Source organism: Silene latifolia, chromosome 2 (assembly GCF_048544455.1).
Source record: "Silene latifolia isolate original U9 population chromosome 2, ASM4854445v1, whole genome shotgun sequence".
Classification (NCBI taxonomy): Eukaryota; Viridiplantae; Streptophyta; class Magnoliopsida; order Caryophyllales; family Caryophyllaceae; genus Silene; species Silene latifolia.
The window spans coordinates 92,862,071-92,934,159 of record NC_133527.1 but is presented as its reverse complement, the minus strand read 5'-3'; the positions used below and the strand labels follow the sequence as shown (position 1 = coordinate 92,934,159).

The window sequence follows — 72,089 nt, the reverse complement described above, 5'->3', positions numbered from 1 at the left end:
ATAACTGCACAGGAACATTCTGACCACTGTCCACTAAATTATTTATTTCTCCCAAACCATAAAACTTTTTAACACGAGACCAACGACATTAGAAAGATAACTCACTGGGTTATCACTAATAAATATTTCAACCTTGTATGATGAACGGAGGTCAAATGGCAACTAAATCAATTAGGGGTAAAATATGACGGAATAAAGTTCAGCTCTAGGTTCCTTTCTACTAGGTCACAAGCCCTTATTAACACCCTCCTACTCCTATATCAACACAATTTGGTCGATAAACTTTCACACACGACTAGTATCTACTCTAAATAATTTATATCACAAGTTTAATCATTTCATAATATATTTTAAATAACATGGCTTTGGGATTCACACAACCGCATATCACTAGACATGATTCTAATATCACACAACATCCAACCACAAATTCAATATCAATTTATAATTGTTATCATGCTCATGATCAAAACAATTCAACATCAACTCCTCATTTCATCCGTTTCACTCTCCTTAAAATAAAGGTTACGTCCTGTAACCTCAGTCATCAATGAAAACAATATCCAAACAAGGCAACCAAAACTCCGACGACAAAATAAACAATATTCATTTTAAATTATCCCACTCTGATTTCTCTCAAGGGAACCGGTTTGAAACTGAAAGGGCCATAAGTTTGGTGTGAGGGGGCCCCTAACTCATCCCAAGCCTTAAGTGGGCTCCTAACAGTATCTATCCGGGTTCATTTTATTAGACACATCCTATGTTCATTATTATGTTCATTGGTTAGGCCTGAGGATCGTTTTTGCTCTGATACCACTTTGTAACACCCCCATTTATTCAGGAGCCTTTAGCTAGACATTCCCAAATAAATAGAACTGTTACCATCTCGGTTTCCCGAGGTAGTGAATAACAAAGTACAACAATACCAAAGTACTTTAAATTAAAACTTTAATGATTACATGTTTATTACAAATTATCCAACTAAACTTAATATAAGATAAATACAACTCGGAGCGGAAAATAAATAAAGTGATAAAATCTTCTATGTGGTCTAGACTTCTAGGTAGATTGGCCATGTCCTCACGCATCCCATAGCTCCCAAGTCAGCTAATCTTTAGTACCTGTCAAATCTGCTCCCCATTATGGTTCATCACAGGTGTTCACGAATACACGGTCAACCACGAGGTTGAGTAGGGACTAACTAAACAACGCACAATAATAATATATCCAACTCAGCCAAAATAATCGCATGTTATGGTAACACCCATAACCTTCAACCATCTGTGTTATACTCCAATCACCTCTACTCCTCCCAAACTCTGTCTTAACGCTTCCTCAGCTCCGAATGAGCACATCTCCCCAGTAGTGAGCCTACTAGAGAAGAGACTCTGAGGGGCGGCCAGTGATCAACTGACGCCACAAGGACTAGCGGTTGCTCAGACCGGTCCCTTCAAATAATAACCAAGGACTAGCGGTATATCGGTCCCTTCAAATAATAACCAAGGACTAGCGGTATATCGGTCCCTTCAACAAATAACTCACAAGGACTAGCAGTTCGGTCCCTTCAATCAAAATACAATAATCACCAATATTCATAGACAACCCAACCCCATCTTCTCAATTCCATATTCGTAATCACAATCTCAATAAATAAATCAACCACATATATATAAACAATTTACAATCACATAAATATAAGTTGAGTAGGATAATCCCTACCTTTTCACAAATCCGCGCCCACAAGTTTAATAGTGATCTTCTACAAAAACGTTGTTTGCCTACAACACACGATACATACAATCACTATGTAACTTATACAATTAAATCTACTATTAATTTTTCTATTAATCTACTATCAAATCACTAGTTAGAATAATTAAATCTGACTACAAACCAAAACCCACTTCCTAATCATTCGTTAAATTTTACGGAATATGTGTAATTGATTAGCAACTACTAAATTCATGCTCAAGTCAGACCACTACACCACCCATACATCAGTTAAGCAACCCAACTGCACCACACACAAACCCCACGGACAACAGTACGGGCAGCGCTTTGTCCAAAACAGAGTAGCCTACGGCATCGCCGCGACAACCATGAATTAGCCATAAATTACTACCATTATAAGACCCGACCTCATACTAACGTGCTACATTAATTTTGTGCAATAATTCGACTTATACATGATGCACGATCTCGACGAACGTCCATCGAACCGCAATAAACAGAGCTCACGGCACCCCCTTTAAACCCACAACAAGCACGCATCCGCTAGACAACTCTAAACCCGCTAACAGACTCCTCATACAAGACCACCATGTAACTCCTAATTTCCGAATACCCGACAGCCCGACATCTACTTATCCTATCCGATATGCTTACAGGAACAAAGCTAAGAAATTTCGATTTAAAACGGTCTCATATCAATTGTTGTAATAAATAAAATCATATGCTTACCTTAACTCGTCTAGAGGATGATGACGATGGACAAAAAGAACGATGAAGAATAGACGTTGGTGTCGTGTGACATGTCCCGCTATCACGCTAATACACGTTGCCGCCGCTCTCTCTTTCTCTCTCTCTCTTCTTTCTTTTCAAACAAGGACACGGAGGTACGAAGGGTAGGTTATTATTTACTATGAGTACTATTTATAGAATATAGATGTGTGGGCACCACAAAATTATTATTATTATTATTATTATTATTATTATTATTATTATTATTATTATTATTATTATTATTATTATTATTATTATTATTATTATTATTATTATTATTATTATTATTATTATTATTATTATTATTATTATTATTATTATTATTATTATTATTATTATTATTATTATTATTATTATTATTATTATTATTATTATTATTATTATTATTATTATTATTATTATTATTATTATTATTATTATTATTATCCTATGAGGTGTACCTTTACGTTATTTTATCACTACAACAATAAGGAACTTCCTAATTATATATAAAATAAATAAATAAATAAAGGCTACCCCACTATATGTTATGAAATACATATTGAATAGGTGTCATCAAGTAATAATATTAACATATGTTGCGGAAGTAATTTCCTAATAATATAAAAATATAGGGTATTACATGCTAGGACTTATGAGAAGTGCTAGGCTAATCATCTTGACAATTGTTGCAAGACCCTATAAAACCTATACCTAGTGCATTGTGAGTTGGTAGAACACTTGACCAGTGCAAGTTATATTATCCACCACAATTCGTTGGTTATGTGATAAGCAACAAGAAAGCTCTTTCAAGATAAAGAACCTAAACCTAGGTTGGGAACCTAGATGTGTACTTGGTAAGGTTCATGCTATGAGTGATAACATGAATATAAAGGAAAGTGCAATACAAGAAGTATGAACACATGGACACATGGTATGTTAAACTTCTATTGCAATCGACTAGTGTTTACACACTTACGATATACATCACAAGGTTGTAATATGGTATTGACTACCCGAATGTGATGTCGACTTTCGTCGTTTGAGTTATTATTAACTCACCTTATACTTTGTTACATCCAAACGGGTTGTAGAGACAAACTAACCCCGTTAAAGTGAACACGGATTAGCATTGTATTCGCCCATAGTCACTTACATGAGGTGACATCTCGAAGTGACTAGAGTGTGATGCGATTGATGGCAAGTTCAAGTGCCATGGAGTCATGTGAGATGACTAGTCGATCACATAGGCAGACTGTTAGGAACACTTTGTCGGGCCTTATGACCGCTTATAGAGTTCTGGCAAATTTATATAGCCTGGTCGTAGCGAGAGCTACTATAGTATTCTAATGAGTCGATTCTTTTTTCTAAAACTGTTCGCCTAAGGTGGCACAGTTTCAGATTAACTTTGAATTATGTTACTACGACCTTCGTAAATGGGGTCAAATGGGCATATTTTGGGTTATGATGGATGTGGCTAGTCAAAATGAATAAGTGTGATAGGAATTGTCCACCCCTTGTCAGGGTTATAACAATATCTCCGGGCCACTCGAGGAGTAATGAACTGGAAATACGTGGCCACGCTCGGAAGGTATCTATGGTAGATAATTCCGGTCAATCAGTTATTCTCCAGATCGAGGAAACCACTCTCGATATGATCACTTGTAAGTACGACCTGAAAGACACCTTGCATTGAGTGGGAGATAGTAATGGGACAAGAGAATTGGTGACGCACACTTGTCGAGGACAAGTGGGAGATTGTTGGAATATGTGTCCTCCGACAATAATGCAATCACAACTGTCGATCATGATGATCACACGTTTAAATCTCATTTTAAGAATACATGTGGGATGTAATATTTTACAGTCAACTGGTCCACACATATCGGTAATGATTGGCTGACTAGAGTTTGACATTACTGTCATGCGACGGTGGTGATCAGTTGATCCCCTTAGGTCATACCTAAAGGGTAACACTCTTAATTGATTATTTAATTGATCGTATGTCGATACAGGTTAATTAAATTGCTTGAAATTGACGGACAATTTTGTGAGTATTATTGACGCATCTTATTGTAATTCGATTAAATAAGATACGGTCTAAGTGATCAAATTGTTTTATTACTTAGATAAAATTATTGTTTACGAAACAATTGGAACTGAATGAATAATTTATTATAAATAAAAGACGTTGTGATTTATAATTGATAAACCGTTTTAGTACAAGTAATTATGAATTACTAAGTCGATTTTGTACATGACGTATATTTATTAATACGTTGATTTTTAATATGTTAAAAATACATGACAATTTCACATGACTAGTAACATGTGACAATTGACAAATGACAAAATATAAAATGGACCTCCTATTTTATATAAGTGCCGAAATAGAGGGAGTATTAGGTTAAAAATTGTGTTGATTATTTTTTAAGTGGAAAGCATGATCATTAAACCTAATATATAGCCATGCACACCTAGTTGCTTTTCTGAAGAGTATCTTGGTCATGCATTGGCCCTTACCACCCCCCATACCCGGTTTTTCCTAGTGAAAAGGACAAGGGTTTTTATAATTTATATTATTACATACACTAAGTAATTGACTAGTGTATTATTCATTCTTTTACACAACCAAAACTTAGAAAAGTTTCGAGAGAAAAATACTCACATATTTCCTTCCTCTTGGCCGAATTGACAAGAGACCAAAATAATATTTTGGGTCAATTTTTAGTAAGATTATTATTATTCTAGATCAAGTAATATTAATCTATTAAGAGGTTATCTTGGGTATTCATCTTTGAGAGGGATTCTATCTTCGAATCCTTGTTCTTTTATTTGTAAGGAAAGCTCAAGAACAAGTAAGAAGGACATCTTACTTGTGCCCTTTAATCCGAAACTCTCATAGTAAAAAAGACGTTTTCTTCTCTATTTCTATTTATGTTTTCATGCATAAAATCTTGATTTAATTTTATGACTAAATTAAATGTCACATATATGAATATGTAAATAAATGAGAATATGAATTTCTATCAGTAGAGAAAGGACGACCCTTCTTCTTATCTAGGCAAGAGGGGGAATTCCGTGATCCTCCAGTGTTTCTAACACCACAGGGAGTCTACTCTTGACGAAAGCATTTAACGATTGAGGACAAAGGTACCCTAGCTTGACACAACTTGAAGGTGATTTATTTAGGTTCATATACCTATTATTAGACTCCTTTAATAGTGAACAAATTAACTTGTTAATTATATGTTCTTTAGATCTAGTGCATGCATAACAAAATGAAAGATTTATAAGAAAAACAATGTTCCTCACATTGATATATGGTTCGAAAATGTGGGCACAATTAAGGTCACCTTCCTTCACTTGTTCTTGAGCTAAATATGATGGATGATCCTTCTAAGACTCCATGTATTGAAGACACTCCAATAAGTTGCACCCAAGATTAATCCCAAAAATTCCTACTAATATTAACTAGATATGTAGTAGAAATGTAACCTTAATAATACTAATATTTCTTCTATTACTACCTCTAGTAATAGATTGATGTGTATTAGTATTTGTGAGAGTTTTTAGGAATTGCATGTGAGGGAAAAATTAGAGAGAAAAACAAGCAAAAGTTCAACAAGAAAAATGAGCAACAAAATGCTCATTTTAATGAGCCAAAACCGGTGGCCTCATGCAAAGGTAGGAATCTTTTGCTTTTGTTTTTTACTCCTTTGTAAAGTCTAGGTAGAGAAGTGTAAGATGTAGGTGTGATTAAAGCTTGCATGTAGTGTCACTATCACCCTTTAATCAAAACCAACAAAAACCAAAAGAGCATCTTTTGCTCTTCCATATGACCGAAATAATGGAGCCATTTTGGTCCATTTTTGCCTTTTGTCATTTGTCCCACAAATGCTTATAAGTAATATGTTTAACTATCTTACTTAATTAATTATTAATGTAATCATTTAACACTTAAATATTACAATTAATAATATAATATACACTCCACTTTTTGAGTAGTATACTACCATTATATCAACATATAATGGGTCCCGTAATTACTAGTTAGTTAAAATTACAACTTCTTGTAATTTTAAATAACTAATTACCTCTACCTCTAAACTTATATAATACCTCAACTAATTTAGTAGTTTAACACTTAATTACTAAATTAAATCTTATTTAATCACATTACAATAAGACGTAAAATTGCACTCCCATAATTAAGGAATTAATTCATCTGTATCGCATACAATTAATTAAATATCTATTTGGGCCTCATCCTATAGGTGTGACCTAAAGGGATCAACTGACCACCAGCGTCACACGACAGTAATGTCAAACTCTAGTTAGCCAATCATTACCGATTAATGACGGGCAGTCGACTATATAAAGAATCATCCCTCACGTATTCTTAGTATAAGATTTAATTATGATATTAAATTATGTGATCGCACTATTGTTGAGGACACATTTCCCAACAATCTCCCACTTGTCTGAGACAAGTGTGCGTCACCAATTCTCTAGTCTTATTACAATCTCCCACTCAATGCAAGGTGTCTTGCAGGTCGTACTTGCACTTGATCATATCTTGAGTGGTTTTCTCGATCTGGAGATTAACAGTTTGACCGGAATTATCTATCATAGATACCTTCCGAGCGTGGCCACGCATTTCCAGTTAACTACTCCTCGAGTGGCCTTGAGATTTCAAACAACCCTGACAAGGGGTGGACAATTCCTATCGCCCTATTCCCTTCGTTCAGCCACAATCCATCATAACCCAAAATATACCCAGGTTGACCTCATTTACGAAATCGTAGAGTATAAATCAAAGCTAATCAAAAGTTGTGCCAACTTAGGCGAACAGTCTCTAGTCAAAAGAATTGACTCATAAGAATACTATACTAGCTCTTGCCACGACCAGGCTTTATGAATTACCAGAACTATATAAGCGATCACTGCCCGTCAGAGTGTCCCATACAGTCTGCCTATGTGATCGACTAGTCATCCCATATGACTCTATGGCACTTGAACTTGCCATCAATCGCATCACATTCTAGTCACTTCGAGACGTCACCTCATATAAGTAACTAGGGGCGAATACCATGTCAATCTAGTTCACTTTAATGGAGTTCAACTTGTCTCTATAACCCATTAGGATACGACAAGGTAGCGGGTGAGTTTAATGAAACTCAAACGATAAATGCGATTATCACATATGAATAATTAATACACTATTACTACTTCATATCCCATAATCTCTAGTGTATTATTACCACTAGTTTAGATGCAATTAAAAGCTTGGCAAGTGGATATACCCGATATCCATGTATTCCAACTTTTTCAATCGCTATTTCCTTCTATTCAATGTCATCTCCAATGACATGAATTTATCTAAGTATATGTCTAGACTTCTTACTAGACTTGGGCTTTTTAACTTGAAAGATGCTCCCACTGTTATCGTATAACATGTGACAAAATCATTTGTAGAGGGATTCACCCTTAATCCCTACATTGACGATTTTATCACAATTTTCTTAGATTCCTTTTGTAGAATTTGCAATGCGCGATACTAAAACACCTTTCTTAGTCTCTTACTCCTTTGTCAATACGTCATCCTAGGATTTCAACAAATCCCTTTTAAGTTTGGAAACTAAAGTTTGTGCAACACTTCAACACCTAACTTAGTTTGTCATCCAAACATGTGAACAAATCCTTAATTCTTCTCAAGAATCTCAAGGATGTTCTTTAAGGCTTTCACAAGCCATAATGTGGGAATTATTCATTTAATTAACTTATTGTGCTCTCAGCATATATCATATCATGGCACGTGCGTCTGTTGGTATACATGATCATTCTAATGGCGGAAACATTAGAATTCAATTTCATGTGATCAACAACTTAATAGGTTCAGTGAATGATTATGACTCCATCATAGTAATTCTACTTCCATCAACATGAATAGCCTATTTGACCTTGTTGTTGTTGTACAACAGATGTGAAATATCTTATCCTTATAAGACTCTCAACTCTATGCCAATATTCTCTCACATAGATTTAAAATCTAGAATACTTTGCATCCCTTTCAATGTCTCCCAATTACTCTTTCCAGAAGAGAGCATTGGTACATTATTCTCAATAAGTAATATGTAATCAACCTATAAGACATGTAGAAACAATTCTAGCTCCCACTTAACTTCATGTATATCATGATTCATCAATCATGTGAATGAAACAATACACTATTATCACATGAACGAAAAGTATAATCCTTTAATGCTTGCTTAAGATCATTCTAAGATCACTTAAGAAGGCTACGCATAATATGTTAGGTTTCTTAGATCTTCATCTAAGATTTTGTGTTTCAAACACTTCCTTCTCTAAATTCCCATTTTAGAAAAGCGAATTTGCCATTTTTCATTAAGATGAAATGTGGCAATTCCGAACATAATTTATCTTGATCAACATCTTCATGTAAATCTTATGCATTTATGTACTCTAAAGCTCTATTTACTTTTGAGGAGACCCTCGCCTTAAACTAAATCTACTCTTGAGTAACAATTTTCGGATTGTAATGCTTCGGCTCGTATGTAAGAAGGTCATGATACTATCACTTTCACAAAGTAATATTTTTAAAGAATAAGACATGTGCGATAAACTCCCACTGAACTATACTTCCATTCTATCTTCATAGACTATAGTTCATCTACACTCTCACTCTATAATTCTATTACTTTCACAGAGTAACATTTCAACTATAAGACTTGTTTGTGACGATTCAATCTACTCCCACTCTATCTCTCAGAAATACATCTATATTCTTGAGAGATAGCTTTGTGAGTCACAAACATATATATATTTAACGGAGTATTAGGAGTTCTCCAAGACTATGTATTAGCTTTCAAAAAGCTATCCTAACATGGCAGCTTAATAATATGCGAGTCTTATTCATGTCATCCGTTTAATAGATTCTTTATTCTAGGTATCTCATGGTTGACCATCCGTTTAGAATAATGTGTCCATATGGTATCGTAAATTCTCTACTTTATGAGTTCAAAAACTCATTACAACTTTAATTTATCTTACATAAGTAAGTTGTTACTTTTAGTAATGATGAAATAAGGAGAATCAAATTCATAGCTTATGGACATATAATGATCCCATCATCATAATCGTCTATTTGATCAATTTAAGTTGTCTATCTAAGGTTTCTCTACGCAAGTAATTAATGATGATGTTTTTAGAACAAGTGATCATAATAAAACAAGTGACTTGGGTTGCAAACCAAGTCACAAATATCCAAAATACAACCCCTGTTTAAAGGATACAAGCCAATTTCCAAGTCACGCAAGGAAATCAAAATAGTTCTAAAAACTTGAAATACATCATAAAATTAAAGAGAAATCAAATTAAAGCCAAGCTTCCAATAATCCATCACCACGGTCGGCTACTCTAGCTTCCTTCATGATCCTCTAGGCTTGCTTCTCCTTGCCCTTGTCCTTCGTAGGAGTCCCTATTTACAATAAAAAGGGTAATCATCACAACTTGTATCAAAATACCAAAGTTGATATTGAAACATAAAAGATAGGGATAGTTATATACCTACTGGAATAACCTTTCCAGCTTTGATGTCGCCAAGGTATTTGGAACAGTTTCTCTTCCAATGCCCAACACCACAACAATAGTGGCACTTGTCCCCGGTGGGGGCACTGTACTTGGGCTTGGAGGTACTAGCTTCACAAGCTTTAGCTATATTCCTGTTGGGAGTTCGCTTCTTCCCCTTCTTCCCGCATTTCTTGATGGTTCCCTTGCTCTTATGATTGACATTGAGCACATGTTTTGTGTTGCTAACACTTAGCCCCATGCCCCTTTCGGCTTGCACAAGCATTTTTTGCAACTCATCAAGGGAAACTTTCTTATCTTGCATATTAAAATTAACCCGGAATTGAACATATACTTTGATTTTGTTGAGGGAATGAAGAATTTGATCAATTACGAGTTCATTGGGAATTTCAACCTTATGCATTTTCAAGGTCTCAACATGCTCCATCAACTTGAGCACATGAGGGCTCACCTTTTGGCCCTCCTTGATGTTAAGATCAAAGAATGCGGTAGCCGCCTCATATTGAATGACCCTAGGAGCTCGTGAAAACATGTTCACAAGCTTCATGTAGATCTCATGAGCGGTGCTAATCTTTATAGCACTTCGTTGGAGTTCGGCCTCCACGGCAAAGATCAACACATTTTTGATCGCGGCCGACTCCTTTTGGTAAACCTCATAGGTTTGCCTAGCGGCGGGGGTGGACCTAGTATTAGGTTCGGAGGGAGATGCCTCGGTAAGGTAACGAAGCTTGTCGTCACCTTGCGCGGCCAAGCGAAGTTGCGCGTCCCAATCGGCGAAATTAGACCCATTCTTTTCTAACTTACATCGATCCATGAAGGATCGGAGCCATGACACATTGGTAAGCGTGGTGGAACTAGTGGATGCGGACGTGATTGGAGTTGCCATTGCGGTTGATAAAACAAATTTGACTACAAAATAGGAAATGAAGGAATTAATTATCATCTATCGTTTTAATAATACTCGTAAATTTAACTACAAGTATTGCATTTATATAGTGACCTCCACCCAACTATATAAATGATTCCGAGATCCAAATTCATATTAATACGGGCATGGTGAGCCGATTCATCCCTTATTAAAATAACTCGGTGGATTAACTCTTTAATCGATTCTACTTTTAGAACTCTCGGTCGATAAAAATTACTCTAATTCTCATCTTTAGCTCGGAACACATGCGACTACGGTCACGAATACTTTCGTTGAGCTCAATCCAAATTTCGATGTAACAACATTTTACCACCCCACTTCGCCAATGTAACAAGGTTTGTATTACAGTAAAGTCGGCTCAACTCCCTTATGAAATTGGTACTTCATGGGTTTCTACTATTTGGTAAGGCTATTTCTCAATGTTTTATATTTGAGAGGTCCTGTCAATTTATCATCTATCATGTTTTAAGTGAACTAAAGCGGTGAACTACGATAATTATAATTGACACGGTCGATAACTCGATATGATATGCATGTGTTGTTATGGCGATTTGGCATTGCATGCAACATATTAAAAGAAATGCAAAGCAGTAAATAAAATTCCTATTATGGCCTTCCTAAAAATAGAAAATCAAATAATCTATTACATATTCATAAACCAACTCCTTTGGTCCCTTGAATCTTTAATAGGCACGCCTCCCAAGACACCGTCTTCGTCGGATCACCTTTCCGAATGGCACCGTCTTTGAAGATGCTCCATAATTACAAATAATAATAAAAATACAAAGCTATTCCTATTATACATTTGTAAAATGGAAAAACTAATAAAATAAAAATAAAAGTGATACGAGATCACATTAAATTACAACCGAATCAATATTCCCTTTCATTACGGGTAATATCGATTAAAACTAAGGCCATACTAAGATAAAATTACATAATTCAAAATTATATAAATAAAAGACATTAAACAATTGAAATATGCAGCATTATAATATGTACCAATCATGCCAAATCATGTGCCAAATCGCCCTATTTAACTTATGTCGTAAATATAACCCGGTTTTATGGAAATGTGTGATAATAACCTTTTAAAATCACTAATTAACACTTAAATCGCATCTAAGCTCAAGTTAATTATCCTAACACATTTTAGGACTCAAAAATTAGTCATCACTAAATATTTGACAATAATTCAACTTGATTTAATTTTATGCTCATTTTTTACCTTAAAAACATCATATTTATGAAATAAATCCAAATTAATTTATAAAAATTTCAAATTTCAAATTTTAAATTTTTGAACCTTCTGGAATAATTCCATGACACTCATAATGTCAAAAATCATGGTTAAAATTTTCAAATTAATTTTGAGAAAATATAGTTGCATTTTATCGGTTTTATCTCATAAAATATTTAAAGTATCCAAAAATTATTACCATTAATTTTACAACCTTAGATATGGTTAGTGGGATATTAATTCAACTTAAAATAATTTTCTCAAGCCATGAAATACGTTTTAGCTAATTTTGCTAAAATAGTAACTATTTATGCCATGTTTACTCTAAAAATCCATAAATCATGCTAAAAGAGATCTTTTAATCTCGAAATTTACAAACACTCTGTAAATTATGCATGTGACATCATATTAAAAAATCATGACTTAATTCAAAATTTAACTATTTTTAATCATTTTACCTCTTTTAATCCATTTTTAACTCATAAAAATCATAAATCATGCAATATTAATCAAATTAATACGAGTTTTTACACACACCTTGTAAAATATGCATGTGAGGTCATATAAAATTTCCAAGGTGAGAAACTTAGTTTAACTATTTTTAACATTTTAATTCCCATTTTAGTCATAAAAATTTAATAAAATCACTAAAACTCATTAAAATGAGCAATAAATTTCCATAAATCATAACAATGACCTAAATACATTTTAGGACCAGAATATATAATATGCATGGTGATTTCGTGGCTTATACTTATAAATCACAAATTTTTAGTTTTATATGTTAAACATTTAACTCGGAAAAACAATAACCGATTAAGCATGCAACATCCTTATGCTCTGATACCACTTGTTAGGTTCATATACCTATTATTAGACTCCTCTAATAGTGAACAAATTAACTTGTTAATTATATGTTCTTTAGATCTAGTGCATGCATAACAAAATGAAAGATTTATAAGAAAAACAATGTTCCTCACATTGATATATGGTTCGAAAATGTGGGCACAAGTAAGGTCACCTTCCTTCACTTGTTCTTGAGCTAAATATGATGGATGATCCTCCTAAGACTCCAAGTATAGAAGACACTCCAATAAGTTGCACCCCAAGATTAATCCCAAAAATTCATACTAATATTAACTAGATATGTAGTAGAAATGTAACCTTAATAATACTAATATTTCTTGTATTACTACCCCTAGTAATAGATTGATGTGTATTAGTATTTGTGAGAGTTTTTAGCAATTGCATGTGAGGGAAAAACTAGAGAGAAAAACAAGCAAAACTTCGACTAGAAAAATGAGCAACAAAATGCTCATTTTAATGAGCCAAAACCGGTGGCCTCATGCAAAGGTAGGAATCTTTTGCTTTTGTTTTTTACTCCTTTGTAAAGTCTAGGTAGAGAAGTGTAAGATGTAGGTATGATTAAAGCTTGCATGTAGTGTCACTATCACCCATTAATCAAAACCAACAAAAAACAAAAGAGCAACTTTTGCTCTTGCATATGACCGAAATAATAGAGCCATTTTGGTCCATTTTTGCCTTTTGTCATTTGTCCCACAAATACTTATAAGTCATATGTTTAACTATCTTACATAATTAATTATTAATGTAATCATTTAACACTTAAATATTACAATTAATAATATAATATACACTCCATTTTTTGAGTAGTATACTACCATTATATCAACATATAATGGGTCCCATAATTACTAGTTAGTTAAAATTACAACTTCTTGTAACTTTAAATAACTAATTACCTCAACCTCTAAACTTATATAATACCTCAACTAATTTAGTAATTTAACACTTAATTACTAAATTAAATCTTATTTAATCACATTACAATAAGACGTAAAATTGCACTCCCATAATTATGGAATTAATTAATCTGTATCGCATACAATTAATTAAATATCTATTTGGGCCTCATCCTATAGGTGTGACCTAAAGGGATCAAATGACCACCACCGTCACACGACAATAATGTCAAACTCTAGTTAGCCAATCATTACCGATTAATGACGGTCAGTCGACTATATAAAGAATCATCCCTCACGTATTCTTAGTATGAGATTTAATTATGATATTAAATCATTTATTGTTGAGGACACATTTCCCAACAATTTATTGGTATCGTTCTAGGCATAGTAGCTTGAAGAAACCGTATCTATTATGAAGTGTATACCCTTAGATCGTTTCCCTTGTAGATAATTTCTACCACTTAGATGAGAAAAATGGCTATTCTTTTGTAGATGCATCCGTTACTTGCTTTTGTGTGCTTAATGCTTGGATGTATCGCCATTTTGGCAAGCTCCACCTTGCCTTACAAGAAGGCATCTTACCTCATGGTTGTCTTGTTGTGAGTTGAAGGGGCGGAGTGAGACCCGCTAATTGTCTCATATCGGCTATATTAGTAGGTTAGTTTAAATAAAGATCCTAGTTTTAGTCACTTCTTTCCTCGGGACGAGCAAAGGTTCAGTTTGGGGATGTTTGATGTGACTCATATTTGAGCACATTTAGTCCCCGAATTAACCTCGTTCCTATGCTTTATAGCACCTATTTGGGTCATTTACTATCTTTAGTTTCCCATTTTGCATATTCTTTGAGGTTTTGTCTCCTTGGTAGAAAAGGATTGCTAACCTTGCATTTATGAGGCGAAATGGAGCTAAATGGATCGCATTTAATGACCAAGCATCAAAGAGAAGACCGACACTAGAGGCCTAAGTAGATAAATAAAGTGAAATGGGCAATGATGAAAGGATCCTTACATCCCCAACATGATCCTTGCGGATTACTGAGGAGCCAAACATGGGAAGCACTCTGCCCAGGGATCCGAGCTGCCCGAGCACGATCCAAGCGTCCCAGAACACCAGGATCCGAGTGGCTTGACCCCAGGACGAGCGGACCATGCAGTAGGGATCCGAGCGTCTCCTCCAAGATCCGATCGGGTCACAAGACAGAACAACCCGTGCCACAACACGGGACGAGCGAATCGAGGCAGGACTAGCAAGGAGGATCCGCGCATTTCCCTCGGGAGTAGCATTTCCTCAAGTTTTCTTAGGGTCTTCATAGTCATTTAAGCCCTTAGTAACCCTAATCCTTGTACCTAATCTTTAGTATAAATACCCCTTTGTACTACCTAGATTAGGAGGAACTCTTATGCTCTCTTAATTAATTCTTAATCCAATCTTAATACTCTCTTAATTTAGTAGTAATACATTTCTCAATATTAATCACATCTTAATCTTTCCTTAATTTCTCCATTGTTCTTCCTTTTATTTGGGTAATTAGAAGATTATTTGGGTTTATTTGGAGGATTGGCAACCTTCCATCAATCATCAAGTACTTCTATTATTCTTTGTTTTATTATTTGGAATCATCTTCATAGGTATAATTTCTCTTTACCCTTGCTTAATTATTGTTAATCACTTTCATTTATTCATCATGTTTTGCTTTGTTAATATGATTGACAACCTTATTAGCATGCTAAACTTGATCATAGGTGACTAGTTCCTTAGCTAGGGTTAATGGGGAATTAGGGGAAACAAACATGGGGATTGATCTATGCTCAATCTAATATGTTTTCATAATTAATTTGCTTGCTTGTTATGATTTCAACTTATGCACATGTTATGTTTGATAAAATGCGAGCCTATGAATCCTTGCATTTTTTACCCATCTCTTATCTCTTCAATGAGGCTTGTAAGACATAAACCAACTCGAGCCTCATTAGACCATGCATAAAGTTGAATAAGAAGGATTAAGTCAACTTGTAGGTGTTGTACAGTCTAGACGACTCGGCTCCGGGACCCAAACCTTCTTAGGGATTGTAAGATATACACTAACTCGATCCCATCACAACAATAAGTGCTTGCATCTAATTTAGAACATGTTTGTGTGATCAACTCCCATGAATCCCCCATGAACCCATGACACCCTAGAGCCTTTAATCATTTGTTTACAAACCCCTTTAATTGCTTTGCTTTGCTTTCATTACTTTACTTTCATTTTGTTGATTAGTTTAGATTACACATCATCTCAACCCAAATTGTGACACCCAAAGACATAGCTATTTACAATTGAGAATCCTACATCAATACCCGTCCCTTGGGATCCGACCTTTACTTACCTCTTTACTAAGAGTAGTTTGTGAAGTTATAAATATTGTTTTGGTTGGTAGCTTTTGACGACGAGTTTTAAACCACACCAATGTGTATGCTAAGCTATTGATGGAGCCGTATAACTAGATCATTATTGTTCATTGTTGTTGGTTACATATGGTGTGGTGCGATGGTTATTCAGTTGAGCATAACACGAAGTGTTTTACTGCCAGTTGTGCATAACAAGTGATTGTTACTGCCAGTTGTGCATAGCAAGTAATTACTACTGCCATATAGTTGAGCATAGTACGGAGGGTACTACTACCAGGTGAGCATGGTACACAAGTCTTACTGCCAGTTGATCATAGCACGGTGTTAAGGGGGTTGTGCTACTGCCAGTGACGTAAGTGAGTTGTACGGATGAAGTGGTGAGAATTCGGAGGATGTCTATTTTGGTTGGATTATTATTGTTGTTTGATTTATTCCTACTCAACCTCGTGGTTGACCGTGTATTCGTGAACACCTGTGATGAACCATAATTGGGGAGCATATTTAATTTCATATTAAGTTTTAGTTTGGTTAAGTTGTAAAGAACATGTATTCGCTAAATTTTATCTAAAGTATTTTGCATTCACTACCTCGGGAAACCGAGATGGTAAAGGTCATATTTATTTGGGAATGTCATGCTAATGGGTCCTGAATAAGTGGGGGTGTTACAAAGTGGTATCAGAGCAAAACGATCCTCAGGCCTAACCATTGAATAATAATGAACTTAGGATGTGTCTAAATAAAATGAACCCCAGGTAGAAACTGTTAGGAGCCCCTCTTAGTGCGTTTAAGAAGTTAGCCTTAATTCGTACTCTTTGGCCCTCTAAGTTTTAAATCGGGTACCCTGGAGAAATTTGAGAGCATGGGGTAGTTAGAAGGAGGAATTTTGGGATTTAAGAGAGGTTGATGAATACTTGAATATAGAATTACTGATCTTGTTGCAGGGTGGATTACGGTTAGTATTTTGTATGATAGATGGCTTGTGTTGGGTTCATTTACCCCTATTAGACTCATCTAATCATTTTATAAATTACCCATAATTTATATACTACTGGATCTAGTGTTAGGATACATTAATCACAAATGTTTACATATTCATAGTATGATAGTTTAATTTAGTCATAAAATTAAATCGAATCTTATGCATGCAAAACAATTACAAGTATAAGGAGAAAATCAATTCTTACATTGATGATTTCGGAATATGGGCACTAGTAAGTTCATCTTCTTACTAGTTCTTGAGCTTTCCAAAGGTGGAAGAACAAGATTTAAGTGGAGAATCTTTCCTAAGGAATTATACCCAAAGTAACACCCTTAAAAATAATAATTAATATGATCTAGTATTAATTAAAATCTTACCTAAACTTGACACAAAAATTGGATTTTTGTTCTCTTCTTTTTCGGTTGAGAGGAGAGGATTTTATGAGTGTTTCTTTCTCTAAAATATTTCACAAATTGTAGAGAGTTCTTAATTTTTCTTACACTAGAAAATTATGTAGTGAATGGCTGAATAATAAGAAAACTCTTGGCTTTTCTTATGCAAAAACCGGGTGGAGGGAAGGGTAGAGGTCCAATGCATGAGCTTCACATTCTACGCAAGACAAACTAAGGTATGCATGGCTATGAGTAGAGTATAATCATTGTGTTTACATTTAAAAAAAACAACACAATATAAACCCTTGTCCTCCCTCCATATTTCGGTACATACATAAAGTGGAAGGTCCATTTTATTTTGTCATTTGTCAATTTTGTCATATGTCACATGTTACATGAGATATCACAATATAATGTATTTTTAACATATTAAAAATCAACATATTAATAAAATATGTCACATACAAAATTAACTAGTAGTTCTCAATTAGTTGTACCAAAATGTTTTATCGAATTATAAATTACAACAACTTGTATTTATAATAAATTATTCAATCTGTTTTAATTGTTTCGTAAACAATAATTCAATCTAAGTAATAAAACAATTCGATTACTTAGACCGTATCTTATTTAATCGAATTACAATGAGACACGTTAATATTACTCACAAAATCATCCGTCAATTTTAAGCAATTTAATTAACTATTATCGGCATATGATTAATTAAATAATCAATTAAGAGTATTACCCTCTAGGTATGACCTCAGGGTATCAACTAATCATCACCGTTGCACGACAGTAACGTCAAACTCTAGTTAGCCAATCATTACCGATATGTGTGGACCAGTTGACTGTAAAATATTCCTTTCCCTCATGCATTCTTAAATATGAGATTTAAACATGTGATCATCATGATCGACAATTGTGATCGCATTATTGTCGGAGACACTCCAACAATCTCCCACTTGTCCTCGACAAGTGTGCGACACCAATTCTCTTGTCCTATTACTATCTCCCACTCAATGCAAGGTGTCTTTCGGGTCGTACTTGTAAGTGATCATATCGAGAGTGGTTTCCTCGATCTGGAGAATAACTGATTGACCAGAATTATCTACCATAGATACCTTCCGAGCGTGGCCACACATTTCCAGTTCATTACTCCTCGAGTGGCCCTGAGATATTGTTTTAACCCTAACAAAGCGATGGACAATTCCTATCGCACTATTCCCTTCGACTAGCCACAACTCATCATAACCCAAAATAAGCCCTTTAACCCTATTTACGAAGGTCGTAGGATCATAAATCAAAGTTACTCTGAAACTCTGCCACCTTGGGTGAACAGTCTTTAGTGAAAAGAATTGACTCATTAAACACTATAGTAGCTCTTGCCACGACCAGACAATATAAATTTGTCCGAACTCTATAAGCGGTCATTAGGCCCGACAAAGTGTTCCTAACAGTCTGCCTATGTGATCGACTAGTCATCTCACATGACTCTATGGCACTTGAACTTGCCATCAATCGCATCACACTCTAGTCACACTCTAGTCACTTCGAGACATCACCTCATACAAGTGACTATGGGCAAATACCATATTAATCTGGGTTCACTTTAACGGGGTTCAATATTGTCTCTACAACCCGTTTTGATGTAACAAAGTACAAGATGAGTTAATGATAACTCAAACGATAAATGTAGACATTTTATTTGAGTAGTCAATACCATATTACTACCATATGTCTTACAAGTGTGTTAACCCTTGTTGATGCAATAAAAGTTCAACACACCATGTGTCCACGTGCTCAAACTTTCGAATTGCGATTTCCCTTATTTTCATGTCATCTCTCATAGCATGAACTCTACCAAGCACATGTCTAGTCTTCAAAATAGACTTTGGTTCTTTAATCTTGTAAGAAGCCCCTTTGTTGTTATCACATAACCAACAATTTGGATTATGGTGGATGGTACAACTTGCACTAGCCAAGTGTTCTACCAACTCATAATGCACTAGGTATATATTTTGTGGGATCCTGCAATAATTGTCAAGATGATTGGTCTAGAACTTCTCACAAATCCTTTCATTTTAGAAAGTACTATTTTTGTGTAACTTCTTACCACAACAAAGTATCCTTCCAAATTCTTATTTCTCTCTTAGCGTAATTGGCTTAGGATCTTCATAAATCCTTATGTGTTTGGAAACTCCGGCATGTGTAACTTCCTATCATACAACTGAGTGTTCTTCCAAACTCTATAATAGCTCATTAGTTCTCCTCGAGAATTCATGACGATTCTTATATGGCTTACCAATGACTCATCATGCTCTAAGCATATGATTTATTTAGGACATGTGCATGATTATTCTAATGGCGGAAATATTAGTGATCTCAATCATGTAGTCAACAGTTCTTAGGTTTAATGAATGACCATGACCATCTCATGGTAATTTCATCTTCATCAATATGAATAACCTACGTATCTTGTTGATTTGATGTGCGCATCTTAATGCTAATCCAACATTCCATGTTTCAATTGGATTCATCATAGTCCACATTCATCCAGAATTGAAAACTTAAGTGCTTTCTTTATCAAAGATAGTATATGCTCGTCATTCTCAATGAGTAATAAGTTGTAAAATTCATGGAGGATGATTACTCCCACTAAATCTCATGTCTACACATGACAATTTCAAACTCCCACTCAATTCCACATGTTTCGTATTTGACCACTCACTCGAAATATTTCATGAATTGAAATCATTTTTGCTTTGCTAGGTTGTTATGATAAAACCACATATGTTATCAACATATCCTTTAAAATACTTATTTGGAAATCGGTTTCGATCTCTAACAATGGAAAGAGATTTTAATCTCTAACTTATTCAAGCGAAGCAATGTCATTACTAAAAGTAAAATACAACATGGAGTTCATACGTCCCTGTCAAAATACTCATTTCGGAAAGAGGTATAACTTGTCCATTTTTATGAAGTTTAGCAATGACTCTAGCATGGTTAACCATTAAATTAGCTATTATCGACATCGATATGTCTTTCTATGCAACTCTTAATCATAAATCTCATTTATATTCAAGGATGCATTTTGTTTCATTAGGCTCTTCAGTAAACGTTAACGTTGAATCTTATTGTTTAGTTTGATCATAGTCAAACAAGAATATTTATGTTAAGTCTTTTCATTAGTCATGTTCCATTAAGTACTTTCTTTTGGTCTCCTAACGTAGTTTCCTTAAGAACATATTCTTTTGGTCTCCTCACGTAGTTACCCTAAGAACATCTTCTCTTGGTTTCTTCACATGGATCCATCTATACATAATTAGTAATGTATACAAATTATTTTCTCTTATATAGATCTCATCTACTAAAGGTATACAAATCATTCTTTGTGTCTTAATATTACTCCCACTCTATCATTAGAATATATACACTAAATATTCCAAAAAGATAGCTTTTGTGACACAAATGATGTTTCGGTGAAGAAGGAGAGATATCACATAGATTAATAGACTCATTTGATTTTAAACATTTAATGGGTGTATTGACGGACAAGAGTTGGTCGTCACACATCCAGTCAAACACATTTATATTCTCAACAAACAACTAGTTAGTGGTAAGTCAAGGTCAATCCATGGGACGGTGTGCTTTGGGTTCTAAGTCTATCTATCTCAATTTATGCTACTGTCACAATTGTTGGGGTTTGTAGTTGTGTTCTAAACTAATGCAAGCAATAAAGTAAAACAAGCAATAAAAGGAAGGATGTAAACAAATGATTAAAAGTACTAGGATATCATCGGTTCATAGGGGATTCATGGAAGTTAACCATACAAACATGTTCACAAAGTTGCAAGCAATTAATGTTGTAAAGAAACCGAGTTGGTGTATGGCTTACGGTTCTTAGGAAGAGTTGGGTCCCGGAGCCGAATCGATTAGATTGTACAACACCTACAAGTCGACTTACTTTCCCCCTAATCACTTCTATGCAAGGTCTAACTAGTCTCGAGTTGATTTATGTCTTACAAGTCAAGTTGAGTAGATAAGAGATGGTTGTAAATGCAAAGATTCATGGGCTTGACATTTCATCAAACATAACATGTGCATAGGTTGACATCACAACAAGCAAGCAAATTAATTATGGAAACATATTAGATTAAGCATGAATCAATCCCCATGTTTACTTCCCTTAGCTACCCACTAATCCTAGTTAAGGAAACTACTCACTCATTATCATGGAAAACATGTCATTAATGGTATCAATCATTACAACAAATATAAACATGATAAGAGCTTAAGGAAACAACAATAAAGAGTAAAGAGTAAATGAATTATACCAAACTTGAGATGATCCAAATAATAAAGCAAAGAATAAAAGCAGAACTTGATTGATTGATGAAGGGTTGTCAATCCTCAAATAATAACCCAATAATCTTCAATTACCCAAAAGTAAGAAACTTGAACAATAATTAAGGAAAGATTAATGTGTGATTTTTGGAAAGATTAAGGAGTAATATATTCTAATCTACTTCTAATCTAATCTAAGAGAATTTCCTCCTAAGAGAGCCCCCTTTTGATTATCATCAAATGGGGTATATATAGTAGTGCATCATTAGGTTAAATAAGGCTAAATTAGTAATTAATAATTCTAAGTTCTAAGTAAGGAAATGCAAGTATTTCGAAGAGATGAGCATATTTGCTAAACACGTCACGGTCCGCTCGTACAAAGGGGGAAGACGCTCGGATCGTGGGAAGGGGAGACGAGCGGCTTGGCAGTCGGGACGCTCGGATTGTTCCTCAGGGTGCTTTGCTTCTTCCTTTCGCATACTTCTTATACTTGCATTGTTGATCTTAGTTCTTACCTTTCCTTCCATACTCGTTAAACCAATATCGTCAATAATCTTCCAAATATGCACGGGAGACTTGAATTTCCACCGAATTGTCTTCTTTTCTACAAAACAAACATAATGCAATAAGAAAACAAAATAGGAAGGAATTGACGGATAGAACGGTCATGAAATGTTATAAAGTATGCAAAATAGGCTCAATTAGGGGACTAAATGTGCGCAAATATTATTCACATCAAATATTCCTAAACCGAACCTTTACTCATCCCGAGTAAAGAGGTGACTAGAACTAGACCTTTATTTAAACTATCCGAATAATATAACCGATGTGAGACAATTAGCGGGTTTCACTCCGCCCCTTCAACTCACAACAAGACAACCATGAGGTAGGTTGCCTCCTTGCAAGGCAAGGTGGGACTTGCCAAAATGGCGACACATCCAAGCATTAAAGCACACAAGATCAAGAAATGGATGCATCAACAAAAGAATAGCCACTTTCCTCATCTAAGTGGCGGAAATTATCTAAAGGGGAAGGAATCTAAGGGTACACATTCCATTATAGATATGGTTTCTTCAAACTACTAAGCCTAGAAGGATACCAATAAATCACCTCCAAGTTGTGTCAAGCTAGGGTACCTTTGTCCTCAATCGTTAAATGCTTTTGTCAAGAATAGACTCCCTATGGTGTTAGAAACACTGGAGGATTGCGGAATTCCCCTTCTTGCCTAGACAAGAAGAAGGGTCGTCCCCTCTCTACCATGCACAAAAGTGGATTCGATGGATAAAGGGGTCATTTGAATTTTAGTTTCATTTGGGAGTTTGCTTTTGTTGTTGTTTTTCCCCCCAATTTCTTGTGGCATATAACATTTGAGAACACTTTCTTTTTGCCATTTCTTTTGATGTTTGGCATTTCAATACTTGACAACTTTCAACTTTTGCATTTTCTTTTGAACATTTTCAAAGCTACCCCATTTTTAGTGAGGGTGCTTATATTTGAAGCATAGGAGTTTTCGTTTTTGTTACTCCTCTTTTCTTTTGATGCAATTTGTACAAACGTTTTTCACTTTTCATTTCATTTCTTGAACTCAAATTTTTGAACAATTTTTTTGTGCCCATTCCCTTTGATGACAAAATGTGGTAGAATTAGATGATGGTTGGTTGCATGGTTTCAAGGGTCACCTTGGAATAAACGGTAGCCAAGGAGTTATCACACCACAAGGTACTCTTGACTAGGCCTTAATCCATGGGTCAAAGGATACTAGCATGACACATCCTAGGGTGTTTTATAAGCATTATTACAAGCAAAGTCTTAAGAAGAAAAAGCATCTACGAGGGCCTATACACGTGTCAAGTTTCCCAAATAGACGGTTTCACAAAAATTTTCTAACATGCAAATTACATGCCATGATGCAACTAAAATTTATACATCCTAATGCATATGCTTCTACCAACAAATATGCCAAATAATCTAAATGCAATCCTAATTTCACATTGTTTATACCGCATCAATCAAAATAAAGCCACATAGTCATTAACATAAAGGGGAAAAAAGAGATTGGAAATATCATACCATACGGTCTTCAATGTCCTCATGTCTCGGATGTGGCATAGTCGATCAATGTGAAAAAGGATGGACAAACACAATATATACAAAACAATATATACAAGACTATACTACAAAGGAAATGAACATGTTTTTGGATTTTTGAATTTTTTAAATTTTTATGATTTATGAAATAAAATGACATGTTTTTGTATTTTTCAAAAAATTTCAATTTTTTTGTATTTTTGGAATATAAATTCCCATCTCCCACTTTAGTTTGGACATGTCCTCAATGTACATGTAGGAGTAGGAATGAAAAAGCAATACATGTTTTTCAATTTTTGATTTTATGGAAATTGAAGTACAAATGCAATGATATGATATGAATTAATGCATGCTCTAACTAAATGTAATTCTATATGAGATATATAACAAATGAATGCAATCTAAACTATACAATATGATGCATGATTTCTAGTAAACTATGGTCACCTATGATCAAACCTCCCCAAACCGATTTAAACACTATTTCTAGTGTAGAAATGAACAGGTTTGGTCATTAGTGATTATGCATGAACTCTAGTCTATATGTAACTAACTACATGAATCGTGTGAGATATAATACAATGCAAGTTATACTATATGAACTAACTAATGTAAATGCAATATGATATAGGTGCAAATGAAGATTAAACTAAATGTGATGCACTATACATAAGAAAGAGGGAGAGAAGAGTATCATATGATTTGAGATGATGAGGTAGGTATCTCTCACTCGTCATCGTCATCATCATTGCGGTAGCCATACCCGCCAGAACTTCCTCCTTAGTCGTACCCTCATCCTTGACCAAAGTGTCCGCCACCTCGACCGTCAAAGTTCCCGGCTTGGTTCCCTTCATTAGGGAACAAAAGGCGCGGTTGAGCCCAAGATGGTCGAGGGCCATTAGAGTCGATATACCCTTGTTGTGCCATTTGGTAGGATTGAGGATAAAGGGCCAAATAGTTATCGACCCTCCCATCGTATACTCCAAGATCTACCCTTTTCATAAGATCCATCAAATCATTCATATCCGGAGCATCGGGGACTTGTGGTGCGAATGGCCTATGAGGAGTGGGGTATGGTGGGATAGGCACATAGGAAGGCGGGGCATTGGGCCTTGCCGGTATCCCGTGAGGCGGTGGAGGATGGCGGGGTACTTCTTCTCTTTGAGGGGGATTAGGGTAGATTTCAATGTTGAGGAGGTAGCTCGGCATAGCTGAATACTGGCTCAATCTCGGGTCGGTACCGGGTATATTCCATCCCAAAAGAACAATAGAGGAGCACCCTTTTGTGAACCATTCTACACTCCCGTCTTGAGTGTAGGCACACCACCGGTGGTGGTTGAAGACGGCGTCCTCATTAATCAAAGTACTACCCTCAAGTGGCGCATAAGTCCCATTGTTGTTGAATCCGGGACAAAGGTTGTTAGCCAAAATAGTAATTAGACCTCCCATCACGAAGGTCTTGAGTTGGGAGTTTCCTTGAGAAAAGTCGAAGAATCTTGTAAGCATCTCAAGGGGGGTATTGAAATTGTATTTCCTTGTCCCCCGAACATTTAGATAGGACTCTAGAAAGTTTAAATCGAGGAGAGTGCACCTATCTTGCTCAAATCTCCCATTAATGGTGCCGGCAATGAAGCGTTCGGTGATCTGAATCACCGGATGTTGGATTGCGAACGTATAGCATTGGTTTTGGTGAATGAAAACCCTCCCGCAAATAGCCCTACAAATTTGGTCCACATCAAAGTCGGAGGGTTTGTCGGTGTTACTCGTTGGCACAACAAGGCCAAAAATATTTGCAAATTGGATGAGGGTCAGTCTATGGTCGTGGTTGCACAACCGGAACTCCATATCAACGGATCTTTGCGTGTTCGAAACAATGCGAAGGCTACTCAAAATTCTAAGGTAAGGCTAAGGTATGTTTCTTCATGGGCATGGAATAACATTCCAATCCCCAAACCATCAAAGAACATTTCGGTATGATACCTTATACCTAGGATTTCTAACACTTTAGTGTCAATGAATTGAGTCGGTGCGTAATGCTTACCTAGCAAATTGACGATTTTTTTACGGTGCTCGTCTGATGTGAAGAGTACTTCCGGAAAGTACTGAAGCTGTTCCACCCCTCTTATCATCATGGGGCGGAAGTTTCTTGGCGGAATTCTTTCTTGACCGGAAGAAGAAGATGAGCCCTTGCGTTTCTTGGTGGCGGATTCAACAAGCTTCTTGGCTTTTCCCTTGAGATTCATCATTCTTGATTTGGGAAAGTTAGGGTTTGGTTGATTTTTGTTGTGATGAGAGTGTTTGGAGATGAATATTTGTGGATTAGGTTTAGATAAGGTGAGGAAATGAGGGATGGTGGGGGTTGTTTTTATAGAAAAGTAGTGTTGGACGAGCGGCTGAGGGTCGGGCTCGGGCGGATTACTTGAGGCAAGTGCAGGAATCCGAGCGTCTTTAGTGTCGGGACGAGCATCTTGCTGAAGAAGTCCGAGCGTCTTGTGGAGAATCCGCTCGGATTCTCTTCTAGTGATTCTGGTTCATCTGGTGGGGACTGAGGACGAGCATATTGAGCTTGAGACGAGCGGCTGAGGTAGGACGAGTGTCTTCCTGAGAATCCGCTCAGATTCTTATCCAGTGCAAAATTTTCTTTGAGGTGCCTCCCAGGATGAGCGTCTTTCTGCTAATACGAGCGTCTTGTCCTATAATCCGCTCGGATTTCAAGTCAGTGCCAAATAGTACCCACAAGGAGACTGAGGACGAGTGTCCTGCCCTCGGGACGAGCGTCTCGTGCTGCTTTTCATACTTTTCATTCTTTTCTTTCCAAGATCATACCCTTGCACCCTATTATTATTCCTCCTTATCTTTTTCTGAAATTTTGCTCAATAAGAATGTAAGAAAACTCTCTCTCTCTCTCATGCAAGAAATTGTAAATAAAAGTGCGAAAATGTACAAGATTATACAAGACAAAGGTTCGAGAGATATCTTACAAATGGTGGTTTGAGATAGGACTCCACCAAACTAGTTTAAATTGTATAAATTCTTTGTCTATAGAGCTCAAGGCTCTTTGGTCAGACTCCCTTGGGAGGTTTAGCTTTCGGTACTTGTCATTAGGAGCACCTAGACCAAAACACTATTTATAACTCCACAAATAACTCTACAATTATTAAAGAGGCAAGTAAAGGTCGGATCCCAAGGGACGGGTATTGAAGTTAGATTTTTAATTGCAACTAGTGGTGTCAAGGGGTGTCACAATTTGGGGTTTGAATAGAAGATCACTAAACTAAATAGCAATGAAAGTAAACAAGCAAGATGATTAAAAAGGGATGTAAACAATTGATAAAAGGCACTAGGGTGTCATGGGGTCAGAGGGGATTCATGGGAATTGATCATACAAACATATTCTCAAATTATAAGCAAGCAATTATTGTTGTGATGGATCGAGTTGGTTTATATCATACAATCCTAGGAACGTTTGGGTCCCGGAGCCAAATCGATAGAATTGTACAACACCAACAAGTCGACTTAATCTTCCCTACTCAACTATATGCATGGTCTAATGAGACTCGAGTTGGTTTATGTGTTACAAGTCTCATTGAAAAGATAGGTGATGGGTAAAAAATGCAAGGATTCATAGGCTCGCATTTCATCAAACTTAACATGTGCATAAGTTGAGATCACAACAAGCAAGCAAATAAACTATGAAAACATATTAATTTAAGCATGAATCATCCCCAATGTTGGTTTCCCCTAATTACCCATTAACCCTAGCTAAGGAAACTACTCACTCATTATCATGTTGAACATGCTAGCAAGGTTGTCAATCATACCAACAAAGTAAAACATGATGAATAAATGAAAATGATTAACAATAATTAAAAAGGGATTAAGAGAATTATACCTATTAATGATTCCAATAATAAAGTAATGAATAATAGAAGTACTTGATGATTGATTGGAAGGTTGTCAATCTCCCAATAATAACCCAAATAATCTTCAATTACCCAAAATGAAAGATGAACAAAAGAGAGATTAAGGAAATGAGATTTGTATTAAGACTTGATTAAAAGTTGATTACAAGATTAAAGAGAGATTAGATTGATATAAACTACACTAGAGATTTCTAAGAAGAACATGCTTATCTAATTAGACTAATGGGGTATTTATAGTGGGGATTAGGTACACAAATTAGGGTTTACTAAGGGCTTAAATGACGATTAAGTCCTTGACTAATCGCTCCTCTCAGAAAAATATGTGAGTTTCCCTTTTGCTAGTCTTTCCCGAGGTATGCGCATCCTTCATAGAACAAGTAGAGGACGGATTAGCTGTCACACAATCCGAGCGTCCAGGGCACGGGACGAGTGGATTGTGGGTCTTTTGGACGAGCGTCCTTCTGAGGAAGACGCTCGGATTCCTTCTCTTGGACGGGCAGATTGTGGGCAACCCGCTCGGATTGTAGATCAGCTTCTTCCCTTCTTCTTTTCTTCCTTTCTGTTTATAAAATCCTTGAGGATTTCCTCGGGGATGCAATGATCTTTTCTCATCATTGCTCATCTACTATAGTATGTACAAAGGCCTTCTAATCTTGTCTTCTGTTTGATGCTTGGTCATTGAATTCAATCAATTTAGCTCTATTTTGCCATGAAAATGCAAGGTTTGCACTCCTTTCCTACCAAGGGATCAAAACCTCAAAGAATATACAAAACAAAGGACTGAAGGCAATAAATGACCCAAATATGCGCTAAAAACCATGGGAACAAGGCTAATTCGGGTACTAAATATGGTCAAATAATGGTCACATCAAATAACCCCAAACCAAACCTTTGCTCGTCCCGATTAAAGAGGTGACAAAGACTAGGACCATTATTTAAACTAACCTAATAGCATAGCCGATAAGAGACAATTAGCGGGTCTCACTCCGCCCCTTCAACTCACAACAAGACAGCCATGAGGTAGGATGCCTTCTTGCAAGGCCAGGTGGGTCTTGCCAAAATGGCGACACATCCAAGCATTAAAGCACACACAATCAAGTAATGGATGCATCTACAAAAGAATAGCCACTTTCCTCATCTAAATGGCAGAAATTATCTACAAGGGAAGCAATTCAAGGGTACACACTCCTTCATAGATGCAATTTCTTCAAACTACTAAGTCTAGAAGGATAGCAATAAATCACCTCCAAATTGTGTCAAGCTAGGGTACCTTTGTCCTCAATCGTTAAATGCGTTTGTCAAGAGTAGACTCCCTATGGTGTTAGAAACACTGGCGGATCGCGGAATTCCCCCTCTTGCCTAGACAAGAAGAAGGGTCGTCCCCTCTCTACCATGCACAAAAATAGATACGATGGATAAAGGGATCGATAGTATTTGTAACACCCCGTAATTTCGGACCGTTAATATATTGCGGAAGTAATTTATTAATCAAGTAAGATTTGATATTAATGTATTTGAAGTAATAATAATTCAAAGAAATATAATTTTATTATATTTTGAAGAAAAGTATTTATTTTGATAGTTTCGAAACGTTTAAAAATAGTTTAAACCGTGTAAAAACTTTTTATTTCGAAATAAGGGCATATCGGGGAAAATGACAACTCTTTTGAAAATTGGGCAAACGATTTTGGAAATGGGTCATATGAATACTCAATTTTCTTGTAATCTCGTGTTTAAGAACTTTGGACTTGTCGGAATTTGCATTTGACAAACGGTTTTAATTATTGTCGAAACGAGCCAAAACCGACTCATAAAATCCCGTCATCCCGCTCCCTTCTTTTCCTTTTCCGCGGCACCCCTCTCCCCCTTCCTTTCTTTCTGATTTTTCTTACCAAACTCCATCTCCTTGAACATTCTAAATTGTTCTAAGCCAAAAACCACCATTTTTATACAAATCCAAGCTAATTTCACCATAACTCACTCGTTTCTAGTCCGATTTTCACAAAATTTATATTTTCGGAATCCTCTCTTCGAGATCTACATCCTTGTATGTTTTAATTTCAGTTTTCATTAAGTCAATTTAAGACGATTTTGGCATAATTTCGGTTTTTGTACTTATTATTGTGTTTTTATTGTTTATTTAGGTGAAGATTTGGAGGACGAGTTTGGGGACTCGTATATTGTTGAAGATAGTGGTTAGTTGGCAGATTAGGGTTTGGGTTCAAGGTGCTAGTTGCTCATTTTGTTGCTAAAGGTAACATATTTCGAGTTACTCGACGAATAATCGTCACATTCTTTGCTTTTTGTATGATTTTGGTGATTTTTGTTTGAGTAGTTTATGTCACATGTTAATATGGGTTAATTTCTTGTCTAAATGCATGTCTTTTGTTAGTTTAAGTTAACATATTAGTATAGGAATGATTAATTGATGCTTCAGACGATGTTAAACTGAACAAAAATAGAGAAATGGAGGGTTGGGGGTGGCGGCCAGCAGGCCCAACAGGCTCGGCAGGCCCGTGCAGGCCCACGGCTGGCCCGGGTCAGCCCGTTGCTTGTTTCGCGGTTTTTCATGCTTTATTTGTCATTTCGGGTTTATTAATGTTATAATTAGTATAATTAACAAATGGGTAATCTTTTGAAATAAATCATATTAGTAGTAAAAATTATGTTGATAGTAAAAATTATATTTATTTTGGTAGTTGACACATGTTAGAATAGGTTATAAAATGAAATTGTAATGAATAGGCTCAAAATGAATTTTATAGCGATAATTGCAATGTTTTGGTGAATATGCCGAAAACTGAGCCTTGGTCCCTTTGACTGAATCGATGTCAGTCAATTGTGTGATTGGTCAGCCGCAATTTAACCGTGCACTGCCGCAGACCGGGGTTGCGGGTAAAAATTCGTTTGGATGAAATATTATATGAATTGGATAATCGGCCTTTTTCTTGTTTTAGGCCATTTATTAAGTTTTAGTTCACATGTGTTGTTGGTTGAATTTAATAGTTTCTTATATTGTAGAAACGGCCCTAGATTCCCTGAAACCTTTAATATTGTTAATATTGCTAGAAATGGTATTGGTATTAAATACTTTTTGCAGGTTGTTGTGTTTGTCATAGATAGGTCTTTATAGTCTTTGACGAGTATATGTTCACTGCTTAATAGCCTTTGTGTTCCTGACTTGGTGGGATTATATCCAAGTTGGGGCATGACCTCGTTACTTATTTTGATAGTAAGTGGTCAGCTTAAGAACTAGCAAACCTTTTGGTGGACTCTTTAGGGTACTCACTTTGTTTTAGAAAAATTGTGGGTCTTGGGTGCGGTGGTGTGTATCCGCATGTCTAGGTCTGCGCAGATTTTAGGCTAGGGTTGTGTTGTGTCTTGGCCATGTTTTGATAGAACCTCTGAGCCAAGATACCGGTTCGATTACCTTCCCTACCTCGTGGTATAGACTCGAGTTACAGAGTGACTATTGACCGTACTAAGAACTTATGCCTGTCTTTGATATATTGCCCTTTCTTGTGTGGTGATTTTATGAATTGTAATAGGTGAGATGTAAGCCGGTTACAATTGATAATGTTTGGATTACTGCTTGTTATATGTTTCACATGATAGTTTAATTTGGTCAGTTTAGTGGTCATATGTTAGAATACTTGATAATTGAATTATTTATCATGTTGTTTACATGTTACATTAAATATGACATTTCGTGGCTGGGAGGACTCGAAGTTACTCCTCACTGAATTGTGGCTTTCGTGTTTGTATTGAAGGAAATGTAGATTCATATACAAACTTAACATACTCATATATGTTAAATTAATTTGTCATAAAATTAAACATGGATTTTATGCATGCAAACAATATAATAAAAAGAGAAGAAATCATCCTTACATTGTGATTTCGGTTCTAATGGGCACAAAAGAAATCTCCTTTTCTTTTGTTCTTGAGCTTTCCATTAATGGATGAACAAGGATTCAAGTGTAGAATCCCTCCCAAAAGCATATACCCAAGGAATCTCTTAATAACCAATATTATTTAGATCTAGTAATAATATTAGTTTTACTATAAAATTGACACAATATAAATTGTATTTACACTCTTGAAATTTCGGTCAAGAGGGAGTATTTTTGTGGTTTATTTCTCTAGAAATCTCATAACATGTAGAGAATATCAACTTTCTTACTCTAGAAAATTATGTAGTGGAAAAATGAATTAATTGGTAATGAAAAAGAAGGGCTCTTCTCTCTCTTGTGGGGTGGCCGAAATATTGCTTGGGTAGGTTGCCCAACACATTTCATTTGTGCTCTTCACAAGAGACTAGGCATGCAAGCCTATTATCTTGTGTTATCATTGTGTTTTCATTTAAAAATAAACAACACAATATAAACTATGTGCACACCCCTTTATTTTCGGTTTTGGACATAAAATGGAGAATCCATTTTATTTTGTCATTTGTCAAATTTGTCACATGTAACATGTTACATGACATGTTACAATGCAATGTATTTTTATCATATTAAAAATCAACATATTCATAAAATATGTCATTTACAAAATCGACTAGTAATTCGTAATTACTCGGACCAAAAATGTTTCCAAATTATAAACTACAACATTCTGTATTTATAATAATTTATTCATTCCGTTTCAATTGTTTCGTAAACAATAATTTCATCTAAGTAATAAAATAATTCGATTACTTAGACCGTGTCTTATTTAATCATATTTACAATAAGATACATAAATTATACTCACAAAATCATCCGTCAATTTTAAGCAATTTAATTAACTCGTATCGGTATACGATTAATTAAATAATCAATTAAGAGTATTTCCCTATAGGTATGACCTAAGGGGATCAACTGATCACCACCGTCGCACGACAGTAATGTCAAACTCTAGTCAGCCAATCATTACCGATATGTGTGGACCAGTTGACTGTAAAATATTACATCCCACATGTATTCTTAAAATGAGATTTAATAATGATATTTAAATCATGTGATCGCACTATTGTTGAGGACACATTTCCCAACAATCTCCCACTTGTCCTCGACAAGTGTGCGTCACCAATTCTCTTGTCCTATTACTATCTCCCACTCAATGCAAGGTGTCTTTCAGGTCGTACTTGCAAGTGATCATATCGAGAGTGGTTTCCTCGATCTGGAGAATAACTGTTTGACCCGATTTATCCACTCTGGATACTTTCCGAGCGTGGCCACGCATTTCCAGTTCATTACTCCTCGAGTGGCCCTGAGATATTGTTTTAACCCTGACAAGGGGGTGGACAATTCCTATCGCACTTATTCCCTTCGACTAGCCACAGCCATCATAACCCAAAATATGCCCATTTGACCCCATTTACGAAGGTCGTAGTAACACAAATCAAAGTTAATCTGAAACTGTGCCACCTTAGGCGAACAGTCTTTAGTCAAAAGAATCGACTCATTTGAATACTATAGCAGCTCTCGCCACGACCAGGCTATATAAATTGCCAGAACTCTATAAGCGGTCATTAGGCCCGACAAAAAGTTCATAACAGTCTGCCTATGTGATCGATTAGTCATCTCACATGACTCTATGGCACTTGAACTTGCCATCAATCGCATCACACTCTAGTCACTTTGAGACGTCACCTCATACAAGTGACTATGGGCGAATACAATGTTAATCCGTGTTCACTTTAACGGGGTTCAATTGTCACTACAACCCGTTTGGATGTAACAAGGTATAATAAAAGAGTTTTAAAGTAAAACTCGAACGACAAATGCGATTATCACATATGAATAGTCAATGCTTGATTACTATTTCATGTTCTATAATCTAATTTGATCTTGTATGTAGTTATTCATTTCAATTCAATTGAAATGACATGACTTATCATGTTTAGCCTATGAGAAGGCTTTGATTAGTAGGTTTTATCAACTTCTTGTACCTTACTCAACCCTACTACATACCCGTTTTCCTTTGTAATGTATACATTTGCATCACAAAACTTTCTGAGTACGTGTCGAGATCCAATCAAGACATAGGTCCTCTAGCCTAAGAATAGCTCCCACTGTTTTCACAGTGTGCGGGGCTCATCCTCTTGCACATCTCATGATTGCAAGTGTAATCAATTTCCGTTATAAATATCTCTCATTGTTCTTCATTGCCTAGAACGATTCTAGAAAATCTACTTCTTAATTATCATGGCAACAATGGTATCTTAACCATCCTAATAATGTGTTTTGATTATGGTTTTGTCGGAAACCATGCGCAACCTCAATTGTCAATTGTCACTTGTGTAACACCCTTACACAAAATTGCATCATAAACACTTTGCTTTACTTCCTTAATGCTTCTGCAAGCACTTAAGGGTAATCTTTATATACTAGGTAAAGATTACTTAAATTCGATTTTGAAAACAATTCATCATACTCAAAGTATATGAAGTGTTATACATCATTACTCATTTAATTGATCCGCAGCGGAAGCAAATGGAATCAATCAAATATGTTCAATTTAATTGAACTAGTCATGAATCTTATCAACATAAGACTTCTTACTGACGCTAATATCATGTGGATTTATCTTCATAAATCCGGATATTCAAGATGTATTATAATACTCCAAAAGTCTTAAATCATTCTCAATGATCAATATGTCATCCACATATCGGACTAATTAAAATTTCCGTAACTCCCACTAAACTTCATGTATAAACACAACTTCTCGACTTATCGAGAAATGTTTTATCACATGATCAAAAATGTTGATTCTAACTCATTGATGTCCTACTTAAGACCCTCTCTTAAGTTTTACATTATCTTAGGATTGCAAGAATCTACTAAACTCAAGACATGTATTGAATACATTCCTTCTATTGAAGAAGTGGGTTTTAGATTCACTCGCTATGTATTTCATAACCTCATAATGAAACACAATCCCTAAGAAGATCCAAATAGACTTAAGCATTTCAATTAGTGCAAGACCCTTTGCGACCAATCTTGCTTTGAAATCTCTCTTTATTAGTGCAAAACCCTTTGTCACTAATCAAGCCTTTTATTTCGGATTTTCATGGCGCTAAGCCTTGTATTGAGTTATGACTTCAACACTCTTATGTAAGTCATATGTTCATTACTTTCCAGAAGTAATCAACTTGAATCAAACAATTTCTTTGTAAGTTATAAGCTCTTTACTTTCTTCAAAGTAGCATGAATTCATCATTTTTAACAAGTGACGAATTTAACCTCCTAGGTTTAAAAGAAACAACATCCTACAAAACATCTCATGTAGCCAAGAAAGACCAGTTTCTTGAGACATAAAATCTTTGTGGCATTCTTTGTGGCTCTTGAATAATTTCTCCCACTCTGTCTTCTAGAAATAAACTTGTATTTTAGAAAGATGGCTTCACGAGCCGCAAAACCCGTCGTACTCGTGATAATTGAAAAGGAAAAATGAGCATTTGTTTCTTGTGAAAACTTACAAATATGGTACATTACCATTTCATATCTCATATGATTTAGTGGAAAATAATTTAGACAAAATGATAGAATCCCCAAAACGATCAAGTAACTCAAAGTAACTTGATTGAAGTCCAAACCATATCGAATAGCGTTTGAATTCATATCCAATCACACATTATTCCATAATGTGTGTTAAGAGAGATTAATTTGTGATACAATATCACATTTCCTTTGGCTTATATCAAAGTCTTCACTTTTATAATCCCATCACGACTAAATCGTGATTCCTTGAACTCTTGAACTTCTTCAAAGATTTCTCTATTTACCTTATTAAGTGAACACACTAGTGTCAACTTAAATCGTTGGTAAAAGAAAATGATCAACCTATTTTGTATAAATGATTTACAATCTCGATCTCCTTTTTCAACCAAAAGGTACGAGATATCTTGCTTTGAATACAAGATACGCATATACCATTAACAATCTAATGGTTTCAAGAGTACTCGATAACTCTTTGCGTTCATCATTCCAAAATTTTAAGGTTTAATCTTGGGTTACCAATTTGAGTCTTGCATCATCTTCATGATATATTATTCTAGTTTGGTTTAGAATATAATCACCTTGATGATGGGCTAGCCATACATCAAATCATGGTGTATAGGGTCACAAAAGTGAAACCTCTTTTGTATCTTTAACAAATTGTATTCTTATTTAGAGTTTATGTACTTAATAGTCACAATTAAGTACAACTCCAAACCCGAAAACTAGATTTAGTACACAATGACTCTTTCTCTCGACTTTATTGTTGCTAGTCGTCATATTCTAATCATCTTATGTATCAAGTACAATGATGAAAACCTCCATTGGTTTTTAATATTGACGAAGTATTACTAGCAAAATTTATGTTTAATCAAATAAACATTTAAAGAAGAAGGTCCCATTAGATGTCCCACAACTAACTTGTTGATTCTTCAATAATTTGGGGTAGTTTCCTTTCTTGTGTCCAACATTTAAGACAATAGAAACTTTTTTTTTTCGGTCGGGATTGATAGGTTTAGTATCGTCATTCTCAACAACTTTACCTTTAACATTACCTTGTATCAATTCCATTATAATCTTTACTTCTTGAACCTCGTCCTCATCTTAACGGTTTAAGAGAATGCTCCCACTCAATTCAATGAGTCTTTACTTAGAGAAGCAAAGTTGAATCTTATGAAGATTACTCTTCATTTGTTCGTTTTAGTCTTAAAACTTTCATTGAAGTGGTTGCGTTATTTTGGTCAATTACGAATTCCAACAAATCTAATTACCAAAACAATTTATCGCTTCAAGATACTTAATTCAATTAAGTATATAAAAACAATCCATTGCAAGTAGATGTGTTAGTCAAGAATCAAAAACCTGTTTGATAATGAATAACCTTAATCTATACTCTTTTCAAGAGATCCTTGGCAATGGTACATTTGAGGTTTTAGAAGCAAACTCATATTTGTCTTTAGTTACGATATTTTAATGGAGATTTGAATCAAAAATCGAAATGATATCGTATATGAATTGTGGTAAAGAAATAGAACAATAATAACGGAATAGTGGAAAAAATTAACATTTATCGTTATAATAATAATACTTGTAAATAACAAGTAAAGCATTTACATAGTGACCTCTACCCAACTATGATAAATGATTCCAAGACCCAAATTCATATCGACTTAGGCACGGTATGGCCGATGAAACCCTTATCAATATAACTCGGTGGATTAACGCTTTAATCGATTCTACTTTTAGAACTCTTGGTCGATAAAATTACTCTAATATTTATCTATAGCCCGGAACACATGCAACTACGGTCGCGAATACTTCCGTTGAGCTCAATCCAAATTTCGAATAAATGTGTCCATGATCCAAATCCACATCAACTTGGGCACGGTATGGCCGATGAAACCCTCATCAACATGAATTCGGTGGATTGACATTTATCACCCACTTCCCCTACGTAACAAGGTTTGTACCCCGGTAGGGCCGAGTGCACTCCCTCACGAAATAGGTTTTCATGGTTTCTACTATTTGGTAAGGCTATGTCTCAATTAATTGTTTTAGCGAGAGGTCATGTCAATTTATTATCTATCACGTTTTAAGTGAACTAAAGCGGTGAACTACGATAATTCTAATTGACACGGTCGATAAACTCGATGAAAGAGACAATGCATGTTTAGTTATGGCGATTTAGCGATGCATGTGACATAAAATAAAATGCAAGCATAAAAGTAAATAAATCCTAGTATGGCCTTTCCTAAAATAGAAAAACTATTAATCTATTACATATTCGGAAATCAACTCCATTGGTCCCTTGAACTTCGGTTGTGGCACGCATCTCGAGGTAACACCGTCTTTATGTATCGTCATTCTTGAAGAAATCCGTCTTTGGGAACTCCGGAATGAATAAAATTACATAATAAATTACATAATTTCCTATTATACATTTGTAACTTAAAATAAAATAAATCTATTAAATTACAAAACGGTGATACGAGATCACAATAAAATTACAACCGAATCGATATTCCCATACATTTCGGGAAATACCAATTAAAATCTAAGGCCATACTAAGTAAAATTACATAATTCAAAATTACATAAATTAAAATTATGACAATCATAAGGAAAATGCAGCATTATAATATGTATAAACATGCTCAATTTTTATGCTAAATCGCCTTTTAATTAGCCAATATCGTATATTACTCGGTTTTTACGGATTTGCGTGATTTCAACATTTTATAATCACAAAAATACATAAACTCATATTTATGCATAAGTTAATTACCCTAACCTCTTAGGACTCAAAATATAGTCTTCACTAATAATTTGACCATAATTAACTTTTATTTACAAAATTGTTCATAAATGGACCAAAATTACAAAAATAAGCTATTAAACTTCAAATAAATCCAAAAATTTCAAATAAATTCAAAATTTGAAATTTAAATTCATGAACATTCTGGAAAAATTCCATGACACTCATAATGTTCAAAATCTTAGGTTAAAAATTTTGAAATTTTTCCGGAAAAACAATGTTGCGGTTTATCGATATTTAATAAAAAATCATAAAAACATGGAAAAGTTATTTTCATTAACTTTTCAATTTTAGATCTGAAAAATATAATAAAATGCAACATTAGACGTTTTTCCTAAGTCATAGGTTATGTTTTATTAATTTCCAACTAATAATGTCACTATTTATGCCATTTTTCTTCAAAAATTCATAAATCATGCTAAAAGACTTCTTTATAGCCAATTATTTTACACACATCTTGTAAAATTGCATGTGACAACATATTAATTTTCTATGACCAGATTCGAAATTTAACTCATATTAACCTATTTTTCACCTAAATCCGAATTTAATAATGAAAAATTCATTTTTCGAGCATAACAAGTCCAAAAATTATGAAAATTTACAGGTTATCTCAAAATAATATATGTGACAACATATCCAAAAACCAACTGAAAATTCGAAGTATAGCTAATTTTCGACCAAAAATGACATTTTTACTCATAAAATCATATTTAAATGCCATTATTGTAAAATATGAACAATAAAAATCCGTAAAATTAACCAAAATATCCTAAAACATTTTAGGACCAGAAATATTAACATGCATGTAATAATTTCGTGATATATCATAATAACACAAATTTTACAAGTTTTATTTGTTATTCTTATAACTCGGAAAAACTTTTAACCAATTTGCATGCAAACAACCGTGGCTCTGATACCAATTGAAGGAAATGTAGATTCATATACAAACTTAACATACTCATATATGTTAAATTAATTTGTCATAAAATTAAACATGGATTTTATGCATGCAAACAATATAATAAAAAGAGAAGAAATCATCCTTACATTGTGATTTCGGTTCTAATGGGCACAAAAGAAATCTCCTTTTCTTTTGTTCTTGAGCTTTCCATTAATGGATGAACAAGGATTCAAGTGTAGAATCCCTCCCAAAAGCATATACCCAAGGAATCTCTTAATAACCAATATTATTTAGATCTAGTAATAATATTAGTTTTACTATAAAATTGACACAATATAAATTGTATTTACACTCTTGAAATTTCGGTCAAGAGGGAGTATTTTTGTGGTTTATTTCTCTAGAAATCTCATAACATGTAGAGAATATCAACTTTCTTACTCTAGAAAATTATGTAGTGGAAAAATGAATTAATTGGTAATGAAAAAGAAGGGCTCTTCTCTCTCTTGTGGGGTGGCCGAAATATTGCTTGGGTAGGTTGCCCAACACATTTCATTTGTGCTCTTCACAAGAGACTAGGCATGCAAGCCTATTATCTTGTGTTATCATTGTGTTTTCATTTAAAAATAAACAACACAATATAAACTATGTGCACACCCCTTTATTTTCGGTTTTGGACATAAAATGGAGAATCCATTTTATTTTGTCATTTGTCAAATTTGTCACATGTAACATGTTACATGACATGTTACAATGCAATGTATTTTTATCATATTAAAAATCAACATATTCATAAAATATGTCATTTACAAAATCGACTAATAATTCGTAATTACTCGGACCAAAAATGTTTCCAAATTATAAACTACAACATTCTGTATTTATAATAATTTATTCATTCCGTTTCAATTGTTTCTGTAAACAATAATTTCATCCAAGTAATAAAATAATTCGATTACTTAGACCGTGTCTTATTTAATCATATTTACAATAAGATACGTAAATTATACTCACAAAATCATCCGTCAATTTTAAGCAATTTAATTAACTCGTATCGGTATACGATTAATTAAATAATCAATTAAGAATATTTCCCTATAGGTATGACCTAAGGGGATCAACTGATCACCACCGTCGCACGACAGTAATGTCAAACTCTAGTCAGCCAATCATTACCGATATGTGTGGACCAGTTGACTGTAAAATATTACATCCCACATGTATTCTTAAAATGAGATTTAATAATGATATTTAAATCATGTGATCGCACTATTGTTGAGGACACATTTCCCAACATGTATAAAATGCGATTGACAGGTTGAAGATGATTAAATGGGGTATACAGACGAGCTAGTGAGCAAAAGAACCTTGGACTTAGTTTGGTTATATTTTGTAGAAACCTTTAAACTTTGGTTGTGTATATATTTTGAAGGGACATATGTCTCCCTCTTCTATTTTGGTTTGTATCACTATATCCCCGCGTCTTTAGTTATGTTATGTAAATTAGTTTGTTAGCATTTGCAGGTTTTGGGCACTCTTAAGTTGGAAATGTTTGTGAATGGTTTAGGAAAGTTTTAAAAATTACAGGTTTTTTCTAGTTGAACCAATTACAAACATATCCTGTCAGTTTTTCTGTAGAATTTACGTATTTATTTAACGCTATATATAAGGGTGTCACAGTATTTGAGTTTCATTTGGGAGTTTGCTTTTGTTGTTGTTTTTCCCCCTAATTTCTTGTGGCATATAACATTTGAGAACACTTTCTTTTTGCCATTTCTTTTGATTTTTGGCATTTCATAACTTGACAACTTTTCAACTTTTTGCATTTATTTTTGAACATTTTCAAAGTCACCCCATATGTAGTGAGGGTGCCTTATATTTGAAGCTTTAGGAGTCTATTTTTGCTCCTGTTTTCATTTGATGCAATTTGCAAACTTTCTTTCACTTTTCATTTCATTTCTTGAACTCAAATTAATTTCTTTTTGTGCCCATTCCCTTTGATGACAAAAATGTGGTAGAACATGGATGAATGATGGTTGCATGGTTTCAAGGGTCGCCTTGGAATAAACGGTAGCCAAGGAGTTATCATACCACAAGGTACTCTTGACTAGGCCTTAATCCATGGGTCAAAGGATACTAGCATGACACATCCTAGGGTGTTTTACGAGTATTCTAACAAGCAAAGTCTTAAGAATAAAAAGCATCTATTAGGGCCTATATACACTTGTCAAGCTTCCCAAGTAGACGGTTTCGCAAAATTTTCTAACATGCAACTACATGCCATGATGCAACTAACATATATACATCCTAATACGAATGATTCTACCAACTAATATGCCATATAATCTAAATGCAAGTCCTAAATTCACATTGTTTATACCGCATCAATCAAAATAAAGCCACATAGTCATTAACATAAAGAGGAAAAAGGAGATTGGAAAGATCATAACATGCGGTCTTCAATATCCTCATGTCTCGGATGTGGCGTAGTCGATCAATGTGAACAAGGATAGACAAACGTATAATATACAAACAATATATACAAGTCTACACTACAAAGGAAATGAACTTATTTTTGGATTTTCAATTTTTTCAATTTTTTTGATTTTTTTGAAATTTTTGATTTTTTTGGGTTTTTGAATAAAAGTTAAGTTAGAATTTCCCATCCCCACACTAGAATGGGCATTTTCCTCAATGGCCAATATGATAGGAAATTATGCAAGTATGATGCATGATTTCTATACTAAATGCAAGCTTTACTAACCTACACTACATGATGCATGGGTTTTTGTTTATGACGGAGAGCGTAATTTAGATTACCTCTCGTTGCGTATGCATGTACTTCCCCAAACCGAGATGGACATTATTTCTAATGTCTTAAATTTTAGGGTAGTTCATACACACAAGATGCAATGCATGAAACTAATGTTGTCATTTTGGATTTTCCATGTGGGAACAATAAAAGAACACCTCAATGGGGCCGAGGTGTTAGTCCTTGTGTTGCTGGACTCTCCAAACTATGATCAAGATAAAAATAAAGAAAATAAATAAAGAAGTAGACAAACCTCAAGAGGGTAGGAGCCTCCAAAGTTTGCTAGTCCTCCACCATATCATCATTGTTATCATTTTCCTCCATAGAAGCGGACTCATCTCCACTCTCATCTTCACTTCCATTTCCTTGCTCACTTCCTTCATCATCTTCATTAGCCTCTTCTTCTTCATCTACCTCTTCATCAACAACCTCATCATCAACAACCTAATCATCGACATTCTCATCTTCACCCGGTCTTTCACCCCTAGATGTACTTGGAAAGAAGATATCCCTATCCGCCCAACTAGGCAAAGGACATGATGGATCAAGTAGTCCTTGCCTAGCTAAATGAAGGAGGGGTGGATATTGGGCCAAGTATGCATCTACTCGATCATTGTAAGCTTGTTTATGAATCTCTTGCATGAGTAGAGTCATGTAATCATTGCCAACTTCAACATCTTTGGGTTTGAATTCTTGATATTTGAATGTATAGGGTGGTGTGACAATGGAGGAGGAGGGCTCTTCAATTTCGCCCCTTTGTTGACGGATGATGTACTCGGCGCCCTTGGAGAGTGGAAGAAGGTAGTTTGTTCGATGAGCACTCAACCGGCATATCTTGGAACGCAAAGTGAAAGATCTAGCATCATTGGTTAGCCACCCATAGTTGGTGTCAAGAGAGTTATGCTTGACCCATTTGTACTTGTAAATCATGGCATCCATGTCAATGAGATGACCCCCTTTGATCGCCACATAGGTGTTATCCTTGTTGAAATTTGCGTCAAAGTGCTTGGCCAAGAGAGTAACTATACCTCCATTTACAATATGAGCGGTGCCTTCCTTGCCACAATCAACATTAAGCCATCTTTCCATCAAAAGCCTTAGAGCATTGTAAGGCTTTGTGAATTCCCTTCCAACATTTAAGGCTGACTCAAGTAGAACACAATCGAGCTTTGTAAAGTGATTAGTGCCTTTTCTTGCAATTATAGTGTTCCCGATGACCTTGTGCCACACTCTAATGCCCGGATGGTGTACTAATAGAGCGCGACACGCATGAAAGCTCACAAATTTCTTCCCGGAAATCGCCTCCCAAAGAAGAGAGGGATCATACTTTTCGGGCATCTTATGATAATATGGTGTATCACTAAGGCCTAATGCTTTACTCAAAACATCAAAGGTGATGCGCCTATTCACATTGGCAAGACGAAACTCGATGTATTCTCTAGTCTCTACCTTAGTTACTTTCAATGAACTTAAGAATTCTAAGGTAAGGGCGGGGTATGTCAATTCTCTTGTAGTGAACAATTTTCCCAACCCCGTGGCTTCAAAGAAGGCTTTTATTTGTTCAAGAACACCCAATTTGTTCAAGGCATCTTCACATATGAATTTGGTGGGTAAAATGGCTTTCTTAGCATACTTGGCAAATGTATCCCTATGGGAGTTAGAAATGAAAATTACCTCCGGATAGTTGGGTAATTGAGCGATTTCCGGAGTTGTTGATGTTGTTGCTTCCAAGGGAGGATCTTGTTGTTGTTGAACTTCCAAGTTTGCATTAGAGACCACCATAGCCATTGAAGCTTTCTTTGCTTGAAGGCTTTGTTGCCTTTTCGAAAGTGTCTTTGCCTTGAGTGCCTTTGTTTCTCCTTATGTTCTTGCCATTGTTGATTACACCAAGAAAAGATTGAAAATCTTCAATTTCTAATTATACCCAAATCGATTTTAAGATGAAAGGATTTGTCTTTGTATTTCAAAAATCAACTCAAAGGTTGAAGATTTTGGTGTTTGGAGAGGATGAGGGTTTTGGGGTTTATTGGTAGTGTTTGAATGAATGAATGAATGAATGAATGAAAAGAATAAGGGAAGGGGTATTAAAACACCCGAAAAAATTCAAAACTGCAGGGGGAAGACAAGCGGATTCCCTTCGGGATGCTCGGATTCTGCTCAAATTGGCTTCAGGAAAACTCGCCTAAAGACGAGCGTCTTTCAGTGAAGACGAGCGGATTTTGCAATTCAGGACGAGCGGCTTTCCCTTAAGACGAGCGGATTCTCTTGTTACTCCCCACTGAATTGTGGCTTTCGTGTTTGTATAAAATGCGATTGACAGGTTGAAGATGATTAAATGGGGTATACAGACGAGCTAGTGAGCAAAAGAACCTTGGACTTAGTTTGGTTATATTTTGTAGAAACCTTTAAACTTTGGTTGTGTATATATTTTGAAGGGACATATGTCTCCCTCTTCTATTTTGGTTTGTATCACTATATCCCCGCGTCTTTAGTTATGTTATGTAAATTAGTTTGTTAGCATTTGCAGGTTTTGGGCACTCTTAAGTTGGAAATGTTTGTGAATGGTTTAGGAAAGTTTTAAAAATTACAGGTTTTTTCTAGTTGAACCAATTACAAACATATCCTGTCAGTTTTTCTGTAGAATTTACGTATTTATTTAACGCTATATATAAGGGTGTCACAGTATTTGAGTTTCATTTGGGAGTTTGCTTTTGTTGTTGTTTTTCCCCCTAATTTCTTGTGGCATATAACATTTGAGAACACTTTCTTTTTGCCATTTCTTTTGATTTTTGGCATTTCATAACTTGACAACTTTTCAACTTTTTGCATTTCTTTTTGAACATTTTCAAAGTCACCCCATATGTAGTGAGGGTGCCTTATATTTGAAGCTTTAGGAGTCTATTTTTGCTCCTGTTTTCATTTGATGCAATTTGCAAACTTTCTTTCACTTTTCATTTCATTTCTTGAACTCAAATTAATTTCTTTTTGTGCCCATTCCCTTTGATGACAAAAATGTGGTAGAACATGGATGAATGATGGTTGCATGGTTTCAAGGGTCGCCTTGGAATAAACGGTAGCCAAGGAGTTATCATACCACAAGGTACTCTTGACTAGGCCTTAATCCATGGGTCAAAGGATACTAGCATGACACATCCTAGGGTGTTTTACGAGTATTCTAACAAGCAAAGTCTTAAGAATAAAAAGCATCTATTAGGGCCTATATACACTTGTCAAGCTTCCCAAGTAGACGGTTTCGCAAAATTTTCTAACATGAAACTACATGCCATGATGCAACTAACATATATACATCCTAATACGAATGATTCTACCAACTAATATGCCATATAATCTAAATGCAAGTCCTAAATTCACATTGTTTATACCGCATCAATCAAAATAAAGCCACATAGTCATTAACATAAAGAGGAAAAAGGAGATTGGAAAGATCATACCATGCGGTCTTCAATATCCTCATGTCTCGGATGTGGCGTAGTCGATCAATGTGAACAAGGATAGACAAACGTAATATATACAAACAATATATACAAGTCTACACTACAAAGGAAATGAACTTGTTTTTGGATTTTCAATTTTTTCAATTTTTTTGATTTTTTTGAAATTTTTGATTTTTTTGGGTTTTTGAATAAAAGTTAAGTTAGAATTTCCCATCCCCTTTCTAGAATGGGCATTTTTTTCAATGGCCAATATGATAAGAAATTATGCAAGTATGATGCATGATTTCTATACTAAATGCAAGCTTTACTAACCTACAGTACATGATGCATGGGTTTTTGTTTATGACGGAGCGCGTAATTTAGATTACCTCTCGTTGCTTATGCATGTACTTCCCCAAACCGAGATGGACATTATTTCTAATGTCTTAAATTTTAGGGTAGTTCATACACACAAGATGCAATGCATGAAACTAATGTTGTCATTTTGGATTTTCCATGTGGGAACAATAAAAGAACACCTCAATGGGGCCGAGGTGTTAGTCCTTGTGTTGCTGGACTCTCCAAACTATGATCAAGATAAAAATAAAGAAAATAAATAAAGAAGTAGACAAACCTCAAGAGGGTAGGAGCCTCCAAAGTTTGCTAGTCCTCCACCATATCATCATTGTCATCATTTTCCTCCATAGAAGCGGACTCATCTCCACTCTCATCTTCACTTCCATTTCCTTGCTCACTTCCTTCATCATCTTCATTAGCCTCTTCTTCTTCATCTACCTCTTCATCAACACCCTCATCATCAACAACCTCATCATCGACATTCTCATCTTCACCCGGTCTTTCACCCCTAGATGTACTTGGAAAGAAGATATCCCTATCCGCCCAACTAGGCAAAGGACATGATGGATCAAGTAGTCCTTGCCTAGCTAAATGAAGGAGGGGTGGATATTGGGCCAAGTATGCATCTACTCGATCATTGTAAGCTTGTTTATGAATCTCTTGCATGAGTAGAGTCATGTAATCATTGCCAACTTCAACATCTTTGGGTTTGAACTCTTGATATTTGAATGTATAGGGTGGTGTGACAATGGAGGAGGAGGGCTCTTCAATTTCGCCCCTTTGTTGACGGATGATGTACTTGGCGCCCTTGGAGAGTGGAAGAAGGTAGTTTGTTCGATGAGCACTCAACCGGCATATCTTGGAAGGCAAAGTGAAAGATCTAGCATCATTGGTTAGCCACCCATAGTTGTTGTCAAGAGAGTTATGCTTGACCCATTTGTACTTGTAAATCATGGCATCCATGTCAATGAGATGACCCCCTTTGATCGCCACATATGTGTTATCCTTGTTGAAATTTGCGTCAAAGTGCTTGGCCAAGAGAGTAACTAGACCTCCATTTACAATATGAGCGGTGCCTTCCTTGCCACAATCAACATTAAGCCATCTTTCCATCAAAAGCCTTAGAGCATTGTAAGGCTTTGTGAATTCCCTTCCAACATTTAAGGCTGACTCAAGTAGAACACAATCGAGCTTTGTAAAGTGATTAGTGCCTTTTCTTGAAATTATAGTGTTCCCGATGACCTTGTGCCACACTCTAATGCCCGGATGGTGTACTAATAGAGCGCGACACGCATGAAAGCTCACAAATTTCTTCCCGGAAATCGCCTCCCAAAGAAGAGAGGGATCATACTTTTCGGGCATCTTATGATAATATGGTGTATCACTAAGGCCTAATGCTTTACTCAAAACATCAAAGGTGATGCGCCTATTCACATTGGCAAGACGAAACTCGATGTATTCTCTAGTCTCTACCTTAGTTACTTTCAATGAACTTAAGAATTCTAAGGTAAGGGCGGGGTATGTCAATTCTCTTGTAGTGAACAATTTTCCCAACCCCGTGGCTTCAAAGAAGGCTTTTATTTGTTCAAGAACACCCAATTTGTTCAAGGCATCTTCACATATGAATTTGGTGGGTAAAATGGCTTTCTTAGCATACTTGGCAAATGTATCCCTATGGGAGTTAGAAATGAAAATTACCTCCGGATAGTTGGGTAATTGAGCGATTTCCGGAGTTGTTGATGTTGTTGCTTCCAAGGGAGGATCTTGTTGTTGTTGAACTTCCAAGTTTGCATTAGAGACCACCATAGCCATTGAAGCTTTCTTTGCTTGAAGGCTTTGTTGCCTTTTCGAAAGTGTCTTTGCCTTGAGTGCCTTTGTTTCTCCTTATGTTCTTGCCATTGTTGATTACACCAAGAAAAGATTGAAAATCTTCAATTTCTAATTATACCCAAATCGATTTTAAGATGAAAGGATTTGTCTTTGTATTTTATAAATCAACTCAAAGGTTGAAGATTTTGGTGTTTGGAGAGGATGAGGGTTTTGGGGTTTATAGGTAGTGTTTTAATGAATGAATGAATGAAAAGAATAAGGGAAAGGGTATTAAAACACCCGAAAAAATTCAAAACTGCAGGGGGAAGACGAGCGGATTCCCTTCGGGACGCTCGGATTCTGCTCAAATTGGCTTCAGGAAAACTCGTCTAAAGACGAGCGTCTTTCAGTGAAGACGAGCGGATTTTGCAATTCAGGACGAGCGGCTTTCCCTTAAGACGATCGGATTCTCTTACAGCAACTTTGCTTAATCTACACTGGCAAAAAGACGAGCGTCTTTTTGCAAAGACGAGCGGATTCTTTCAGACGAGCGTCTTCTCAGCTGAGACGCTCGGATTCTCTAACAGACCAAAATTTATGATTTTGCTGCTCATTTGGACGGACGGATTCTCCCACAGACGCTCGGATTCCTATAAGACGAGCGGATTACCCAGAAGACGCTCGGATTCCACCTAGTCTACCCGGATTCAGGACCATCCGTGCACTTGCATATCCCGTGTCATTTTCATTCTTCAAATCCCGTGTTCTTCATTGTAGGGGCACTACAAAGGCATGAATAGCCTAGGCAATTGCTATCCCCACACTAAGTTAAAGCACTACACATCAATAAAATCATTAGTCCCTCCCTCACTTCTCTCAAAAATGATGAATATCTTGATCAAGGCACAAAAATCCAAAAATGACAAAAATGCAATGTAAGAATTAAAATGCAAGTTAGGGAGTTAGAAATATTTACAAATGGTGGTTTGGAGAGGACTCCACCAAACTCTCATCCTTAGAGAGATGTCATGGGGGCATGTTCAAGGTGTTGTTGATGTTACTCAACACCTTGAAGAAGTAGTCAAAAGCTTGTTCATTATCATCATAAAGATCCTCAATAGATCTTTGCACTTGTTGTCCTTCATGTTGGTCTTGATCGATAGCATTACCAATGTAGGGATTGAAAATCCCTTCAAACTCATCGTCCCATAGACCACAAACTTCGTCTACTTGATCATTAAAAATCTCTTGAGTTGATAGAGACAACTCTCTTCCTTTCTTGTCTTGGCCAATGAGGCCATCCTCTTCACTTGTCATGGGTGAGCTTTTCAAGCTCTCTTTGTTACAATTCACTTGCTCTTTTGATGGAGCATCATCAACTTTCTTTTTCCATTGGAATTCCGACTTCTTCCTCTCATCCTTCCGGATATAATGATCAATCATAAAACATGGTTCATGCAAACGGGGAGCTCTCATGGTCTTGTCAAGATTGAAAGTTATGCTCTTATCTCCCACTTCTAGAGTGAGCTCTCCATGCTTCACATCTATTGCCGCACCCGCGGTGTGCAAGAAAGGTCTTCCTAGAATGATTGGAATATTGGAGTCTTCTTCCATGTCAACAATGACAAAGTCCACCGGGATGAAAAATTTCCCAACTCTTACGGGAACATCTTCCCATATCCCTAATGGTGTCTTCGTCGATCTATCGGCCATTTGAAGTGTGATATTGGTATATTTAAGCTCTCCCATCCCTAACCTTTTACTTACCGAATACGGCATAACACTCACACTAGCCCCTAGATCACATAGGGCTTTGTTGATCGTTGTGTCACCAATGGTACACGGTATTGAGAAGCTTCCCGGATCTTTAAGCTTCGTAGGTGAACTCCCTTGAAGGATTGCACTACTCATCTTAGTTAAGGCGATAGTTTCAAGCTTCCGGATCGACTTCTTTTTCGTAAGGATGTCTTTCATGTACTTTGCATAGGCCGGCACGTGATTGATTAATTCCATGAAAGGAATCGAGACTTCCAAATTCTTCACAATTTCCATAAATTTTCCAAGTTGGTCATCGAATTTGGGCTTGGCTTGACGACTTGGAAAAGGAAGTCTAATCACAATGGGTTCCTTCTCCTTAGCCTTGTCTTCATTTTTCTTTGAAACTTCTTCTTTTGATGGTTCTCTATCCTTGGAGTTTTGCACAACTTCTTTTTTGTCACTAGCTTCCACCACTTCATCCTCAACTTGCTTCTTTGGTGCTTCATACCTCGTACCACTCCTCAAGTGAATGGCACTAACCGTTTCATGTCTCGGGGGATTACTTTGAGGTGGTAATTGCCCCTTTTGTCTTTGTGAGCTTGAAGATGCGAGTTGAGTCAATTGGGTTTCCAACATTTTGGTGTGGGCTAGGATGTTGTTGATGCTGATTTCCTTTGCTTGACTATCCTTTTGCATTTGAGTGAAAAACTCTTGTTGATTCTTTTGCATTTGGAGGACCGCTTTTTGAACATCAAAACCTTGGTAATTTTGTTGATTGTATGGAGTTTGATTTTGGTAACCTTGGTTTTGGTTGTAATAGGGTCTTTGATTTTGGTTTCTCATGGGAGGTGGGGTGTATGTTGGTTGAGGGTTTTGAACATTTTGGCTTTTGTATGAGAGATTTGGGTGGAATTTGGTGTTTTCATTGTAATCATTTGAATAAAAGGTACCACTCTTGTATGCTTGAAAAGCATTCACTTGTTCATTTGTTCCCCTACATTCACTTTGGTCATGTCTCAAAGTTCCACAATTCTGACATATCCCACTTGGGATTGATGAAGATGCCGTCATGGCATTAACATGATGCTTTAGTGATTTTGAGGCTTCTTAAAGTCTAGCCATAGCTTTTTCAAACTTCAAATTGATGGTATCAATGTGAGCACTAAGTTGAGCACCCAATTGAGTAATAGAGTCCACTTCATGCTTTCCTCTTCTAGTAGCCTTGCGAGGTCTACTATATTGTGAATTATGGACCGCCATTTCCTCAATCTTGTTCCAAGTTTGATTATCGTCAACTTCGGTGAACATACCATTTGAGCCCATGTTTAGAATGTTTCTTGAGTCTTCATAAAGACCATTCCAAAATTGTTGTACCAAGAACCACTCGCTAAGTCCATGATGAGGACATGAGCGACAAATTCCTTTGAATCGCTCCCAAGCTTCATACAAGGATTCTTCATCTCTTTGCTTAAAGCCCGTAATTTGAGCTCTTAGCATGTTAGTCTTTTCCGGTGGGTAGAACTTTTTGTAGAAAGCTAGAGCCAATTTCTTCCAAGAGTCAATTCCGAGAGTAGCCTTATCAAGGCCTTTCAACCATTGTTTTGCGGTGCCAATTAGAGAAAAAGGAAATAAGACCCATCAAATTTGGTCTTGAGTTACACCGGTTTGAGAAATCGCATCACAATAGTCACAAAAAGTCTCCATGTGAGAATGAGGGTCTTCACTAGGCATCCCCCCAAATTGGCTTCTTTCGACTAATTGGATAAATGCGGATTTGGCAATGAAATTTCCGGTTAAGTGTTGTGGTGTGGGAGTACCATTGGGTAGGTTCTCCTCGGTTGGTACGGAATGTGATGAAAATTTAGGCATTGTGGGTTGATTTTGTGTTGGATTTTGTGTTGGGTTCTCCTCACCTTCTCTTGCAAAAGGGTTGACGAACTCAATAGCATTTGGTTTAATATCTACAACCTCACCAATACCTCTCAAAGTTCTCCTAGCAAGTCTTCTATTGTTTGTCAGAGTACTTTCAATTTCGTGATCAAAGGGTAACAAGTTCCCTTGTGATCTTCTAGACATGCAAAATATCAAACAACTTGAAAATAGTTAGAACAAACCATGAGGAGTTTTACTTCCCCAAGGCAAAGAAAGACACAACTAATAACAATCTAAGAAAATCTAAATCAAGCTAACACCGTCCCCGGCAACGGCGCCATTTTTGGTCGGACTCCCTTGGGAGGTTTAGCTTTCGGTACTTGTCGTTAGGAGCACCTAGACCAAAACACTATTTATAACGCCACAAACAACACTACAATTAGTAAAGAGGCAAGTAAAGGTCGAATCCCAAGGGACAGGTGTTGAAGTGAGATTTTTAATTGCAACTAGTGGTGTATAGGGGTGTCACAATTTGGGGTTTGAATAGAAGATCACTAAACTAAATAGCAATGAAAGTAAACAAGCAAGATGATTAAAAAGGGATGTAAGCAATTGATAAAAGACACTAGGGTGTCTTGGGGTCATAGGGAATTCATGGGAATTGATCATACAAACATATTCTCAAATTATAAGCAAGCAAATATTATTGTGATGGATCGAGTTGGTTTATATCTTACAATCCTAGGAAAGTTTGAGTCCCGGAGCCGAATCGATTAGATTGTATAACACCTACAAGTCGACTTAATCTTCCCTACTCAACTATATGCATGGTCTAATGAGACTCGAGTTGGTTTATGTCTTACAAGTCTCATTGAAAAGATAGGTGATGGGTAAAAAATGCAAGGATTCATAGGCTCGCATTTCATCAAACATAACATGTGCATAAGTTGAGATCACAACAAGCAAGCAAATAAACTATGAAAACATATTAATTTAAGCATGAATCATCCCCCATGTTGGTTTCCCCTAATTACCCATTAACCCTAGCTAAGGAAACTACTCACTCATTATCATGTTGAACATGCTAGCAAGGTTGTCAATCATACCAACAAAGTAAAACATGATGAATAAATGAAAATGATTAAAAATAATTAAAAAGGGATTAAGAGAATTATACCTACTAATGATTCCAATAATAAAGTAAAGAATAATAGAAGTACTTGATGATTGATTGAAAGGTTCTCAATCTCCCAATAATAACCCAAATAATCTTCAATTACCCAAAATGAAAGATGAACAAAAGAGAGATTAAGGAAATGAGATTTGTATTAAGACTTGATTAATAGTTGATTACAAGATTAAAGAGAGATTAGATTGATATAAACTACACTAGAGATTGCTAAGAAGAACATGCTTATCTAATTAGACTAATGGGGTGTTTACAGTGGGGATTAGGTACACAAATTAGGGTTTACTAATGGCTTAAATGACGATTAAGTCCTTGAGGAATCGCTCCTCTCAGAAAAATATGCGAGTCTCCTTTTTGCTAGTGTTTCCGAGGTATGTGCATCCTTCATAGAACAAGTAAAGGACGGATTAGCTGTCACACAATCCGAGCGTCCAGGGCACGGGACGAGCGGATTGTGGGTCTTTTGGACGAGCGTCCTTCTGAGGAAGATGCTCGGATTCCTTCTCTTGGACGGGCGTATTGTGGGCAATCCGCTCGGATTGTAGATCAGCTTCTTCCCTTCTTCTTTTCTTCCTTTATCTTCATAAAATCCTTGAGGATTTCTTCGGGGATGCAAGGATCTTTTCTCATCATTGCCCATCTACTATAGTATGTACAAAGGCCTTCTAGTCTTATCTTCTCTTTGATGCTTGGTCATTGAATTCAATCAATTTAGCTCTATTTTGACATGAAAATTCAAGTTTTGCACTCCTTTCCTACCAAGGGATCAAAACCTCAAAGAATATGCAAAACAAAGGCCTAAAGACAATAAATGACCCAAATATACACTAAAAAGAATGGGAACAAGGCTAATTCGGGAACTAAATATGCTCAAATAATGATCACATCACTCTTAGAAGAAGATCAAAAGCTTGTAACAAGCTCCAAATAAGCATATGTATGGGTTGCTCCTCATGAACATGAAATTTGGCCAAGGAAGCTTGTCGTAAATTCTTTCTTTCATCTTGTCCTTGGCACTAGAGCTATCCCAATGCTTCAAACCAATAAGTCCATGATTCTTGTCAACACAAGGTGTGAAGTATGGTTCATATTCGTCCGGAGACTTCCACTTACCTTAGGTGATGATGATAGCATTTGAATTTTTGTGATGATGATAGCATTTGAATTTTTATGATGATGATAGCATTTGAATTTATCAATCCTTCAAGAGTAGAAGGAGAATTCTCATAACATTGATGACCGGATACCTTAGGGGTTGACATTGTGGGTGCCAAATTTCCACAAGCAAGTTCATTTGCAAGTTTGTTCTTGAGCTTTTCCACCAAGTACCCTTTGTATGATGCTTTGACTTTTTGAAGAAGGCCCACCATATCATCTCCAACAATCATTGGCTCCATGGTGGGTGCTAAAACATATTCATGGTCAATAGGAAAGAGACATTCATCTTCCTCACGGAAGCATACCTCAAACTTCTCAAGGATAGGCTCCTCAAGCAAGGTGATATCAGAAGTCCATTCTTCTCCCCTATTCCAAAGGTCCTTGTAAGACACGTATTCTTCATAAGCCTCTTTTATGGTCTTGACATCATTACTATCTTCATATGAATCATAAATGGGGGCTACACTCTTCTTCAATAATTCTTCCTCCACCATCTCAATATTCACATCAAAAGACACACCCTCATACTCACAAAGGCTAAGAGTATTTGGCTTACTAAACCTCATATTTTCCTCATCAAATACCACACTTTCATATTCACAAGAGCTCAAAGAGATTGGCTCTCCCCACCTCCCATCTTCCATATCAAAGGTCACTCCTTCAAACTCGCATTCATGGACAATGTCTAAGGGATGGTGAGGAGTGTTTACTTGGGCTTCTTTCATTTGGGCAATTTGAATCTACAACTCCTCACCTTGGGTAATAATGCCTTGAAGAACATTGTCCCTTTTTTGGCTCTCTTCTAGCATTTGTTTGAAGAATTTTTGTTGATCTCCCATCATTTGGAGAATCACATTTTGAATGGGTTCATCTTCTTGTTGTGGATATGTGTGAAAGTGATCATATTGTGGCATTTGGAATTTATTGTAAAGTGAGTTTTGGGTGGGTGGTGGTTGTTGATAATGGATGTGGGGATGTTGGTGGGAAAATTTGGGGTAGTAGTTAGGATTTTCATTGTATGAATAGTAAGGTAGGTTTGTGTTGACTTGCTTCTCAAACTCCCCATACCCATAGTCATACTCAAAAGATCTACCACGTACTCCATATGTCAAGTCTTGGGTCATCATTATAGCCAAGATAAAGATACAACTACAAACAAGGAAACTGTAAGAAAATGGTAAAACGAACCTTGAGGAACAAGTTCCTCAAGGTTAAAGCACAATTAAAATAAACAAATAAATAAGAACTTAATCACATAACACCGTCCCCGGCAACGGCACCATTTTGATGGACAAGAGTTGGTCGTCACACATCCAATCAAACACATTTATATTCTCAACAAACAACTAGTTAGTGGTAAGTCGAGGTCGATCCATGGGACGGTGTGCTTTGGGTTCTAAGTCTATCTATCTCAATTTATGCTAGTGTCACAATTGTTGGGGTTTGTAGTTGTGTTCTAAACTAATACAAGCAATAAAGTAAAACAAGCAATAAAAGGAAGGATGTAAACAAATGAATTAAAAGTACTAGGATATCATGGGTTCATAGGGGATTCATGGGAGTTAACCATAAAAACATGTTCACAAAGTTGCAAGTAATTAATGTTGTAAAGGAACCGAGTTGGTGTATGTCTTACGGTTCTTAGGAAGAGTTGGGTCCCGGAGCCGAATTGATTATATTGTACAACATCTACAACTCGACTTACTTTCCCCCTAATCACTTCTATGCAAAGTCTAACTAGACTCCAGTTGGTTTATGTCTTACAAGTCAAGTTGAGTAGATAAGAGATGGTTGTAAATGCAAGGATTCATAGGCTTGGCATTTCATCAAACATAACATGTACATAGGTTGACATCACAACAAGCAAGCAAATTAATTATGGAAACATATTAGATTAAGCATGAATCAATCCCCATGTTTACTTCCCTTAGTTACCCACTAATCCTAGTTAAGGAAACTACTCACTCATTATCATGGAAAACATGTCATTAATGGTGTCAATCATTACAACAAATATAAACATGATAAGAGCTTAAGGAAACAACAATAAAGAGTAAAGCGTAAAGGAATTATATCAAACTTGAGATGATCCAAATAATAAAGCAAAGAATAAAAGAAGAGAACTTGATTGATTGATGAAGGGTTGTCAATCCTCCAATAATAACCTAATAATCTTCAATTACCCAAAAGTAAGAAACTTGAACAATAATTAAGGAAAGATTAATGTGTGATTTTTGGAAAGATTAAGGAGTAATCTATTCTAATCTACTTCTAATCTAATCTAAGAGAATTTCCTCCTAAGAGAGCCCCCTTTTGATTATCATCAAATGAGGTATATATAGTAGTGCATCATTAGGTTAAATAAGGCTAAATTAGTAATTAACAATTCTATGTTCTAAGTAGGGAAATGCAAGTATTTCGAAGAGATGAGCATATTTGCTGAAAACGTCACGGTCCGCTCGTACAAAGGGGGAAGACGCTCGGATCGTGGGCAGGGGAGACGAGCGGCATGGCAGTCGGGACGCTCGGATTGTTCCTCAGGGTGCTTTGCTTCTTCCTTTCGCATACTTCTTATACTTGCATTGTTGATCTTAGTTCTTGCCTCTCCTTCCATACGCGTTCAACCAATATCGTCAATAATCTTCCAAATATGCACGGGAGACGGAAATTTCCGCCTAATTGTCTTCTTTCCTACAAAACAAACATAATGCAATAGGAAAACGAAATAGGAAGGAATTGACGGATAGAACGGGCATGAAATGTTATAATAGTATGCAAAATAGGCTCAATTAGGGGACTAAATGTGCGCAAATAATATTCACATCATGTATATAGGTTATTAGGTTTCCCTTAAATTAGTTCATTAACTCAATATCACTTTATAATCGATCATACACAAACTCCAATCATATGGACATATAATGAATCTATCATTATAATTGTCTATTGGATCAATTTTAAGTAGATATTCATATGTTTCTATGTCAAGCATATAAAGATGAATTTTAGAACAATTAAAAATACGATAAACGTAGTGACTTGGGTTGCAAGTCACTATTAATCAAAAATTACAACCATTGTTCAGAGGATTAAAATATATTTCCATGTCAAACAAGGAAATTAAAATAGTTCTAGAAATTCAAAATACAACATGATAATAAAGACAACAAATAAAGCCAAGCTTCTTGGGTGGCTGCTCCTAGCTCCCATACGATCTCTTAAGCTTGCTTTTCCTTGCCCTTGTTGTTGCTTGGAGGAGGCCCTAATTACAATAAAAAAAAGGGATACTTTATCACAACTTGTATCAAAATACCAAAGTTGAATTAGAAACATAAAAGAAGGGATAGTCATTTACCTACTAGAGTGATCTTTCCAGATTTGATGTCACCAAGATATTTGGAATAACTCCTCTTCCAATGTCCAATGCCATTACAATAATGGCACTTGTCAAGGGGACCCTTCTTGGGTTTGGAAATGCTAGCTTCAAAAGTTCTACCCTTGGTTTTCATGGGAGCTTGCCTCTTGCCCTTTTTGCCACTTTTCTTGAAGGTTCCCTTGCTCTTATTGCTTATATTGAGCACATCCTTAGGGGAGCTAGCATTTAGCCCCATGTCACTTTCGGCTTGCACAAGTAGCTTGTGCAACTCTTCAAGGGACACATCCTTGTCTTGCATGTTGAAATTCACCCGGAATTGCACATATGCTTTGACTTTGCTTAAGGAGTGAAGAATTCTATCAATGATGAGTTCTTTGAGAATTTCAACCTTTTGAATCTTCAATGTCTCGACATGCTCCAACAATTTGAGCACATGAGGGCTAACCTTTTAGCCCTCTTTGAAGTCGAGATCAAAGAATGTCGAGGCCGCCTCATATTGGATGATCCTCGGTGTTTGTGAAAATATTGTCACAAGCTTAGAGTAGATTTCATAGGCGGTGCCCATCTAAAAGGCTCTCCTTTGGAGATCCGCCTTCATAGCAAATATTAATACATTTTTGATTGTGGCGGACTCTTTGTGGTAAGCTTCATATGCTTCCCTAGTGGCGGCACTTGACCTAGCATTAGGTTCGGGTGGAGAGGCCTCAATGAGATAACGAAGCTTGTCGTCACCTTGAGCGGGTAATTTGAGTTGGGCATCCCAATCGGAGAAAGTTGACCCATTCTTTTCAAGTTTACATCGATCCATAAAGGATCGGAGCCATGAAACATTAGTGAGAGTGTTTGCGTTGGTCTTTGGTGCGGCCATTTGTTATTGAGAAATAAAAGCGGTCTACAAAACAAAATAGAAGGAATAAAACATTTATCGTTTTAATAATACTTGTAAATAATTTAAATTTAAACAAGTTTTATTGCATTTATCTAGTGACCTCTACCCAACTATGATAAATGATTCCAAGATCCAAGTTCATTTCAACTCGGGTACGGTGAAGCAGGAGAATCCCTCATTAATATAACTCGGTGGATTAACTCTTTAATCGATTCTACTTTTAGAATTATTGGTTGATAAAATTACATTAATATTTATCTTTAGCCCGGAACACATGCGACTACGGTCACGAATACTTCCGTTGAGCTCAATCCAAATTTCGAAGTAATAACATTTTACTACCCACATACCAAACGTAACAAGGTTTGTATTACGGTGAAGCCGGATTAGCTCCCTTATGAAATTGGGTTTCGTGGGTTCTACTATTTGGCAAGGCTAAATCTCAATTATTAATTTAGCGAAAGGTCATGTCAATTTATTATCTATCACGTTTTAAGTGAACTAAAGCGGTGCACTACGATAATTATAATTGACACGGTCGATGACTCGATTAAATATAATGCATGTTTAGTTATGGCGATTTAGCGATGCATGCAAACATATAAAGAAAATGCAAAGCATAAATATAAAGTCCTAGTATGGCCTTCCTAAAATAGTAATCTAATAAACTATTACAAATTCGGAAACCAACTCCTTGGTCCCTTGAATTTCGGTCTTGGCACGCATCTCGAGGTAACACCGTCTTCATGGAAACTCCGGGAAATTAAAAAATAATAAATAAAATTACATAATTTCCTATTATACATTTGTAATAAAAAAATAAATCTATTAAATTACAAAACGATGATACGAGATCACAATAATTACAACCTAATCGTTATTCCCATGCATTTCGGGTAATACCAATTAAAACTAAGGCCATACTAAGTAAAATTACATAATTCAAAAATTATATAAATCAAAAATATGACAATCATAAATAAAATGCAGCATTAAAATATGTATGAACATGCTTAATTTTATGCTAAATCGCCTTTTAAGAGCCAATATCGTATATTTTATCGGTTTTTTATGGATTTGCGTGATTATAACTTGTTAAAATCACAATATGTTACATAAATTCATATTTATATTCAAGTTAATTACCCTAACCATCTTAGGACTCAAAACTTAGTTTTCACTAACATTTTGACAATAATTCAACTTGATTTCTAAATATTGTTCATAATGGACCCAAAAATACAATTTTATATTATAAACTCCAAATTAAATTACAATAATTTCAATTAATTTCAAAATTTGAAATTCAAACTCATGAACATTCTGGAAAAATAACATGACACTCATAATGTTCAAAACTTAGGTTAAAAATTTCGAAAATATTTCGAGAAAAACATCGTTGCGGTTTATCGGTTTTATCAAATATGACCATTAAAATATGAGAAAATTAATTTTAATCAACTTTTCACTTTTACATCTGAAATGTGGGATAAAATGTAACATATGACATTTTTCTTTAGTCATGAAATGTGTTTTAGCATTATAGGCTAATTTAAGTCACTATTTATTAAATTTTTACTCAAAAATTCATAAATCATGCAAAAGAAGTTCAAACCATCTAAGATTTTTACACACACTGACTAAAAATGCATGTGACAACATATAAAATTTTCATGACCAGATTCAAAATATAACTCATATAAACCTAATAAACCCTTTAAATTCAATTTTGACTTATAAAACCCATATTTTATGCAAAATAACTTAGTTTTTCATGAAATTTAACATGAAACCAGTAGATAATATATATGAAAACATATCCAAAAATCACTGAAAAATTCGAAGTTAAGCTATTTTTCGTCCAAAAATGACATTTTTCTAATAAAAACCATATTTTAATGCCAATAATATATATAATGAACAATAAAATCCATAAATCAACCCAAATATCCCAAAAACATTTTAGGACCAGAAACTTTTAGCATGAAAAATTATTTCGTGATTTATGTTCATAAATCCTAAATAACAAGTTTTATTTGTTAACTAATTAACTCGGAAAAACAAACCCGATTTTGCATGCAACAACCTTGTGCTCTGATACCACTTGTTAGGATACATTAATCTCAAATGTTTACATATTCATAGTATGATAGTTTAATTTAGTCATAAAATTAAATCGGATCTTATGCATGCAAAACAATTACAAGTATAAGGAGAAAATCAATTCTTATATTGATGATTTCGGAATATGGGCACTAGTAAGTTCACCTTCTTACTAGTTCTTGAGCTTTCCAAAGGTGGAAGAACAAGATTCAAGTAGAGAATCTCTCCTAAGGAATTATACCCAAAGTAACACCCTTAATAATAATAATAATTAATATGATCTAGTATTAATTAAAATCTTACTTAAACTTGACACAAAAATTGGATTTTTGTTCTCTTCTTTTTCGGTTGTCAGGAGAGGATTTTCTGAGTGTTTTTTTCTCTAAAATATTTCACAAATTGTAGAGAGTTCTTAATTTTTCTTACACTAGAAAATTATGTAGTGAATGGTTGAATAATAAGAGAAAAACTCTTGGCTTTTCTTATGCAAAAACCAGATGGAGGGAAGGGTAGAGGGCCAATGCATGAGCTTCACATTCTACCCAAGACAAACTAGGTATGCATGGCTATGAATAGAGTATAATCATTGTGTTTCCATTTAAAATAAACAACACAATATAAACCCTTGTCCTCCCTCCATATTTCGGTACATACATAAAGTGGAAGGTCCATTTTATTTTGTCATTTGTCAATTTTGTCATATGTCACATGTTACATGACATGTCACAATATAATGTATTTTTAACATATTAAGAATCAACATATTAAAAAAATATGCCACATACAAAATTAACTAGTAATTCTCAATTACTTATACCAAAATGGTTTATCGAATTATAAATTATAACAACTTGTATTTATAATAAATTATTCAATCTGTTTTAATTGTTTCGTAAACAATAATTCAATCTAAGTAATAAAACAATTCGATTACTTAGACCGTATCTTATTTAATCGAATTACAATGAGACACGTTAATATTACTCACAAAATCATCAATCTAAGTAATAAAACAATTCGATTACTTAGACCGTAGCTTGAGTTTTATGATGACATTCGAGGTAAGCAGGCGTTGGATCCTAAGATAGTGGAGTGGAGAGCTGGAGTAGAGAAAGGGACAGTGTCTCGATTCTCCATTCACACAGATGGTAGTTTGAGGTTTGATGGTAGGTGGTGTGTTCCTAATGATGAGGAGTTGAAAAAGACTATCATGACAGAGGCGCATTGCACACCATATTCAGTTCATCAAGGTGGAGATAAGTTGTATAAGGATTTAAAGAATATGTTTTGGTGGCCTGGAATGAAGAAAGAGACAGCTGAGTTTGTGGCCCGTTGTTTGACATGCCAGAGAGTTAAGGGGGAACAGCAACGACCACAAGGTAAGATTCAGTCTTTAACGATACCTGAGTGGAAGTGGAAATCCATTTCCATGGATTTTATCGTGGGTTTGCCAAAGAGTTAACAAGGTAACAACATGATTTGGGTAATAGTGGATCGACTGACCAAGTCAGCTCACTTTGTTCCAATGAAAGATACATGGACTAAAGCACAATTGGCTATGGCCTATCGAAAGAACGTGCTTAAGTTACATGGAGTCCCTAAGGACATAGTGTCTGACAGAGATGCGAGATTTATATCAAGGTTTTGGAAAGAGTTGCAGGAATCGTTGGGAACAACTTTGAAAATGAGTACAACATTTCATCCCGCGACAGACGGACAGACTGAGAGAACAATCAAGACTCTTGAGGATATGTTACGAGCTTGTGTGATGGACTTTGGTGGTAGCTGGGAACAGAGGTTGGACTTGATAGAATTTTCTTACAATAAAAGCTATCACACTAGTATTGGTATGGCACCGTTTGAGGCTTTGTATGGGAGGAGATGTAGGAGTCCGATTTGTTAGGACGATAGTGCTGAGGCAGTGGTTTTAGGACCAGAGATGGTGCATGAGATGGTGGAACAGATTAAGATGATCGGGGAACGGATGAGAGAGAGCTCAAGTATAGGCAAAAGAGTTATGCGAGATCTACATCGCGGGACATAGAGTTTCAAGTTGGGGACAAGGTTCTTTTGAAAGTGTCTCCTATGCGTGGGGTTATGAGATTTGGGAAGAAAGGCAAGCTAAGTCAGAAGTTTATTGGGCCTTATGAGATCTTAGAACGAGTTGAGGAAGTTGCATATCGTCTGGCTTTACCAGCTGCGCTAGAGAGAGTGCATAATGTGTTTCATGTATCGCAGCTGCGGAAGTATGTGAGTGACCCGTCACATGTGTTAGAGGCAGAGAACTTAGAGCTAGATGAGTCCTTATCATATCTTGAGGTGCCTAAGCAGATTCTTGACCGAAAGGTTAGGAAGACTAGGAGTGGTGAGACAGTTTTTCTTAAGATCCTTTGGTCTAACCACGAGACTGAGGAAGCTACATGGGAGCCAGAGGAAGCTATGAAAGAGCGTTACCCTTTTCTTTTTGATCAGGTATGTATGGTTACGGGGACGTAACCTTGTTTCTTTTAGGGGGGTAGGAGATGATCGCGAAGAGTTTTTAAGAGTTTTATACCCTTTTTGTATGTTGTGTCGGTATGTTTGTCGGGATGAGTTTGGTTAGTAACACGTTTTATGTTGAGTTTTGCTTTGGTTGTTGAGTCGGAAGTGTTGAGGGAGTACCTTTGTTTAGTAGTGGTTTGAACTTCGGGGACGAAGTTCTTTTTAAGGAGGGAAGACTGTAATACTCCGTATTTATGAGTCTTTGGGTACTCTATCGAGTAGGCCTTACTCTGTCGAGTAAGGGTGAGTTGCGTCTTAAAATAGTTTCTGACCTGTTGGGTACTCGATCGAGTAACTAGGATACTCGATCGAGTAAGGGGGTACTCGATCGAGTACCTTGGGTACTTGATCGAGTAGCCGGTTTACGGGGAGTTTTTCTCGGGTTTTGTTAATTATGCGATTAAGATATATAACCTTTTCCGTCATCATGCTAAACACTTTTGCAAAACCTAATTTACTGTCAAAGAGAGAAAGCAAGTACGTTCATCATCTTAATCGCATTGTTAGCAAATCCCGGAGTTTGGAAGGTCGGTTTTCATCGTTTGTTATACCGTTGAGATCCTTGCGTCAAGGTTAAGATCTATGTACTCTTTTTGTTGTCTTTCCTTTAAGTTGGTTAAACCCTAATCTAGGGATTTGGGGGTTTTTGAGTAGTTTGTGATTTGGTAGCATTTGTATGTTGTATGATAGGAGGATGTTTCGTAGAAGAAGATTTTTGATACAGCTGTAGAGACCGTCTGATAGTTGTGCTTTCCAGGTAGGATTTCCTACTCAGTATTAGTACCATAATAGGATGATTGTTGATGTATTGTGGTTGATTGAATAATATAGTAATTGTAATGTGACGGTTTGTTGATTGTGATTGCTTGTCTCTGGTTTTCGAGGCGTGTCCTCGGCTGAGTGGGGTCACTTGCGGGAGTGGCTTCACGCCCTAGTTTCGCCCTTCGTGGAACCCGCCACGGAAGGGGATGTGCACATTAATGGACAGGGTTATCGCTCATTATGAGGAGCGGGGATTTGGTGGGTATGGCTGCGGTCCCCCTTTGGCGTGGTGGTCCGGTGGACGATCGGTGATTGAGATTGTTGGAATTGGTGTGGTTGTGTGTGTGACGGTTAAGCGGTCTGTTTATCTTATTGTTGATATATATTGAGTTGTGTGATTAGTATCGACCCGGTTGTTGTTTTGTAAACTGCGATGATCCATTCGGGGATGGTGAGCAGAATTGAGCGGAGTTTGAGTTGAGTCTTGGGATAGCCGGGAGGTGCCACCGTCTGACGATAGAAGTCTTCCACTGTAGTCTTTTAGTTTTATGACATTTCAGTATTTCAGTAGACAGTTGGCTTTAAGAACTTGTACCCGTATTTTGGGATTTGGTTCCAGTTGTACTTTTCACTAAAGTTATATTATTTAAGTTGTTTCGTTATTGTCTTATGAATATCATGCCTCGGGTAACCGAGATGGTAATATCTTCATACCTGAGTGGTCCTGGTAAGGCACTTGGAGTATGGGGGTGTTACAGAAACGGTTATAGCGGAATTGAGAGAACAAGTCGCGCAGTTAACACTCGCGAAAGACCAAGCCGAGCTTCTACCGACGTGCAATCCAGTTAGTGCAACGAATTTCCAAGTTGGCCTTACTCATGATGCGCCAAAAGTACCAGAAGACGAGGTTTTGATAGCTGAAGATGCCTCGGAGGATGATATAGACGAGTTTTTGCAAGAAATACTTGCTGCGTGCAATGCAGACACTCGATCGAGTGAAAAATAAACTCAATCGAGTGAATTTATTCATCCCATCACTCAATCGAGTGATAATTATATATAGTCGATCAAGCATTGCAGAAGTTGAAGATGGTCGATCGAGTGATATTCTTACTCGATCGACTAAATTTACTGAAGAAATCACTCGATCGAGTGATAAAGATGGTCGAATGAGTGATTCAAAATAGGACATCACTCGATCGAGTAAGGAAACTGCTCGATCGAGTACCAGAAGTGGCGGAGATCCTATTTTACTATTTAATCCCGCTACCGTGTCATCTTCCCCTGCTGTGGAGGTGTCACGCAATGATAAAGGTAAGGAGAAAGTTGCGGGTCCACTCATTGCTACCAGAGTGCCCTTCCCAGGTCGTCTGAAGGACGCAAAGATCGAGCGACAGTACGGTAAGTTTGTGGACGTCGTGAAGAATCTCCAGGTAACTGTCCTTTTCTCCGAACTTGTTACTCAGGTACCTACTTACGCTAAGTTTATGAAAGATATTGTGACGCGTAAGAGAAATTTAAGTGAATTTGAGACGATTTCATTTATGGAAGAGTCTAGTAATTTACTTTTGAATAAGGCTCCTCCAAAAATGAAAGACCCGGGCAGCTTTTCTATTACCTGTATTATAGGCAACTTGGTCATTGATCAGGCTCTTTGTGACTTAGGAGCCAGTGTTAGCGTCATGCCCCTTCCTGTCCGCAAGAAACTGAACATGAGTCATTTTAAAGTGACTAACATTACCCTACAGATGGCTGATAGATCTGTTAGGAAGCCCTTAGGTGTCTTAGAGGACGTGCCTGTGAAAATAGGCAAGATCTTTATCCCAGTTGATTTTATTGTTTTAGATATAGCTGAGGACACCCGGACCCAAATTATCTTAGGAAGACCATTCCTTTGTACAGCTGGGGCCGTTATTGATGTCAAACAAGGGCGTTTGACTCTTGCAGTAGGGGATGACGCGATCACCTTCAGTCTGTCTAGCACTTTGGCTCAGACAATGATAGAGGATACTTGTTATTCGGTTGACATTATTGACGAGTCTATCAATGACTTCTGGTCGGGTTCTTTCATGAAGGACCCACTAGAAGCTCTTATGCTTTTTGATGAGTGTGCAGATAACCCAGACGACGATGACGCTGCGTTGGATTTGCTTGTTGATGATTTAGATGAGCATGAGGGAGAGCAAGTGGAACAAATGATTAGCACTCTTTGCTCCATTGAGGTAAAGGTACCGGAACGTAAGCCTCTCCCTTCTCATCTTAAATATGTCTTCTTAGATGATACTGAGCAATTTCCAGTCATTGTTAGTGCTAAGCTTGATAACGATCAGCTGACTTCTTTGTTAGCTGTACTTAAGAAAAACAAAAAAGCAATGGGTTACTCACTGGACGATATCAAGGGGATTAGTCCCGAAGTTTGTATGCACATGATAGAGCTGGAGGAAGATCACAAACCTTGCAGGCAGGGTCAGCGTCGGCTGAACCAGAAGATGCTGGATGTTGTGATGGCTGAGATAATGAAGCTGCTGGATGCAGGTATTATTTATTCTGTTGGTAATTCTAAATGGGTGAGTCCAGTACAGGTGGTCCCGAAGAAAGGAGGGACAACTGTTGTTAAGAATGAGAAGAATGAATTAATACCTACTCGAGTAGTGATTTGGGTGGCGGATGTGCATAGATTACAGATGACTCAATGCCGCCACCAAGAAAGATCACTTTCCCCTTCCTTTTATTGATCAAATGGTAGAAAGGTTAGCTTCTCATAAATTTTTCTGCTATTTAGACGGGTATTCAGGGTTCTTTCAGATCCCTATCCACCCAGACGATCAGGCCAAGACTACATTTACTTGTCCTCAAGGCGTTTTTGCTTATCGCAGGATGCCTTTTGGTTAGTGTAATGCCCCTGCCACCTTTCAAAGGTGTATGATGGGGATATTTTCAGAGTATATTGAGTATATTATGGAAGTTTTTATGGACGATTTTAGTGTATATGGAAGTGATTTTTCTAACTGTCTGTCTAACCTTGAGAAAGTATTGCAGCGCTGTATTGAGGTTAACCTTGTGCTGAACTGGGAGAAGTGCCACTTTATGGTCAACGAGGGAGTTGTTTTAGGGCACTTAGTTTCTGATAGGGGAATAGAGGTTGATAAAGCAAAGGTGGAAGTGATTCAGCAATTACCACTTCCTGTTAATGTTAAGGAGGTGAGGAGTTTCCTTGGTCACACTGGCTTTTATCGCCGGTTTATCAAGGACTTCTCAAAAATTGCTAAATCACTTACACAGCTGCTACTTAAAGATGCCTCTTTTGTGTTTACTGATGATTGTCTTTCTGCTTTTAACAGGTTAAAGCAGGCTTTAGTCTCTGCGCCGATCATACAGCCTCCCGACTGGGACTTGCCGTTTGAGATTATGTGTGATGCGAGTGACTATGCACTAGGAGCGGTGCTAGGCCAAAGGAAATATAAAGCTTTGAATGCTATCTACTATGCGAGCCGAACTCCGGATGAGGCTCAAGTGAAGTACACTACCACTGAGAAAGAGCTGTTAGCTGTAGTTTATGCCTTAGAGAAGTTTCGTACTTATTTAGTTGGGTCAGAAGTTACTGTTTTTACTGACCATGCAGCTTTGAGGCATCTCCTTGCTAAGAAGGAGGCTAAACCACGGCTATTGAGACGGATAATCCTCCTTCAGGAGTTTGATTTGCAGATTAAGGATAAGAAAGGAGCTGAGAACGTCGTAGCTGATCACTTGTCGCGACTGATGCGACAAGAAGGGGAAGATTCTCTACCTATTGATGATTCTTTTCCTGACGATACTTTAATTGTTGTTATATCGTCTATTGTTAATCAAGAACCTTGATATGCAGATATAGCTAACTTCGTTGTCAGTGGCAAGCTGCCGCCTAACCTTTCTCGTCAGCAGAGGAAGCGTTTTCTGTACAACGCTAAGCAGTACGTCTGGGATGATCCTTACTTGTTTAAGAAATGTGCAGACGGTCTGTACAGACGGTGTATTCCACAGTGGGAGACCAAAGTAGTCCTAGAGGGCTGTCACTCCTCTTCATATGGTGGTCACCACGGTCCATCGCGCACCGTGGATAAGGTACTTCAGTCTGGTTTTTACTGGCCTTCTTTGTTTGCTGACGCTAAGTCTTTTGTTTCTGCTTGTGATGCTTGCCAACGATCAGGGAACATTTCAAAGAGACATGAGATGCCACAAAACAGCATCTTAGAGGTTGAGGTTTTTGATGTCTGGGGCATTGATTTCCAAGGACCGTTCCCATCCAGTAAAGGTAACAGGTATATCTTAGTGACTGTAGACTATGTGTCAAAATGGGTTGAGGCAATTTCCTCACCCCATTGTGATGCTAAGACCGTGATAAAGATGTTTAAAAAGATCATATTCACCCGATTTGGTGTCCCTAGGGTCGTCATTAGTGATGGGGGAATGCATTTTAAAGAAAAGAAACTCACTTCTATTCTGTCTAAAGTTGGTGTCCAACACCGGCGTGGTTTGGGGTATCATCCCCAAACTAGTGGTCAAGTTGAGGTCTCTAATCGCGAGTTGAAAGAGATCTTGTCTAAGGTAGTTTCTAAATCACGGAAGGACTGGAGTCTTAAGCTAGATGACACATTATGGGCTTACAGAACTGCCTTTAAGACACCAATTGGTGCATCACCTTATAGGCTAGTTTATGGAAAATCGTGTCACTTACCTGTTGAATTGGAATGTAAGGCTTGGTGGGCAATTCGTGAGCTTAACTATGATCCTAAGTTGTGTGGTCAGAATCGTCTTTTGCAGCTAGATGAGTTGGAAGAGTTTCGGCTTAATGCCTATGATAGGTCGCGCATTTACAAAGAAAAGACGAAGAGATGGCATGACAAGAGGATTCTACCTCGTGAGTTTCATGTTGGGCAAAAGGTGCTGCTTTTCAATGCCCGATTGAGATTATTCCCTGGCAAGCTGAAGTCCAGGTGGAGTGGTCCTTATACGGTGACGGCTATTACCAAATTTGGATCCGTGGAGCTCGAAGATTCCGAAGGTCATAGGTTCAAGGTGAATGGCCAATATGTGAAGCATTCCCACGAGGCGAATGAAACAGACAATCGTGTTGAAGTCTTGTATTTCGACACGCTTGACGCGCCAGTAATTTGATGCCAGAAAGGTCGTGTGGGACCTCATAAACCAGCGCTCTCTGGGAGGCAGCCCGGACTGTTTTATTGTACTTTTATTGAACTATTTATTTCCCTTTAGCTTTTTGTCGAACTTTAGACGCTGTTTTACGAACTCTTTATGCTTCTCTTACTTTGAAATGCGTGTTTTGCAGGTCCAATTACTCGATCGAGTGGTTTTCTACTCGATCGAGCACTTTTTGGGGTAGTCTTCACTCGATCGAGTGAAAGCAGAATATGCATCTACTCGATCGACTGGTTTTCCACTCGATCGAGTCCTGCCATTTGCCAGTTTACTCGATCGAGCTGTTACAAGTTGCTCGATCGAGCAGTTTCGTTTTCCAGCGGCTGTTTTACGTTGATTGAGCTACTGCTTGACTTTCTTTGACCTCCCATATTCATGGTCGGTTTGGGGAGGTCCCTCTATATGATGTTTTGTAAGTATTCCGACTCCACTTATCCTTTTCTTTTCAGTTTGCATTTCTTTCCCTATTTTTGGTACAATGAGAGCATTGTACGGTTTGGTTTGGGGAGGTATGCATCCATATCTATGTCTGTCTGCATGTTTTCTTGCATTTTCCCTTGCACGTTTAATTATTTTCACATGCATTGTTGTTTTAATTAATTCAAAAAGTCATAAAATTCAAAAAAATTCACGTTTAATTTGAGTCGGAACGTTTGAACATTGACGCTGCTTTGAACCCTTACTTGAGCCTTACATATTCTTGACATTTAGTGGCGTGATTATGTGCATAATCTACGAGTTTTTGTTTCCTTCTTATCTGAACGAATAGACTTGATTCATTATGTCGGCAAGCTACATTATATTCTGAGGTTAGAGCTTTATAAACTGGTGACATTCATGACCGGTTTCATTTAGGATGTGATAGTACTCTCTTTAAGGCATGTAACATCAATTTGCATAAGCATGAGTCTAGTCTTCTTAATACCTGTATGCATTCGGTCTGTGGATGGTGACACATGTTAGGAGAGGCAGTTCCCTTTATTTCATTCTACCCATGAGCCTCACATAACCAAATTGCCTTTTTGTCCTATTAACTACTTTCTATAATACTTCCTACCCTAGCCGAGTTAGTGACAAGTAGTTGTTGGAATGCTTTATTGCAGTATGGTTATTTTAGCTGATTTCAGAAGATGGTGGAAGAATTGAAGGGAATGCAAGAAGAGAATTGTCGAAAAAAAAATGATGAAAAAATGGAACGAAAAAGAAAAAAAAAAGAGAGCGAAAAAAAAACGAAATAAGAAAAGAAGAAAAAGAAAGAAAAATCTTGTGTGAAGAAAAATGAGAATTGTATAATGATGTTCACTCCCATGCCTTACTTATATCTTACGGGGAGTTGACGAGTTCTTGGTGTTTTGTGAGTTTAGTGCATGGTTTTTGCACCGTTTCATCTTGTTATATTGAGTACGAATTTGGGATGCAGTTTATGTTTGGATCCGTTGTTGCTAGCCTGGCTATTAACTCCACATATCCAAATTCATCTTAGCCCCTTCTTAACCATTACCTCACTTACCCAAATGTAAGTCCTCGGCATGTGTCTTGGTCACTAGTATGGTTGGAATGCATATGTACGGTTGTAGAGACTTTATTCATGTTAACTGCATGCATGCTCTTATAGGTCGAGTTAGGTGAGTATCTTACTTCTTTCTATCCTTCACATATATACTCACCCCTGCCTAATTTTGAGTGACGAGCGACCTGTGAGAGTCCGATATCTTTTGAGTCTTGCAAGGTCGACGGTTCAGTAAGTTTGAAACATTGATTTAACTCGTTTGCACTTCTCTTTTGCCACTCTGTCAGCTGTTGCATTAAATTGGTTTTAGCGGGTGATTTGTAGCTGATGCGTTGGTCCCGTTCCATTGTTTATTCTTAGTTGCATTCATATTTTCTTGGGGACAAGCAAAGGTTTAGTTTGGGGAGATTTGATGCGTGTCTTTTATATATGGTTTTTACCTCATTTTTACACGCATTTCTGTACTTTTTTATGTAGCATCTAGCTACAAATACCCCCGAATATCCTACTTTGGTTCGTTTTATGTAATTTGTAGGAATTGACCAAAGAGGAGCTAAACCGAGCCTTAATCCGTCCCATTTGCCTGCATTTATGGAGAATGAGGAGCCGGAGTTTGGAAATCTAACACTTGGAAGACGCGTGAGCTGGATTCGAGAAGTGTTTCAAGGTCTAACGTGCTTAAACAGCTCGATCGAGTAGATTTTATTCTCGGTCGAATGCTCTATATACCTAAGGATGCTCGATCGACCACTTTCGAGTATGCACAAGAGGAGACAAAGCAAGAAGTGCTCGATCGAGTAGTTTATTTCTACTCGATCGAGTGGCTTGGTGTTAGTTTGGCTCGATCGAGTAGTTTATTTCTACTCGATCGAGTGGTTTGTCCTGCTTTAGTTATTTTCCGCCTAATTAATTTATGGGCTTTTGTAATTAGTCCATAGATTAGGTTTAGGATGGATTTTTCGTATAAGATAGAGTAGAGGGACTACGTTCCAGGGGTCTTCTCTTTTTGTTCGTTCACTTTCACTCGATACTTTGCTACTGTGGATTGGATTTTGCTCCTCCTTTATACTTTACTACTCTGATTTGGATACGATTGGTATTATTATTATTCTACTTTAATCTCTAATTTCTTAATCACTGCTTTAACTCTTTCTTCCCTTTATTGTTACCATAATTACTTTAATTCAATCTTTATTAGTTTACTCATCATGTTTAGTTTTAATTGTCTATTTGTTGTTGTTGTTGATTCGATGATAATGAGTAGCTAATTCCCCTCTGCTAAGACTATAGGGGATCCATAATTATGAAGGGATAGTAATTGATTTATTGAGTTAATGCTGGTATAGTCTTTGTTGTTTAAATGCTGCAATTATCTGTATCTGTCTAATTGAGTCGACGCGATTAGGCATTTATATCTCAGTGATCCTAGACCTGGACCGAAAGGTTGGAAAAGGCGAGACTAGTAGCGAACAATAGGGTATCGTAGTTAGGGCGAAAGCTAAGCTATTCACGCTCTAGGGCGAATTGAGACCGAAAGGAGATATTCACTGCTCCTTAGACCGTATTTGCATTGACCTGTGACCTAGATTACTTGACCGAATGATTATGGTGAACCGTCTGTCTTAGCTATTTTTCTCTCCTTTGTTGATCTTTATTCTCTTATTTTCCCTCTTCCTTACCCTCTTATTAGTTTAGAATATCACAATTGAAAACCCCCCAATTTGGTTACCTTGACGAATTTAGTTTAAGATGACAATTTCCTACCTCTCTGTGGATTCGACCCGACTTCCCTAGCTATATTAGTTAGAGCCAGTTGGTATTTTTGACAGGTACGCGACAGACGTGTCATCGGGGTCCAATCCGATTCTTTCAAGCTTAGATTATATGCCATTTTAGTGGTATGACATTGACTGCGGAGCCATAATCCACTAATGTATGGGTACATTCTTCTTAAGAAATATGACAGTG

The 72,089-nt window shown here is 36.5% G+C and overlaps 1 non-coding gene across 1 annotated transcript; it reads left to right on the top strand.

Annotated features, from left to right (window-relative positions):
* Positions 1 to 50,915: 50,915 nt before the first annotated feature.
* On the top strand, positions 50,916 to 51,022 carry LOC141645502 (small nucleolar RNA R71). The gene has a single exon (XR_012544983.1). It is a non-coding gene; the product is annotated as a small nucleolar RNA R71 (small nucleolar RNA).
* Positions 51,023 to 72,089: the final 21,067 nt, after the last annotated feature.